At 37.1% G+C, this 72089-nt stretch overlaps 2 protein-coding genes across 4 annotated transcripts in view; both read left to right on the top strand.

The window, feature by feature from the left end:
• The window catches only part of dyrk3 (dual specificity tyrosine phosphorylation regulated kinase 3), a 7347-nt gene extending 5349 nt beyond the window's left edge, over window positions 1-1998 (top strand). The window contains exons 3-4 of one of the 2 annotated variants that reach the window (XR_013819676.1): window positions 1-454; window positions 567-1998. The exon at window positions 1-454 is cut by the window's left edge and continues 1436 nt beyond it. Coding sequence is in view for 1 of the 2 variants with exons in the window: in XM_079857418.1 (XP_079713544.1) it covers window positions 1-154 (154 nt within the window). In the remaining variant the exon portion in view is untranslated. The other variant, XM_079857418.1, reaches the window with a different exon arrangement.
• A 22472-nt stretch (window positions 1999-24470) lies between these two features.
• Window positions 24471-68161, top strand: mapkapk2a (MAPK activated protein kinase 2a). Of its 2 annotated transcripts, XR_013819675.1 has the most exons (11): window positions 24471-25161; window positions 58896-59035; window positions 64959-65023; window positions 65138-65217; window positions 65312-65438; window positions 65535-65610; window positions 65746-65870; window positions 66004-66089; window positions 66202-66282; window positions 66409-67602; window positions 67722-68161. XR_013819675.1 is itself a non-coding variant. In XM_079857417.1 (10 exons), the coding sequence occupies exons 1-10, from the start codon at window positions 24943-24945 to the stop codon at window positions 66556-66558; spliced, it is 1149 nt and encodes a 382-aa protein (XP_079713543.1). In that variant the 5' UTR covers window positions 24471-24942; the 3' UTR covers window positions 66559-68161. The 2 variants fall into 2 exon arrangements, 1 of the variants encoding a protein (XP_079713543.1); XM_079857417.1 differs by having other exon boundaries at window positions 66409-68161.
• Window positions 68162-72089: the final 3928 nt, after the last annotated feature.

Genomic DNA, 72089 nt, shown 5'->3' with positions numbered 1-72089 from the left:
ACGGATCACAGAGCACAGCACCACTTTCCCTACTATCATCTCCAAGGTACCCCCAGTCATGGGCTCAACTAACAACAAACTGCGGACCACCATGATGGGTGACTCCACCGGAAGTATACCCTTTCGCACAGTGCTGCCGAAGCTTGTTTCATAGAGATTCCTTAGCTTTTCAGGGATAAAGACATATTTGTAGCCGTTTTAGAAGTGGATTTTTTTTCTCCCGTTTCTTTTCTAAATGAGTGTCAAAGCTCACTGTTTCAATTTTTAATGAAGTGTAGCAAGCAAAAACTTTTATACAACTATACTGTGTTTTTTTCAAATGGCCTTCAGAGTGTGAAATTCAAAGTTGACATCAGGGCTGTTTTTTACACTTTGGTCTTGAATCCAGTGCTGTTGATTGAGGTGGGTGAAATTTTGATTGCTGTTGCTCGCTCCTTATCCTGTCTTTTCTGAAGTTTACACTACTTCTGCTCAGACAAATGTACAACTTTTGCATCTCTAAGTGCTGTTTTGCGTGTATGTGTGAATCTTAGTATACTTTTTAAGGGCTTAGAGTGAATTTGCAGTTTTAGGTCAAGCATCTGGCTCTAATCTTCAGATAAAACATCTTTTAAATGTCTATTTGGTGTTCTAAAGCCCATGTTATCTTATCTTGGTCTAATTTAGATCAGCACATTTTCAAATTTGATTCTATTTTAACAGTATCTTCCCCAGTCACTTGCATCCCAGTGAGAGGTCAAACTCTCAGCCATTTCTTTCCACAACTGTTTATTTTTTGAGAAGCTGTTGCTTTGAATATGTTACCATAGAACAAGATATAAGAAAGTTTGTACTTGTTGGTAAGTGGTGGAGTAATTCTGGTCACAATGCTGCCTGATGGCCATGCCCATTCCTGGAAGGTATTGGGAAAGACTTTTTCACAGGTGTTGTAGGAGCGTGTTTTTTATCAGTGCTATTTTGAAAGATATTGGTCAGGTTTCAATCGAAGGCAACAGGCAGTATCACGTGTTTGCCTGTAAACAGCAGTATGTATTTCCCTGCAGCTGATTATGGGGGAAGGGAATTGCACGTTGGCAGTATTTTCAATAGCTGTGTGCTGTTTGCACTCATCGATGATAGATACCAAACTGCCAGTGTGAAGACTTCATAAACATGTTCAAATTACGAGATGATAAAAGGTGGATGACATGCATCCTTCAGCATTCTGTTTTTTTCCTATAACCTCACTCTTGTCCAGCATTTTATATAATGTTTAGTTTTTGTTTTGTTTGCAATTATTCTTATGCATATGCGTGAGAAGATAAGGGGAAAAAAACATGACTAAAGAGATAGTGCAGGGTAGTTCCCATCCCCCAAAGCTCACCATCAGGACACAGTGTGGTAAATTTCCAGTGACTCTGGTTGATGGTGTAGTCTGGAATCTCTCTTTATAGTGACCTATTTTGTTCCCTTTTCACTCTTAGGTTTACAAGAGAATTTTGTTCTTTATACAGTAGAGCACGCAGCACATTCACCCGCCCACAATGGCACTGCTCAATGTCTGAACTTTGAGTATTTGTCCACGTGAAACCACTGTAAGGACAAACAATGTATGCATTTGGTTGTTCGGAAGGTTGTTGAATGATCTAATGTAAGCATGTTTATTGACACTGCCTCACTCTTTTTAGCTGTGAATTAAACACTGAATGCTTAGAAGCTAATTGTTTCGATGTAAAACACTAATCTGCTGAAGGACTGTGAAAATGAATGGTGCTTAACCCATTGGCCCTTTAAGTTTGTAAAGCATCAGTTTGCTACCTGGACCAAGGTAAGAATGAGGAATTCATGCAAGTAGTTGCGAAAGTCCTCTTAATTGGAAAAACAACATGTCTCTTCACACCTCTTTCTCAGGTTGTAACCCTTTTGGGGCTTAATGGACATTTATATATGATTCCACACATTTAGTGGGTGTAAAGATGATTTGACATTTAATAAAGCTAGGTTTCAGAAAAAAAAAAACAGTATAGCTTTAGAGATGTTGGTGCTCAAATTAAAACTATAAACCCCAGGCCTCTATAGTGTCTGTCCAATCATAATAATTTTTGGGTTCATATGTGGTCTCCCGCACATTTTCAGTTGTTCTGTTTCTTTTTGGAATACATCAGGGGAAAGTAACCTTGTGAAAATGGTTTAGTGTTTTTCTACCTTTCTTGTGAAATCCATCTTTTATGCTCAAAAGAGATCTCTACCACAGCAATAACAGCATCACGCTCCACATCTTTCTACTTCGCTTTGGCTTTCCTGTCTGTTTATCATGAATTTTTCACCAAAGCACCCGTTCACATGGCTGTCTCTTTTTGTTTCGTCTCAGTGCGTGAACCCCTTGGTTCGGGGGACTCTAGTCTTGTGCCTTTAACTGAACACACTTGACTAAATAATGAAGGCTCAGCACGGGATGACTAATGTTTCTCTTCCAGCTTTACTGGTCAGGTTTTTGTATTGCTTTTTATTTCACCCTTTTATAGAGTTTTTACTTGTGTTTTAAAGAGAAGTGAAAGGTAATGATGTAATTTTCCTTTAATAACCTTTGTCTGTTGACTGTTGGCCATGTGGTTCAAAGCATGATAGTCACAGAGCGCATGAAAATAAGTGATAAAGTGAAATAGGAGTAAATGAAAAGTTTTAAATAATGACAAAGTGTGTAAGTAACCAAATGAGCTTGTATTAGTTTCTTTTTCTAAAAAAGAGAAATAAAAAAATCAATATTACCATTGTTTTGTTTGAGAATTGTCATTTATCGACCCTTTTTTCATAAATGTTCTATCCCCTGGAAGTTGGCATGAAAAGAAAATTCATTGTATCTACTTTGTAAATCCATGTTATAGATCTTCTTGTAGTATACGATATATTTTTTTAAACCCTACTTTTTCTTTTTTACTTTTACAGTAATCTGTTACTCTCAGATGCATGTCATAATATGGGAAAATTATATGCTGTTACTTGTGTTTCGGCATGCCTTTAAGCACTTTTATCTTGTCCAATTTTAAATGACTGAAGAAAGCATGCTTCCATAGTGCAGTACACAGTTGTAGGGAGTTCTGAACAATAATGTTTGAGTGTTATTCCATGGCAAACTTTACTCAACAAACAGGCCCTTGAACACACCTATGAAATCTAATATGTTTTATGCAGGAATGTGCATTAAATATTACTGGAATTTGTATGCACATTATTTGCATGCTTAAGTTATTATTCATCCCACAAGTGGACCCAACTTCTAGAAATCATAATTGTTCTGACTTCAAGTCAGACTCAAGCCTGGTCCCAGTTCAATTACTGATGTTCATAAACAACAGATCACCTTATAAACTGGGTAAACAGATGAGTGCGTCATGTAGATTTTTGACTGCATGTCTGAACAGTATGTAACAGACTAATGTTTTGACATGTCCTCTCATTCACTTTTCCAATCTTATAGATCTACGGCTATAGATCCAAATGGCAATATTGGCTTGGTTGAATGTTCTCACTAGAATATCCCAGACTCTAAAGTAGCAAAGTGATGTGGAGAAACAACAGGATACTTGAAAACAGTCACAGGAGGTCTGGAGATATTCAAAATTGGACACTGTTTCTCTATGAGGAGAAATATGAAAGTATCTTTGTTAGACTATGATCTCCAGCCTTACTGATGTTTGTCTGAAAGCAGCAGCAAAGAGGGCAAACCGGTCGGTTAGTGTATTTGCATATGATGAGGTCATAAACTTGCCGCAATATTTACATGTTTGAAGTGGATGTGTCCTGTGTAGAAACAAAATGAAAGCTTAGTTAATCCTTTTTTTATGTACCAACATCCCAATAAGTCATGTTATAAATTGTGAAGTTGGTGATTCTGATGATCTTGGTATATTTGGCAAAAACATCCAAATCAATTCAATCATTCTTCTGTCGCAGCTAATGTAGGTGTCAAGACTCAAGACCAAAAATATGCAACATATTTCTCAAAACACTTAAAGCTGCAGTCGGCAAGTCTGGCAGATTGAGTGGACTTAGCCAAAATTTTGAATGTTTACAACTCTCATGCCCCTCCCCCACTACCAACGAGCACCCGCCCATCGTCAGTGCGTGTGTACCTGATTTTCTGTGAACGCGTCCGTCTCTTCAGCATCGATCAATGGACTCGGAGGTAGGCTGCCCTGGCTATCTATCCATAGATAGCAATAACCGAGGAATTGGAAGCTTGTTAGTAGATTTTCTCTCCGCCATCACGCTTCGTACAATCTTCAGGCGAACTTCAGGCATGTCGTGTGCATGTGATATTGTAATGTGCGCGCCTGCGCGAGGGAGGGGGGGATCTGTGGCGTGTGCACGAACTGTGATTGACAGTCAGATCGCACACCCCCCTGCGCTGATTGGACCCGATGAGACGGGAGCGGTGGATTTTTGCAAAACAAATAACACGCTCCAGGTGGAGTTAGAAGCTCGGGTTTTTTTCTAAAACCACCTTATTTATGTTGTTCTGTCGGATTATAGTGTCAATTTCACTGAATTTGATCAAAAAAATGTTGCCGACGGCAGCTTTAATATTAGGAATTTAAGATGACAAAGGCATAACTACTTGAATGTACCTTTCTCCTTTATCTTTCACTCAATTCAGATTTTCCTGAACGAGTTTTAAAACGTGTTGTTTGCTTAAGCGCCAAAAGCAAAAATGTCTTTTGTTGTTTATCTTTTGAAATGAAACCAGAGAACTTTTTATTTCAGCTTATGCTCAGTTTAGCGGGTTAAGCTAGCCTGCATTCACAGTGAAATTTGTTCTAATATCGCTTGGTTTATTTTTCTTTAGGTTACCAATGCAAATGTTCATCAAACAGTTTTCAGGGTAGGCATAGTGTACAGATATGTCCCATTTTACATCTGCCATTTTGTAGGAAAATGAGTGAGAAATGTGTTCGCACTGATAAATTCATCAGAATTTATAGTTAGTTTTCCCTACCCTAAGCTAAAGTGCTAAAGCTAACAACAACAACACATGATGTGTATAATTTATCTGTTGGAAAACTGTGAATGCTTAAATGTACATATAAAACTTTTTGTGTTATATTTGAGATGATACTACCCTTGTGGTAGTGATGATACTATCCAAGTATATAGTTTTTACGACATCAATGAATTGAGACACGCAACATGCATATGGGATTAATCAGAGCAGGTGTGTGACTGTCTGGGACAAGTCGCATGACCATCTCTTCACCAGTCTTCAACATGTCCAAACAGGCTCAGAACAACAGTGCTTCAAGGTAACCACTCGTGTCTCATCAATCTCATTGAGATTTTGGAATGACATGGTTGATTTAACCTCACAAACCTGTCCTGCTAGAGGAGAGCAGATTAAGTCAATCTCATTAAGGATCCAACACACTGAACATATGACCCATATGGACTCCTCGGTGGTCAGGCACAGTGCGAATGGTCCAAGTAGTCGCATCCTCCCTCCCTTCTGCCTTTGTGTCAGGAACAGCCTTCCAGACTAAGGGTTTTATGAAGACTTAGTGCTTCGGCCATATGGAGCCTTCACAGGAGATTGTAGGCCAGCCACAGTGACGAGTGTATGAGCTTTCATTAATGTTACAAAGGCGTATGATGAGGAAGTACATTTAAACTTTCAAAAGACACTGAACCTGACCTGTGCTTTTTGTGAGAGAAATAAGTGTATAATTTTTCAAGTTGTAACCGTTCATAGGGAGCAATGCTGTGCATCATACAAGTAGCATATTGATTTTGATATTGAATCTTCACTAGATTTTGAGCAAGCAAAATTTCTTTGGACACAAAAATGGTTGTGATATGATGTCATGCCTCTTTTTTAAAAACATATATTCAACTTTCATTAAATAATAATAAATATAAAATGTAAAAATACAATCTATTCCACTTTCCTGCAATGCTGCAAACCTTAAGCTTTAAAGTTTAAGTTCTTTTAATTCATCTAAGAGGTCATACCGTGATGTATCATCCTTCTATTGGTCACACGTCTTCATGTAATATGAATTTACATAAACTTTGGAACACAGTGTGCTTGCGATTTGTCTTCCGTATTCATGAATGAAAACCCACCATCCCATGATCAGTATACATGTGTAGCACATTTAAATTTTGAGTCAAATTTTTAGTCTGTTATCTTTTTAAACTGTATAGCCATTATTGTCAGTATTGAAATAATTCTAAGTGTATTTATAATTAAAATTTCTTCACCATTTTGTTTTTGTTTTTTTCTGCCGAGTTCATTGAATTGCCTTCAGCTTTCTCCAGAAAGCTAAGTGTCCACACTGTAAAAAGTGATCAGTTGACTTAACTTTAAAAAAGCGAGGAAACCCATTGTCTTAAAATTAAGTAAATAAACTTCATGTGTATTTGAAAAAAATGTAAGTTACATGGAATTGTCAAGTTCACATAACTTCATTTTTTCAATTATGCATGCAGTTTATTTACTTAATAATTTTAAAACAACAGGTTTCCTCACTTTTTTTAAGCCAATTGATCACTTTTTACAGTATACCTTCTGGAATAGCCTATATGATTCCTTCAAATTCTGCCTGTGTGGCAAGCTCTAGGATGTGGAAAAGTGGTTATTTTGCATGTATTCCAGAATATCTCTGATTCATGGAAACACACTTATATGTAATTTGCATTCTCACGCAGATACATTTGTGTGGCTTTTCTCAGGAAAAGAAGTAGCACACTCCAGAGGTGTTATTCAGAGTTTTAAAGACATTATTTCATGAAACCAAAGAATCAAAACAGCACAGCTGTTATGATGCTGCTACTTAAGGGCAGTTCAACAAACGAAGACCTCAAGAAAAACGTCCTTTTTGTTTATTCATATTGTAGTCACGCGCTTCATGCTTTTCCGTGCCTCTTTAGTTTTAAGTGAATGCACCATTTTTAGAGAATGTTATTGGCTTTGGTGTGTTTCAATATCACGTGCTTGGTCTAGAAGCACTAGAATGCACCCGTTTACTTCATTTTATTCTTATAAAGGCATTTAAAGAGGATTTTTTTCCCCCTCAAATTTTATCTAGCTTATGCTTGCTAGATTTATCATTTTGAAGCCCCCCCCCCCCCCCCCCCAATCACTACAGTTAGTTCAGAGGATTTATATGCTTGTTAGCTTGAGGTGATCTAATGAAAGGGGCTGAAATGGAACGATTAAACAGATCTTACTGTATGCCCACCTGGATCTGAGTGGCAGTCATATTGACGTCTTTCAACTTAGTTGAATGAAATGCGTCAATGCGAATTGAGTCACTGATGCATCATAATATTTTCACACGCTGTTGTTGCAGACTACTTTCTCATAAAAAAGCTCCTATAAAACATGGCCCTGTCATTATTGTGACGGTTGTTGTGAGAGTCGACCACACAGATCTACTTTAGCTGGTAAAACTGTGGCCTTTATGGAGGAAGGTTGTTTCTCTAGAATTAAGGCTGCACAACAGGCTTGGGAAGTTCTGGCTTACAGCAACTCTTCAGTCAATGGACTGACAAGCTCGCTAAACATGAATCATTCATCTGCGGTATGTGCTACCTAACAAAAAAAATAAATAAATTGTGCATCTGCATATTGCATGTCTTTGTTTCCATTCTTATAATGCTTCGAGTTTCGCTATTGGGTTGTGGTGATACTTTATTAAAGCTCTGAAATCTTGCAGAAATCCCCCTCACAAAAGCACTCGTGCAATTCCAGTCCAACACATGTCCACACAAGCCGCACACAGGTCCCCACAACTGCGGTGGCAAACAGTTTGAAAGGTGGGGCTGCATTTTAGGAACATTTGTCCCACAACCCGAACATTCCACATTCCAGCGCAGCAGCCAGAGCCTCAGTAACAGCAGCACTGCTCTTGGTTCAGGACGGGCCAATGACTGACACACAGACGTGGAAGAGCTAGCTATGATAAGTGTGGCCTACTTATATTACCCCAGCAACAAGTCAAATGATTCACCCAAACAATCACAAGAAAGAAATTAGAAATATATTATTATTATTTTAATAATTATTTAAATACAAAAGGAAGTACATTTTTAACATCACCTAATTTGTAAAACTTTTGACTGAAATTGAAACAATACTGTTAATCACAAACAAAATGCACTGAGCAAAACTGTATAATAACTGAATTACAATTATATCAACACTCAACTCTTGACTTGTCAGTTTCTGTACAAAAAAAATCGTAATGTCCTGAAAAAAAGTGTCATTTTGACCAGAAGAGTTGCTGTAGGCCAGAACTTCCCAGGCCTGTTGTGCAGCCTTAATTCTAGATAAACCGACTTCCATGTTGTCATTTTAATTGGTTTTAATACTTTTATTAACATTTCTATTTAGCTTAATTTTTTTAGCTTTGGTTTAGTTAGTTATTTCATTTTTTCTTTTCTTTTTATATTTTGTTTTATTTTATTTCAGCTTTATTTCAATTAACGGAAACAATTTTTAATAGTTTTAGTTAACAGTAACAACTCTGTTGTGCACAGGCTTTTGTACAGGCGTTCTTTAATCTTATCAATTGTTTTATGTTTGTTTTTTTTCAGGATGAACTTCCTCATTCATCTGCCTTACCTTTGTTTGTCTTGTCTTTTATAACTCTTATGCTCTGTCTCAGTCTGTCTGTCATATGTTTTTTGCTGATTTGTTAATGGCTGAACTCAGCAGGCCTCAGACAGCACTGAAATAGCGCATGACCCCACAGTCTGCCCGAAGAGCTGGAAAATGAGAGCATGTTCCTCTTTGGGAGCGTCCGTCTGAGGAGCATCTGCCTTTCATGCCCCATTTTAACAGCTTATTTCTGAGAGAAGAAAAATATATTTTTTTCTTAGCTGACAAATGTAGCAATGTTGGTCACCAGCATAAGGTCTGTTTTGCATACTTGGTACCAGCATTGGTTGCTGGTTCCTGGTTTGCTGGTCACCAGCCTTGAGAACAGCACCAGCACTAACCAGCCTGGACTAATCTGGAATTCATGCTGGATTTTTCAGCAGGCTATGGAGACCCTCATAAAAAAACTCACAGCATCTGCTCTTACTTTTCTCTCTTCCTGGCTCCCAGAAGTAATTTCCTCCCTCCTTTTCTGTTCTTTTTTGTTCTCTGATGGTGTTGCCTGGCACAATCCTTAAAGAGGTCACGAAACCAACATCACTGATGCAACTCTCTCTTTATCCAGCCATCATAATGTTGATCTTTAAATAGCCAGACAAGACACATCAACACCGACTGACTCCATACTCACAGGGCAAGGTATCTTTGTCATCATGGCAACAGTCTGACCCCAGATATTCATATGTGAAGTGTTTTTAATAATGTTATCATTATTAAATTGTGTCTATGTTATATAGGGCAACAGCAAACCAAATAAGAAGATGGTGATGGACACCAGACCTACAGTATATGGAAAAGGGAGTATTGACACCAGCACTGGGAACGAGTTAAGTCTGACTTTTTAATGCACTTAGTGACTGCGATATACTGCTGTTTACAAAAGAGAAGGAGCTTTTGGATTACAGCCCCTGTTTTCCCAGGAAAGGTTTTGTTCTAAAGCAATTGCTGTGAGCATCACGTGAGTGGCCTACTTTCCCCCTGGGCTCTTCAGAGTGTGCTCTATAAAGTTGTAATTGGGGTACGAGTCTTGTGCGATTTATGCTGGGCCTTCACGCAAACATGATTCAATAAAACTCTCCTTTTGTTGCAAAGTACATTTAATGGAGTGCACAATGTTGGATATTGTCAATGATATTCATGAGTCTAAAGTTGTCTGTTTGCTTGCAGATTTTGTGATGGTGTTTTCTTGAAAACAAACTAAATGACCTTTAGTGAGTCTAAATGAGTCTATGTAGGTTTAGGATTCAACTGTGCCAAACAGACCTCAACACACAAAACACGGTAACTTTTTTTTCTTTTAACCATGTCCTTGTTTCATGATATGTTACAAGCAGTTACTATAAATTATGCATAATTACATGCAACTAACCCTAAACCAAAACCTGATCCTAACCCTATACATTTAATTAAAGATGCAGTTTGTAACTTTTGGCGCTCTAGCAGGTAATAAACAGAACTGCATGTGTCTTGCGGAAGAACATTGTAGCCGGAGCTACTTCTCTCAGTTTATGTCTATGACGAGTCACGCAGGTACTGGGATACTTCGCAGTGGTATGACCTGAACCAGTCTAAAATAGTCTGAATATAAACACTTATTATAGGTGTTTTATCATGGATTAAATATTATAGCTATTATATTTTATATAATATTATAGTATTATAGCTTTTATCATGAATGGTTGCACTTTGATGGGCTTAAAAAACCAGTTCACTCCCATTATAAAGCTTGGAAGAGCCAGGACATTTTTAATATAACTCCGATTGTATTTGTCTGAAAGAAGAATGTCATATACACCTATGCCTTCAGGGTGAGTAAATCATGGGCTAATTTTCATTTTTGGGTGAACTATCCCTTTAAATGTACCTATTACACAACAAAGATGCCTTAAAATAAAGTGTAACCCAAATCACAATAAGGGCAATAATCAACATCTGAATTTGAGCACTTGGTTTTAAGTAGAAAATGAATTCCAGATGTCACAAAACAAATAAATGTGGTAAAATGTCAACATTTAAAACTTTGTAGTTTTAAATAAAACAAAGATGAATGCAGTATGTTTTACTTACTTTCAGTCTTTCTACTTAAAAATGTTGCTTAATTCAATGTTACTTGCAGTTTTTTTGTGTGTAATTATTCATGAAAGTGAATTTCTGAGTTAAAATTGTTTTTAAAGTCTACTTTTTTTTCTTCTGTTGAGTCATGCCCAAGTTTTATAGACTTATTAACCGTAGATAGATTATTACTGTAGAATAATTGTTAAATCATGCTGTATTTTACCACAACATATTTAGTGCAGGGATTTGACTGCAACAATTTATGTAAGGCAACTTTTATCCATTTTATTTTTTATTCTATTCTATTTTATTATTATTTTTTAGATTAGTATTGCGCATCTTTAAATTGATTTTATGTGCAGTACGGATCAAACTGACCCTAGAGCAGGACATATTGTGCATGGACATTGTCTCATTTCGCAGGAAGCTTGTTGCTTAGCATCACTGTTGCTAGGTAAACAAGTTATTTGTAGCCAGTGTCAGGTTTCAGTTGGGAGGCTGCAATGCATAAAAACCATCCTGGACAAGATTACAGGTGACTTTCAGTCTTGTCATTCCCTTCAGGGAAGAGTTATCCTCCATATGGTTCACAAATACTATGGTTCACTGAATAATAATAATACAGATCTTAGCTACTTTACCATTGTCTGTACAGGGATCAGCAGGTTTGAACTTTTAAAAAGATGCTTGGTATCACTTTATTTTTACAATCCTGTTCCCCATGTACATACTGTTTACTTATTATAGTAATCACAATAAGTGGGTAATAACTACTAACCCTGAACCTATCCTTAACCCATTTAGTTATCTATTTCCCAGTAATTTCTTAGGTAGTATACTGGAAGTACACGTACTGTAAAATAAAGTGCAACCGGATGCTTTTAAAGGAGGTCAGGGCTGTTGATAGCTGAGGACAAAAACAGAAATGTTGGTCTGGGGCCTGTGATAATGGGGCTCCTTAAAAAAGTATCAACAACAGATAATTGTTAATATATATTAAAGATTATTTGTAGGTCTTTGCAATGCTCAGCGGCTTCACCTTTAATCAGATTTAGTATCGGGTCAGGTGTGCTATCAAAAGGGATCTTCAGCCCTCCATAACATGACCTTTGTGGTTATAAAAAGCATTTTATGACTCAAGTCATTAACTCCGCACCTATTTATAGTCTTGTTTATAAACTACAGTTCAAAAGTTGGCGATGGTAAGAATTTTGTATGTTTTTGAATAAAAAAAATATTTTATGCTCACCAAGGCTGCATTTATGTGAACAGTAATATTGTGAAATATTATTACAATTTAAAATAACTATTTTTAATACATTTTTAAATGTAATTCCTGTGAAGGCAAAGCAACCATTACTCCAGTCTTCTGTGTCACATGATCCCTCAGAAATCATTCTAAGAAAATGATTTGATGCTCAAGAAACATTTCTTATTATCAATTTTGAAAACAATTGGGCTGCTTATTATTTTTGTGTAAACCATGACTTTTTTCAGGATTCTTTGATGAATCGAAAGTTCAAACACTCCCATGTGTATCTGTGTAAGCATTCGGTGAAGAGCGTCAAAGATGTCTATTTACAACATGTTTTTGAATCGTTGATCATTGTAGCCAATCACAGACATATATGTTGAGTGCGTGAACACAATAGCCAAGAGGTGTTTAAGAATCCATTCAACAGCGCTCAAAATGCTAGGGAAAAGCTGGTATCGTCACATTTTTAAATTTCAGTTTCTTTTGACAACACTACACCGCAATAACGAGTGTACAACCGATGTACGCTCAATGGCTAGAGAATACCCATAATGCACAGTGAGAGTCACGTGCTGAATGAATTCCCGCTGAATTCATCCATCCATTTTCGCTGGTTCAATAAAGCTACAGCGTAATATAGGCTAATGCAGGAATACATTCCTTTTTAATTGTTTATTAAATTGTTTAATTAAGATTAATACATGCTAATTTCCATGATAGAGTTCAAAATAAATCTTTTCATATAGGCCTACTACTGGAGCTGCCAGTTCACTAAGTTAAAATGATTGTTAAACAGCAAGCACAAACTGCAGTAAGCGGCAGCCCTATAGTGCTCTCAGGGTCAGAATTCTCTCACTAGTTTTCATTCACTCTTTCAAGTGGACTATATTAGTGGAGTAATGTAGGGAATAGTGATTGAGGGTATAGTTGGCGATTTCGAACACAGCCCTAGTTTCCTAGTGTGTTCCAGTTTGTTCCCTTGGTTACCGATTACGTTCACCTGTTGTTTATTTAGTTTTCTTTTTAGCTCTCCTTGTGTATTTAAGCCTTTAGTTCTCCTCAGTGTTTTGTCTTGTGTTAATGTGGTATGTTTGGTTAGTGTTTCTCTTTCCTGTTCCTGTATTCTCCTGAGTGTCAGTTTATGACTATTGTATTCTCCATCGTCGTGTTTACTGACCAGCAAATTGTGACAATTTGACTCCAAAGAATGAATCATTTACAAATGCATGACTTCATCCCTCATTAATGTCATGAATGTGTCAAGGATATGTCGGATGTCAAGAGTTTCTTTCATTACATATATTAGCTATTCCTTTAAAAATCATTAGAAACACTTGTCAGGTTGGAAAAATGTAGGGCCAAGTATATGTGTATTTGTCTGAGGGAGAAATTGTCTGTGTGTGTTCAGATGTCTGTGTTTGTTTTCTTTGTTTGTTGCATGTGAGCAAGTGGTGAAAAAAAACCCATGCTGTCTACGGCCAGGCCTCCTGCCGAGCAGCTGTTGGCATGCTGAAGGAGCAGCTCAGCTTTGTTCTCCTTCCACACTGACCGCTGAGAGCTTTCCCATGTCAGCAGGACTGGGCTCAAAGCAAGGCCTTGAAGGACCCTATATCCATCTGCTCATGACAGGATGCTGTTCGCAAGTCTCCTTTTCCACTGGTCCAAGGTCAGTTTTGCGGCATATATTAGACTGATAATGATAATTAATTGGGTCAGCACAGCTGGTCATGGATCAGTTTAAAAGGAAACAAGGCAGTTGGCAGATCACGGTAAGTGAGGGAGTCCGGCTCATCCGCTCTGTTAGAGTCACAGCAATTACAGACACTTGATCAGGGATTAAACACCCGTCACAAGCAGATTGAAGGCCAAATTTACACCAAACTTCCATAGTATACTCTGTGACGTGTGATTTAAGATCAAATAAAAAATTTAACAAAAGGTTTTCGGGTAATCATTTTTGTTTTTTGGTGAGACAAAGTATTTAAACTCATCTTTTGCTAAGTTACAATAAACACCAAATGTGACCCTGGAGCACAAAACCAGTCTTATGGGAATTTTTTTTAAAATTGAGATTTATATATAATCTGAAAGCTGAATAAAGCGAGATCAAGCGGCAACCTCCCTGTCTCTCTCTTCAAACCAACACGGAAGTGAATTCAACGGCAATTCATCGACTGGCCGCTTGAGGCTGGGTGCAGAAGTGAGTCAAATCTGTATCTCCCCCATGTTAAAATACCCAACTTTACAGCAGAAAAAAACACGTTTACAGCCTGGTGCAAAAAGTGGCTTTGATCTATACAGGTAAATTTTCCCTTCATGACAACTGAGGGGGGTGGGTTTTTTTAATAACTCATCCGTTTACATTATATTAAGCCTTAAAGTTCTGCATAATTAAGGGTGTCCACTTTTGAGTGACAGGTGGATTCCCGTTGCTGTGGTCATTAGTCATAATTAGCCGTTTGTCTGCTGTTTGTTAGCCGTCACGTTACCTCAGCTAATTGTCTGACTGTAAAAATAAATAAATTCGGGAGTGATGCGCTACCAAGATGGCGACGGTCGGCCACGCCCACTTTAGGAATCTGAGGATGCAAAAAAAATTAAATATTGAGAAAATCTCCTTTAAAGTTGTCATATCTGTTGCCGATTTTGCTGCATCCACTCACAAAAAATATATTTTTTATATATTTAAGGTAGAAAATGTACAAAATATCTTCATGGATCATGATCTTTGCTTAATATCCTAATGGTTTTTGGCATAGAAGAAAAATCGATCATTTTGACCCATACAATGGGTATGCCTCAAATATACCCGTGCGACTTATGACTGGTTTTGTGGTCCAGGGTCACAAATTATGTGTGAGTTGAGAATACCGTAGATGTAATCCAGTTTAGACCAACCCTAAAAGCCTAGAATGTCCGTTATGTTATATTAGTTACATTTCTCCTACATACAAGTCATGACAAAAACACTGCTACAAAATAAACAACAACAAAAATTGTAGTAGCATATAACCACAACTAAAATTAAATGTAATATTACTCATAATATTTATTCATAATATGTATGTAAAAATGATGAATTCTGTGTATGAGCAGAGAAATGAGAAAAGCCTGGAAATGTCAGAGACATTTAAATCTGTGACTTCCAAGTCTGGAAAATTCACAGTCCTGGAAATAAAATGAATTACTCTTATTACTCTTACTCTGCTCATAAACATCTAAGTAGTCTGCATTATTTTGTGCTGCATTAAAATGTTATCCAACATGAAGACACTGAGAGTGAAATCACATTTAATACTTGGTTCCACAATTCGTCTTCTGCAATAAAACAAACAATACTAAAAACAACTGTGCAAGCCTCTGTAAAAGAGATTAGAGTAAAACACCACTGAGCCATCATATGAGATATCTCTAAATAATTCAGCTCTTTAGTTAACTCAAGTAAATGCCATTCGGTTTTGCTATTAAGCATGCAGAGACTATAATAGTTTTATGTAAGAGCTAATAACATTGTAGAACAAATCTGGTAAGTGCTTTTAGCCATCTTGTGAATAATGCAGCTTGCACTTACAGCACATCTCTATCTTTGCCATCCTGATACACTGAATTATAAGTTATCCTTGATAAAGAGTTCAGAACATTTCAAATGTATGTATCTAGTCAAGCTACATTATTGTCATGTAATTCAAATGAAGCCATTCAACTGGTCTAAAGCAAAGGGTTGTGTTTATTCTCATGTGAGATTGAGGAAGTTAATTTGCGGCTTTCCCTTGTGACTTCTACTGAAACAGGCTACAGTATTGCTCAGTCTGCATTAGCATTTTGCATTGTTGACCACAAAAAACAAGGTGTAAATATTTGAATTGAGGTGTAATCCAGTGCATTTCTATAGTTCAAGGTTAGACTGCATTGCATTTTGTGTAGTTTCCAGTCTGCCGTGGAAAACTCTGCACAGGAGACATCTGTTTGAGTTGAAGTCTAATTGGCCAAGAGACCTTGCAAGCGGTAATTCATTTAATCCTATTAGCCAGTGAAATCTACACTGAAACGTGAGGCTTGTATTTGCAGCAATATTAGAATGTGATACGCATGCAGATGTCTGAGGCATGGCAGTTTATATATAACTATCTCCTCTGCACGACATGGAGAGGGATTAGTTTAGAGAGAGGTTACCATTCATGCAAGAATGATAAGGAAACACCTCAGATGGCCTTTGGCAAATACCCCAAGATGGTCATATTGTGTATGCATGAGCGGAGTCTCTGGGATCGCCCATTCCAGGTCTGCACAGTATGTCTGATGGGCCAAAACCATGCCAGATAGGAGGAATAAATGTAGCCCAGGTGGTCAGCATTCAAAATGCATGCACTGAAAAATAATAAATCTATTTTAAATCCATTTGAATGATTTAACAGTAAATTTGCAGTTTCACCTTCAGTTATCATTTCAAGAGTTAATTTAATTTAATTAATTATTTAAATTATTATTTGATTTACTATAATGTTTAATTTTAGTTTTTACTATACTGTTCTTTTTAAGTTCTTATTTTTGTTTATTTATTTATTTTTAATATGACTCCAGAGTTGATTATATGGAAAAAGCCGCCTTATATTTTATCTAGGGCAGTAGGCTGTGGTTTTGCAGGCCGGAGTGTCAAATGTTGAAACGTGACTCAGGACAGGTCAAGAATTAGTGAGCTACTGCACTGACGTTGTCCCAGTCAATGTAAAGAAATACGGACATAAATAAGTGCTTAGACTTTGAGGCCTCTACTGGAGAAGAATGGGCAATAGGAAAAGTTAAATTTGGATGTGGGACAGTTAAAGGCTCTGGGTTTCAAAATCTGTGAACTACCTTAAAATACTTGCCTGAAGTTAGATAGATTATCCACAAACATTGTAGCATATAGGGGTGGCTTAGTTTCAGGATAATCTTGCTCACAAGTGACTCTTGTAATCTAAATGCAGGATCAGAAGGATTTGGCGTCTGTGCCCAGAAACACAGGGACCTAATGCATGAACCGATAGATCTGTAAGATGAAGCAAGTGACTCACATTTCCTCATTGCTTCAGACCAGAACTGATTAGAGATCAGCTGGGTATGGAAAGAGAGAGTCGACAGCAGGTGTGTGGATCTGTTGTACGTCAGCGTTCGCTCCTCATTGATTGGATAGACAATCTATGCTGATAGGCTGGAAAGCCTAAACGTATAAGCTACTCAAACACTGCAGCAAAAATAGTGGTATGACAGATGATACTGTAATAAGATAATATGTTTTCTAATTTGACAAAGACAATGATATATGAAGCTATTATTTTTATAAATGTATTTTATTTTAATAATAGGTTTTATATTAATAATATATGTAGTTATGTCTGTTTTGCTCTGCCAAAAGAAAATAGTTCCAAACAAAACCACAGCAGACCCCTCTTAAAGTCCCCATGAAATCAAAATTGACCCTATTTACTTTGTTAGCGCATATTACTAGTCTTGTGGTGAACAATTAATCCGTGCAAGAAAATATTTAAAAAAAAATTTTTTTACCATGGTAATCTTTAATCAAAATCTGAAAATGCCCCTCCCCTCTGCATTGGAGGACCTTCTCTGATGACGTAGGTTTGAGGAATTGGTTTGGGCAACGCTTAACCACTCCCCTCAAACCGTTAGTCTGCTATGAGCAGAGATGGAGAGGAGGAGCGCTAGAGTAAAACCCTGCCCTCTGTTCAATATTCCTTTTCACTGGGAAATACGTCATAACACTGGAGAAAAGTCGTTTGCAACTTCCGGTTCACGGGGACTTTAACAGCGATCAACAGCTGTTTTGTTTCTGCATGATATGCATTAACAAATCGAGTAAATGATTCAATGACTCCTGCCAGTCACAAAAAAAAAACAAAAAAAAAAACTTTTTGAATGAATCGGTTGAGTGAATGATTCAAATGATTCACTCTTGAAGACAGTCACTTGTCGCCACCTACTGGTGTAACCATTTGTACCATTATGGGCCAGATTTACTAAACAGGGCAAATTAGCATGAGAGCGCTCCAAAAAAGCTGGGAGTGGAAAGTTCCAGTGATCTACTGATGACGTACAAATTAAAGAATACAGAAGCAGCCAGATTATTTCCATAATGACCAACGCAATCTAAGAGCAGTGCAAATTAGCGTGTGGCTTAAGACATTTTTGTGGCGGTAAACAATGGCGCAAACACCAGTACATTGACGAGCGTAAACCAAGCGTGATTCATTGAAATACTCTCCTTCCATATATTTTGTGTCTGAAAGGGAAACTCCTCAAATCTAATGCATATGCAATAAGGTCAGCAGCAAAAATAACCCTGTCCACGCCTTTTCAGCACTGATTTTTCCACTGCATCTCTTCAGTAAATCCTGACAGTATATTTTTTTAACGCCAAAAGAGGGTTTGCGCTGGTACAAGCTGTTAGTAATTATTAATAAATAATAATAATACTGTTACACGTTAAAATAAATAATAATATTTTCATATCTCATAATATATATTATTAAATATTTGACATCTTAAAGTTTATTTTGCAATAACATTGCATCCAACATTTTTTACTGTTACATTTGGATTTCTGATGGGGGATTTCTGCAACGTTTGGAAACAATATTTATTGTGAACAGCACTATAGAAATAAATTTGAGGAAAATGTTGGATGATTAAATAGGTTGTTAATTGTCACTGAAGAGATGACAAGTTTAAATCTGTTTGCTATTTTGTAGCCCATGCCAACCTGGGTTACTGGGTCTTGAGCTACAAAGATGTAGACTTGCTTGAAAGTTTATCTGAGGCCCTTTCGGAAAAACAATCCCAAATCAGTTGTACATGACAACTGGAGCATTTTAGCCATGTCATCAGTTTGCTCCTGTGACTGAGAAGTGAAGTGTAAAGTGGGGCAGTTTTTCTAGCTGAGTGAGATACAAGGAAACCTGGCACCCAGAAGTAGGCTAACAAATTTCCACCATCAGGCCCTTTGTTGTTTATGGAAATGACACAAGGGGGAGACGACAGGCATTTTCATGTGACTCAAACGTGCAAGCGCTGCAGCCATCCACAAAGACCCTGTGGTGCCCTACTAACCTGCCCTTCATTGCATTTTGTAAGCACCCTTAATTGTGCACCAATAAAATCATTGTGGGACTGTTTCAAACACTCAAACACAAAGGATCTGATTGTTTAGCATTCAGTTTAGTCTTCAGATAGGAATAGCTTTCAATGAACAACCTGTGTCCACAACCCACAGAGGATAAGCAGTTTTTAAGAATGGATGGATGGATGGACAATTTACGAGATCAATAAACTCTCTTTACTGGTTGTCTGTGTGAAAAACTATGGAAGTCTCTTTCTGAGTAAAATTTTATTTTATTTTCATTTTTATAGACTTTATATCTCTCATATCCCACAAATGCAACTCATTTCACGATGCAACTTTTAATATTTGCATAATATTTGCACAATTGCAACTGTATATTTCACAGTATCTCATAATGTGATATTACTTATTTTAAACGTTATATTGGAATGATTTTTTTTTTTTTAGGTGGAAATGCTTCCAGAAGTGACCGTTTTAGGACATGAAGTACAATTAAATTTGTTCTGTAACTGGAATCAATTCAAATGCAAACTGTGTGCATCTCAAAAAGAGATATTTTTAAACACTTTCGGTATGAATTGCTTTGTTGAAATAGCAAAAAATTTGAAACTTTTCTTAACAAAAGTAGAACATATGTATCTTTAGACCTTTTCTTTGTAAAAATGTCTATTAGTAGACTTTAGGCCACAATAATGCAATTTGCTTTTATTTAATCTGAAAACTGGTTGATATCTAAATTAAATAAAGGATGATATAATTGTATCTAAAATTATTTCGAAGGATTATCAGAATGCATTGACATGGAAAAAAAACAACAACTGCTGTTCAGACACATTTGCACAATGACTGAGCTCATTTGTTATTGTATTTTTATATTATATATTGATTCCTCTGACCCTTGTTCCTTATATCTTTTTTATCAATAATCTCTTGCTCTGGCCTGAGGCCATGACGAAATGACTGTGCAAAGCGCTTCCCTTCTCAACAATGATTTTATTCTATGTTCCTTAAGAGTATGTGGCTTTCTGAGGGGAAATTCCACAGAATCATGTGACCTACCAGATACACAGCAATTTTATGGGCAGGAAACTCTGTAGAAGTTCCTTATTAGTGTGTTTACTCTTATACATGTTGTATTTTTTCAGATATTGATGCTTTTATGATTTTCACCTCACTTACTGTATATTAAATGCAGCATAATAAAAGCTTTTAATGGCGTACTTTGTCACATAATAAATAAATATTCACTATGGTTCTGGACTATAAACATGAAATACTCATGAAAAATGCATGAATAAAATAAATAAAATATGATAGAAAACTCCCCTTTTGTACTTTCCGTGAGATGGTGCATCACCATATAACATTCCACTTTAGCAATGACACTGTCACATGCAGACTGGAAAGTGACCATTTCTAACATTCATATGAGTCTGTCTACTTAATATGTTTGGCCTTAATTAATATAGCACCGTCTCTTAAGCTACAGCGCCTAAATTACACAGTGTCTGGATAAATTGGAACATGTCGAGCTGACTTCTGGGTTGGCGAGAAGGGGAAGACATGCTAACTACCTGGGATCTGATTGGTGTAAGCAAAAGACACTTTCAATACACAGGCATTTTCTTGTTTCAGAACAAATCTAAAATGTCTGGGGTGAAAAACACAGTAACATGGCAGCTTTATCTGTCTGTCATATTGTGCCTGCCTTTAGCAGGAGGTGGATGACATATGGTAAACACTGTTGAATTGGTTGGGTGCAGAGGGTTCACACACACACATCTGTCCACACAAACAAGCCAAGTTCGTTTTCAACAGACTATGTGTGAAATCAAATCCTTCTCTCAATATAAAGTTCTCCACTGGGCTCGGTTGTTTTTAGCTTTTGGGAAGCAAGCGCGACTGGAAGCAGGTTGCCGTAAATAGACTCTGTAAATGTGCCTTGGCTCGTATGTGCTCTGGACTGCAAACTTCCCTGCACATGTGAGAGGACCAGACATGAGAGTACAAATCTGATTTTATTTCTTTCCTTTGTAAGTCGGTTTGGATAAAAGCATTTGCTAAATCATTAAATGCAATATACACTCACCTAAAGGATTATTAGGAACACCTGTTCAATTTCTCATTAATGCAATTATCTAATCAACCAATCACATTGCTTCAATGCATTTAGGGGTGTGGTCCTGGTCAAGACAATCTCCTGAACTCCAAACTGAATGTCAGAATGGGAAAGAAAGGTGATTTAAGCAATTTTGAGCGTGGCATGGTTGTTGGTGCCAGACGGGCCGGTCTGAGTATTTCACAATCTGCTCAGTTACTGGGATTTTCACGCACAACCATTTCTAGGGTTTACAAAGAATGGTGTGAAAAGGGAAAAACATCCAGTATGCGGCAGTCCTGTGGGCGAAAATGCCTTGTTGATGCTAGAGGTCAGAGGAGAATGGGCCGACTGATTCAAGCTGATAGAAGAGCAACTTTGACTGAAATAACCACTCGTTACAACCGAGGTATGCAGCAAAGCATTTGTGAAGCCACAACACGCACAACCTTGAGGCGGATGGGCTACAACAGCAGAAGACCCCACCGGGTACCACTCATCTCCACTACAAATAGGAAAAAGAGGCTACAATTTGCACGAGCTCACCAAAATTGGACAGTTGAAGACTGGAAAAATGTTGCCTGGTCTGATGAGTCTCGATTTCTGTTGAGACATTCAGATGGTAGAGTCAGAATTTGGCGTAAACAGAATGAGAACATGGATCCATCATGCCTTGTTACCACTGTGCAGGCTGGTGGTGGTGGTGTAATGGTGTGGGGGATGTTTTCTTTGCACACTTTAGGCCCCTTAGTGCCAATTGGGCATCGTTTAAATGCCACGGCCTACCTGAGCATTGTTTCTGACCATGTCCATCCCTTTATGACCACCATGTACCCATCCTCTGATGGCTACTTCCAGCAGGATTTGGCACCATGTCACAAAGCTCGAATCATTTCAAATTGGTTTCTTGAACATGACAATGAGTTCACTGTACTAAAATGGCCCCCACAGTAACCAGATCTCAACCCAATAGAGCATCTTTGGGATGTGGTGGAACGGGAGCTTCGTGCCCTGGATGTGCACCCACAAATCTCCATCAACTGCAAGATGCTATCCTATCAATATGGGCCAACATTTCTAAAGAATGCTTTCAGCACCTTGTTGAATCAATGCCACGTAGAATTAAGGCAGTTCTGAAGGCGAAAGGGGGTCAAACACAGTATTAGTATGGTGTTCCTAATAATCCTTTAAGTGAGTGTAGATTGTAGGGAATCCTCTGTAGAATTAAGAAAGCTGTGAAATGGGAGTAATAGGCTAGACTGCAAGGAGAAATAAAAGGGCCTTTGATGGATTTAGTTATGGACACCAGCAATAAATAAATAAATAAATAAATAAATAAATAAATAAATAAATAAATAAATAAATAAATAAATAAATAATAGTTCCTCAACATTTATAATTTTCACAACCGACTATACAAAAAAAAAAAAAAGAGTCTCCAATCATATTAAACCCCCCCAAAAAACTGAATAATTGTTTGACCAGAGGGATTTCTGTCTCTTTTCATTTTTTGAAAAATTCTAGTTATATGCTTGGTACCAACCTCTATCAGAAAAAGGACTGCAAGTGTGAAATATTGCTGACTGACACACCGATAAGAGCCACAGGGCCCCTTAAAAGTGTTAAGGCGTGAGTATGTGAAAAGGAGTATGCTCAATGAACCATGTGAAGTTTGATTAAATATTTGCCAAAATAACACCCATCTCGACCTGAACACAAAAAGTGTGTTTTACAACATGTCTACTTGCTAACGAAGGTCGCTTATGTGGATCATTTGTGTGCATATTTTAATAATCTCTTTATTGCAGTTTGACTTTTGATCGTACTCAAGTGAAACAATTGTTTATTCACGTCAACAACAGACACGTGATTAAAAAAAACATGTCCCAAAAGCAATCACATGAAAACAGAATGTTCTTATTTTGTTTTTTACAATTTACATGTATGAGTTGTTTTGTTTGCTAAAAGAGCACATGCATAGCCAGAAATGAAATAAGGAGGATTCATTCATTTCTCAATAATACCAGCTGATTATTAAAGCTATTTGTTAATGATTCAGATCCTTTTGCAAAATACAATTTATAAATCTGTTCTGTGCCTATTTCATAATACAAAAACAAGAGTGTTGAAATAATTTCAAATCTGCTGTGGTCAAAGGGTGAATTAATCTAAAGCGCCCTCTTGCGTCTTTTCTGATTATCTGGTTTACATTTAGTGCTAATCTTTCTTGGAAAGTAATGGAAAGATTATTACTATTATTAGATTTGTGTTATAAGATTTTATTTTATTTTAAATTAATTATGTTAATTTAATTAACTTTTAAATAACAGGCGTAGCTATCTTTGAAACGCTTGCAGACTCCGCCCTCTTGCGGCTATACCTATTCACGTCACCCTTTCCTTTAATTTTACCCAACAGCGACACCTATTGATATTTGGCGAAATTAAAAATAATAACCAACTCCACAAATGTAAAGAGATAATGAGATCAAGTGGAAAATAAAATAAATATATACAAATATTAAATAAAAATAAGATATCAGTAATCAGTGAATGGGAAGAGACTTTTTCCTTTTTCTTTTTGTAGCTTACATATTATTTTAACATAGCGATTAGGCCTAACAGGATAATAACAAATTATGCGACCTTCATTCGAATGCTGCCTACCTATAGGCTACATTTGTAAATGAAAACAGGCGCTCATTTATCGTCACATATGCCTATTGTTGTATCCTATAACCCACAGAAATACAGTCTAAAAGTCAAAACTTTATTGGCATTTACAAAACATATAGGCTAAGTAAAATAATATACAGAACGTTAACTAGGTAAAGAGACAGCTACACGGAATGAAGGCTGGGAACATAAAGCAATTACATAACTATGGTATAATCAATAATACTAATAGACCTTCTAATAATAATATACAAATATAAAATTTAAAAAAACGAAGAAGAAGAAGAAAAAAAAAAACGACCAGTTAATGTATTTAAAGGCGTTGGGATGCGATAGACTGGGCTTCTTGTAGGGCTATATTATTTTATGTCTTTACATAATCTTTTAACATTTATTCATAAGAACTTAATTGCTGTCAACAAAGGCATAGCCTACTAGCAACATCGCGCGCAATTGTTTTGCATCAGTACAGGATAGAGCATATATTTATAGTCGATAGTTTAATATTTAATATTCACAATTTCACATATATTAATAATTTCATATTTAAAAATGTATTTCAATTGCGATTGCACTTTCAGTGCACCGGCATTTTCAGACGGTGGCGGCTCCTTTAAGAAATCAGGCATTCCGAACTCCGCCATGACGTCAGAGCAGTAAGACGCTGGCTGGCCGAAAGTCGCGAAAGGCCAGTGCGCTTCTCGCAGAAGACAAGTGTTAGAGCGCACGTTATTAGCGACTTTTTAACTCTACATTTGTGTTTTTAATTCGTTCGGCGGCTCTTTCAAATAGCCGGTGACATTTCGAAGTCTTTTAACCTTGAAGTGAGTTTATGTAAGTCGCCTTTTAACTATCTGAGCCCTGAATTGGTGGGTTGACCAACGACATGGATATTAGCTAGCTTAGCTAACGTTAGTCACCAAGAAACCGAAATAACGGCGCGTCAGAGGGTTTGTGTCAGTTTTATTGCTTTTAAACATAGTTTATGTTCCTGGAGTCGAGCTCTCTGAGGCAAATCTTCGCCTTGGGTGTTGCCAAAGAAGGACTGAAGTTCGGGAGAAGTAGCTAACGTTAGTTGTTTAAGTAAAGGAAGAAAAGAGGTGGGAAATGTTGACTAACGCCAACAGTCCGCCGAAGTTTCCAAACCAGCAACAGCAGCAACAACAGAATCCAGCCCAATTCATGTTGGGTAAAGCCTCACTTCAGATCAAGAAAAATGCCATAATCGACGACTACAAGGTCACAAGTCAGGTCCTGGGACTGGGCATCAATGGCAGGGTTCTGGAGATCTTTCACAAGAGGAGTGGGGACAAGTATGCTTTAAAGGTAAGATTGAGCCATTTATAAATCTGCTGTTTAAACATATGAACGTGTTTAGGGGTTTATAGTTGCATTTTAATAAGTAAAACACACGTCAGAATTATTCTTTAGCTGTTTAAAAGACCATCTGTCCACACTCTCATATTCATAAAACCTAAAACCAGTGTTTTATTCTTCATTTGGAGTGTTTGTCTTTGTGTGTTATGTTTAAGGGATTTAAAAGTAATCAGGTAAGCTTTCTACAGGTGTTCTTCCAGGGTACACAGTGATTTGGGATTGAGTTAATCATTCATTTTAAGAGCACAATGGAAATTAGAAAGCCATCTGTTTTATTAAGAACCAGGTGGCAGGTTCCTGTTCCAGCTGGCCTTTGTTATTAACGACTGTATTGGGCAGAATGGCTTGGAGGAGAGGGCAGAGAATGACATAAGACGTTCCACCTCCATCAGGAGTATTCATTTCATTTAGATTGACGCAAATCCACTCCTAGTTACGCAAAAACAGGAAGGTGGATCTGGTTTTGGTCTGTTGATTGTGGGTGTGTCAGTTCACTCAGTAGTATGTTGATGAAGTTGGCAGGTGACATTTTTTTTGTTTATTTTTTTGGTTGTTTGTAGTGGTGGCCTGTGTTTGGTTGAATTAGATTGAGTTATTTAGTCCCACATGTTCTCCTAGTAGTAACGTTAACCTAGCTGATTGCATACTAAAACTTGTCAGGTATCATTTAGGGTACATGTGTTTGGGCATGTGGTTAAATTTGTCAGGTTGGAGCCATAGCCTTGTGGTCAGTGCTCTGAAATATGGTCCTGTAACGCTTTGGGCAACCCGAGAGGTCCTATCCACTTTTTCATCCCATTGCCGCTTCCTCCCATTTTCCTCTTTACAGTCTGATAAAATGTAGGCAAAATCACACACACACACACACACACACACACACACACACACACACGTGTATATATATATTTACATGCATATCAAAATGAAAAATTATTTATCAGACATTTTTTATTTATTTATTAAGGGTCAATATTTCCCACCTTGGAATAGATTTTCAGGGATAGCCTATATTTTACCTTTTTGTGTGCATTTTTTTGTAATAATTCAAAAACACAGCGTGTTATCTCAATGTCATTTAAATTCAGTTAATTCATTAACATAAATTATGTTTTTGAACAGTTATGGCTGTTAATTATAAAATCAACATCAAATTCAAAAGTACAATGCACAGTAGCCTAGGCCTATATCATTACACAAAAAGTATTTTGCTTTAATACATGGCCCATCTCTAATTGTAGCTATAGCTCTGTATTGTTGTTGCCTTACCCTTGATTTCTGCTCACCACAGCCTCACATCATGATAAAATATACTTCCATATTTCCATTATATTAGTCTTACGTGAAGTCTTATCAGTAGAACTGTGATGACTGCTGCTTCTTTCAAAGTGATTGTATTTTGAATTTTATTTGTACTTAGACCTAGGGCTGCTCGATTATTGCAAAAGTCATAATCATGATTATTTTTTGGTCTATATTGAAATCATAATTATTTAACATGATTATTGGTGGGTGATAAGTCTTATTTCACAAAATTAGTCATTTTAAATATCAGTGAAATTTCACAATAATCAATATTTTAGCAAAAACTAATAGGATAGGCCTAACTGATATAAGAAAAAGGCCCTTAAAATAATTACAAAAGACAAGTAAACAACAGTCATTAATACAATAAGAACAAAGAAACTAATTATAAACAAAATGGACAAATAAATATAACAGAACAAAAATACAAATTAAATAAAGTAGGAAGGAAGATGTAGGCTACTAATAGTGGCATAATATATTGAAGATCAAAATTAAAAAATCAATCAAAATTCATAATCAAATATAAAATAACACTACATTCTTACTGTACACTTTAAATACAGGCCTAGATTAATCCTTATTAAAGCTACTCAAGTTATTCAGTCATGATCAGTGAGTGATTTTGTCATTTGTTGTTTATCATTAATGACAGACTGCAGCAGGTTTATTAGGCATCTGTCACTTTAAGAGCAAGGCTAATGCACAGATCCAATATACTGGTACATGTGTTTACTGTGTATGATAACTTAAGACATAGGCTAGGACCCACTGTGTTTACATGAATACGCTCCAAAAAGGTATTTTGACATTTTGTGTGTGTACTGGTTTAGGTGTGTAGCCTATACAAAGCCCATTTGCTTATCCACGTTTGGCTCTGGGCACAGAAAGAAGGGTGAACAGTCTCTTTTGCGGCTTAATGCGCTAATAACAGTGCTTAATATCAAACACGTCCCGCAGTTTAGCAACAGTAGGCGTTTTACAACACTCGCTAATTTGGCTGATTTGGATGTTAAGTTTGGGCTTTTAGGGAGGAATGAAAGCACGTCGCTGTGAATAAAAGGAAGGTACGCTAGACGGAATGTGGCAGTGGCACAATAATCGTTTTACCTCGATTATCTTGTTTTCAAATCGAAAATTAATTACGATTAATCACAACAGCCCTACTTAGACCCATCAGTTTTTGAATGAAAAGGCACGCAGTCAACAAGACTTTGGGCAAAGATGTATGTCTCAAAGGTTAAAACAATCCACTTCTGTGGTTGGCCTCGTCCCACTCACTGTCTGTGCTGCTATAGCAGCAGAGTAGAAATGTGGAGGTGTTCATTCACCCCTTTATAACATTTATTTGGCTTGGGTCTTTTCTTTTTTTTTATGCCTCCCCAAAATGTTGCTGTGATCATAATCACAAAGATAGATGAAGGGCACTACTGTAAGATCCAGCATTTGCTTTTTGCTTCAGCTTGGTGGGATAGGGTGATTATATGTTGAAGGAAAGCCCTGTTGATCTTCCAGGGCCACTGATGATGTCAGCACCCTGACTGGCTTTCTGTCATCGTGCTGAATGATCTCTGCGCTCTCCGGTGACAGATCTGGCTCAGCCCCACATTCATCACCACACACGGCCTGGCTATTTGTAGCTGCAAAGGACCATTGCATACTTGTGGGAGGCAGGAAAAGAGTGGGGGACTGTGAAGCATGAGATTGCTGCTGATGGCAGTTTGGAGCGTGGAGTTTGGAGCTTATGATCTGAGTAATGGACACAGATATTCACTCTTCGTTGTGAATTTAGTGTTTGTGTGTCAGGTTGCTTTTGATCTGAATGTTGGCGGAAAATTGAGTCATAGCTGACTTGCCGATTAGTAAAATAAGTTTGACCCGAGGAGCTGTCCAGTCCACTACTGAGCACAATTTTGTTAACAGTGCATTTCCTTGTGTTTGAGAAATTGGCTTGTTTTTTTGTTTTTTTCTGCACTCGTGCTTGTGACCCAGTTTACCTGGAAATGAAAGCAATTCCTGATTTCAAATACCTAAATGTTCAGCTTGATCCACAAGTATCATCATTTTGTGTAATTTGATACATGAGGAAGAAAAGAACGGTCTTGTTTTCAAGCCAAGGAATAATTCGCTTTGAGGACTCACTGTGATGTTTAATTCATGAATGTGCAGGTTTAAACTTGTGAAGTATCTATAAAGTCTGCGTTCAAAGCAGTTTTGAGAAACAGTTGCACTTCTGTTCTAAAGGCAAAAATCTTTCGATGTTCTGTCGGGAGACATGTTTGCAACAAAAGCCTTTAAACATGCTGCTTTTTTATGCTAAACCCATTCTATGTGTTTATTAGCATGTTGTGTGCAAATACCAACACATGATCTTAAGTAAACTGACTGACATGGAGTTTTTCAGAGATAAACAGAACAAATCACTTCTGATGTTTTTCTTCAACAAATTTTATTCTTTTTAAAATTATATTTTATTTTGATCCCTGCATCAGACATACAAGCCTAGGGTGCAACCTCTGATATATTTTGCTGATTAAGTTGAGGATTAAATGCCACATGGTGCCTGTTCTCAGGTGCTTTATTTTTCCTGTCCGTGGGGTCAGTAACAGTCTGAGGTTCATTTGAGGATCTCCTATCTAACTGTCTCTCTTAATCAGATTGATATAATATCACTGCCGAATATTGATAGCTCAGATTCAGAAAGTAACTTTCATTGTGTTATGCTGCCTGTTTCAGTATAATAAAATTATTATGATTTGCAGTTTGTTTGTGGTTTTGATGAGATATAAATTATTTCAGGGATAGTATGCATGCTGTTTAAACACAATTGTTAGTAATATCAAAGCAGCCTTTGGTTTAAGTGAGCGGTATTTGTGAAGAACACCCAAACACTAAAGATAACAGGTGCAGTGTGCCCTGAGATCCTACCAGATTTGTTTTATTATTAGTGTAAAAAAAAAAGTCAAACATTTATATGAGTTAACCCAAAGTCCATCCTGTGTCTGATTTGGGATGTGTGCCTGATTTTGAAGGAAATTCTGCATGGATGTTAGACCTAGTCTGTAGAATAGATTACAGCTGGCTTAGACAAAATTTGTTTTCTGCATTTAACCCATCCAAGTTAGTACACACACATTAGGAGCGGTGAGTAGACTGCAAACCGTGCAACCTTTGGGGTACAAGTCTGACTCTAACCATTAGGCCACAAATTGTTAATCTCAAGTAAAAAATATAAAGCATTTCATTATGGCTGCCCCCTAATAGTTGACTAAACAACTGAATCCAAAATGTGGGAACATTTCTAGAGATTAAAGTACTGTGAAACGGTGACGTGCAACCTCAAACTTGACTTATCATGCCTAACGTTACCCACTTTATATGGCCACTAGGGGTGGAACGGTACATGTATTCGTATTGAACCGAAACGGTATGGGCGTCATGGTTCGGTGCTTAAATTTACACAGAGAATACACGGTATAAAAATGAATAAAACTCGCGTGCAAATTAATTAATGTAATGCGGAACTACTGTTAGATACGTGGGTTCTTTAGGGACACCTAATCTGTAGCCCCGCCTTAGCTCTGAAGCAGGCTGCGATGTAAAGATTGCAATGCTGGAATATGTTGTGTGTGTTGTGTGAGAGAGGGAGAGAGAGAGGCACTGGCGCGATCGAAAAGTCGCAAAGGTGTTTATTTATATTTGCGTGTGTGTGTGAGGCGCGGGCGCGATCGAACAGTAGACACATAAAAACATACTCCGTCATTTTGTTTATACAGGACATCATTCAAACTCCAAAGTGTTTAAGTTACTGTTAATTAAAATTTTAAGGAAAACAAATATATTAATCTGAAACGTAGCAAATTAATTTTCAATCCATTCAGGTACAATTACCAAACATATCTCAAGGTCTGTTTGTCTTTTGATTAATTTAACTAATAAACAAATTATATAAAACTATTGTCAGTGCACTTCAAATAAACTGGTTCTATGCCTTTGCTTTAATAATAAAGCTTATTTAAAAAATACAAGGCTTAAGTAATGTATTTTCCTTTGGTGGTACAGTCTGAGACATGCACAAGCCTTCTGCATTTTTGTTTTGCTTTTCCCTCCATTGTACCGAACTCGTACCGAACCGAGATGTCTGAACCGAGGTATGAACCGAACCGTGACTTCTGTGTACCATTCCACCCCTAATGGCCACTCTCTTTAACATTAACATTAACCTAAATGTGTGCTAAAAGAAGGCACATATCCAAGTGTTTGTGCGTAGTGTGGAAGCTGAATTAGTACCGTGCTTACTGCACAACATGTTTAACTTAATTTCCATGTCCATGCCATCTCAAAGGCCAGCTTCAAAAGCAAGACACTGAGCTCACTTCTTCCTGACAATGTGGACAAACTCATATTCCTTTCTCATTACATGAGAAAGCTGAGATCAGAGGAAAAAAAAATAGTGCCAGTGAGCCAGGTAAAGCCTAATTTTAGGGGTGTAACGGATCATAGTTTATCTGTGATCCATAAAGATCAGGCCTGCCGGTCAGAGTCCTGCACGGGTCCGATTTTGTAAATCCGCACCCGCCCGTACTTGCAGTGCTTAAAACCGCATCCGACCCGTTTTCCGACAGCAGCACTAATTAAAATCCGTACCCGAACCGACACCCGACCCGCACCTGAAATAAAATCAGTTTAGCCAATCACATTAGACACACTTACAAAAATGTTTGTCGCCAGGTCATACAGAAGTTATTACACGACAATTAACACAAGGACAGCTTCAGTCGAAGCTGTAAAAAGGCCTGTAGGCTACATGAAGAACATGGCTAACTTAACCACAAAACTGAGTAGCCTTATAACATTTTACCAATTGAACAGACGCGGCTACAACACTATATGCCACGCAATTTCGTCTAGCCTACATCAGACAATTTTGGGTTCAAACACGCCCTGCACACCACACATACTTAACAGTGTTAAATCTGAAAAATACTGTTCGATAGAACTGCTTTGTCACAGTTATCTGCGTGCTTCCTCGGCGATGAAGTTCCACATTTGCGGCTATCCAACACGAAAATGCAGCAAAGCCTTTCACAATATTTTCTTCAGATAACTCCAAATTTCTCCCACACACTGGACTTGATTTTTGATGACGTACTGTCGACAACTTTACAATCACCACTAGCTATTCTTTTCTTCAACTCCTCAGCATCCATCTCGACGACTGCAAGCAGATCGCGAGCGCGTGGTTATGATGAATTTTTAAAACTGAAAGTAGCCTAGGTAACGTTATAGATCCTGGGAGAGCGTGGGCACAAATAAACTGATGTGGATTTTAAATTATTTTATCAACTTGAAATACAGGCATATTTTTGTAGATGTGTTCCTAAAAATATGCATATATTTTTACGTTTGCATGTGATTGTTTTAAACCCGTGTTTAGACCCGTGTTTCCCCCGTATCCGATCCGACCCGCACCCGTATCCGACACGGTTGGATATTTTTCACCCGCTTGAGCAAAATTTGCGGGTCACCCGTCGGGTACCCGCACCCGTGCAGGACTCTACTGCCGGTTATGCACACATGTGATTCGCTGATTGCAAAGTTTAACCATCATACGTGAACGTTCATCATTTGCACGCGAGTAAGTGGAATTTGCACGTTTGTCTTGCCAATTTACACATTCAAGCGATTTTAAACAATTCCAGCTCGATAAGAGGTGAAAGAGAACTCAATTCGGTACTCCATTCTGTTATGTGTGTGCACAGCCGCACACACAGAGAGATGTGTTTTAGACTGCACTCGAACACAGAATTGATTTCTCTTTTCTGTCGTCTTTCGCATGAATGGACACGTACACACAAAATTGTCAAAATACCCATCTCTGCAAGTATTCTCGTAAGCAGTCGATTATGTCTTAATCGTAAGACATTATGTAAGATCTTGTGGATTTATGAATGAACCGCTCGTTCATTCATCTTTTTTGATTTGTTGAACTGCTCGTTTAAAAATTTTCCCAGTCTAAAATTTTATGACATCTGCTTCAAACATTACAATGCTCATGATAACTTTCGTTAACTCTACAATAAGTAAATCCACTTCACCAGCTAATTACTCTTCGACAGCGATGCCATAGAAATTACAGTGCTACCGCAAGATCAAACACAAAATTCTAAAGATGGCTAGATGCTTGTTTCTCTGCCGCAAAAGATTTATAGAGTTTTTTTTATCCAAGACTTACTGTAGCTTACTGTATTTATAAGGTATAGTTCACGCTAAAATTAAAAATGTCATGTACTCACCCTCACGTTGCTTTAAACCTATAAGGTTTTCGTTCCTCTTCTAAACACAAATTAATGTTTTTTGTGAAACCTGAGAGATTTCTGGATTTGTGTCCCTCTATTTAAAGTCTCTTCCCCCAAAACTTAAAAGATCCAGAAAAAAGTTCATAAAGGCACCATAAAAATAATAAATCAAGCAGTTAATCCAAGTCTTCTGAAGAGACATGAGCTCTTTATATGATGAACATATTTGCAACGCTCCTAGTAAACACGGACGTTCATATGTATGTGTGTGATGCACAAGAACAACATGAGAGTGAGTAAATGAAAACCAAATAAAAATTTTGGGATTTGCGAAACCTTTAAAGTGTTGGAATAGTCATTTTGACACGCAAACACGCTGGAGCGGCACTCCTCGAAGTGAAAAAACAAACAACATTTAAATCACTTTTTTAGTTTTAGCACTATAATGATTCAAAGCATTTTAGATGGTTTATTCTTATCATGTAAGTGCATTAATAGAGGCAGAGACAGGACATGGAGTCGGGAGAGCGCGAGTGTACTGTATGTGTGAAAAGAAAAAGAAATGTTAGAATTTCAGTGACATTACACAGCCTAACTACTCTAATGTTGAATATTATTTATAATAATGCAGTGGGGAAAATTTGCGGGTCCTGATAATGCCAAATGTCTGATTTTACCAGTAAAAAAGGGCCTACATTATTTTAAATATGTAGTCAGTGACAGAGCACGCAAGCATGTGTCTAACATTATTCTGGACAGCTTCAGAATCATGAATATTTCTATTCTGATGTCACCTTTGCCCTGTGCATTGTAGTGTAAACCCATTTCTCAGATCGGGATGTTTTATTTAGTAGTATTGTAGGTCTGTTAACCGTTAGGCACTTTATTTAAAAATTTTTTTTTAATTGTCTACTGCCGCAGCCTGCTGTACTTTCTGCTTGTCTTGATTGACAGATTTTTCCTTAATCAGTGGTAAGTATTTAATTCTTAAAATATACCTACCTTTTCCGTTTTGTCTGAGTTGCGATTTTGTTTTCGGAATTTTCGTTGTGTTTTCTGAGTTTTTTTTTTTTTTTTAGCCATTGTGTTTATAATCCGTTGTTTTGTTTTTGGATTTGTTCATTTGTTTTCATATTTGTTATTTGTTTTGCACTTCTTGGCCGCTGTACTTTATCCTAGCTGGGTTCTGTCTTTTGTCTAGGCCATGCCCTCTGAGCAATAGGACAAAAGTCTTCTCTGTTGCATCAACATGCCCTGAATCATATTTCTAAAATTGAACAAGAAAGATCAGTTTATGGTTCAAAAAGAAATGTTAGTGACCTTAAAGTTATCATATCTTGCAATTATGTAACACTATTAAAGTGTTGAAAATTCAGTGCTTTCTAATTTATTCCATCTAGCTTCTCACTTGCTTTATTGTATTAGACCTATAAACACAATCAGGTCAATAAAGTCTGCTTCAGCTTGCTCTTCAACAATATGTCACCAAAGGGAGGGTATGTACATACCTATTAGGGTATGTACATGTCAAGAGACATGTTAGCTTGTTTGGAACAAGCACTTTGGAATGATCAGAAAACACAATCTGTCAGAAAGGCTGAAGGCAATGACATTTTTCTGCAAAACGAAGCTTGTGATGCATTGCTTAGTGTCCTTTACAACCTCTTAAACAAGGAAGTCATGTGATTCACTTTCATTGAATCTGTGATTCACTCTCACTCTCATCAAACAAAAAACGACTGTCCATTATAGTTTATTATAATTGAGTCCTTTGACTGCTGAGCAGCTATTAGTAAAAGATCAATCTTTTTTTCAGTAAAAGATCAATCTTTTTTTCAGATCTTCTGTTAACTCCTGTGTGTGCCATTAAAGAGCTTTCTGCTCATTCATGATTTGTGGTTATAAACAGGCAGACTTTTTTGCATGTTGGCAGGAAGAGGAAAGATGCATGATTGTGTTACTTATAAAGAAATGTTTGGCCAGGATTTGTAAATCACTGAAATAGACTTAGAAGTTGTGATTTTTAACAGCTGTTAATCACAAATATTTGTATCGCAATTAATCGTCAACCAAAATTTCATAATCATGAGAGGCATTTTAATCATTCCTCAGCTGTTCTGGACATGTTAAAAAAAGGCTTGTTGCATCAGCCCACCTAGGCAGAGTGTTCACACATCCGTATTGTGGCTTTGGTGAGGGTTGCTATGACATTCTGTAGCTTAAAGTAGGTTGTGGAAGAGACACCTGGTATTTTTTGCGTTTGGTCTTCATGTATGAAAGTGGCTGTGGCTGACATGGTTACAAATGGCTGAAATGGTTTTTTTTTATTTATTTTTTTTCAGTAGTAAACCAACGCTTGAACCTCACCTGTGGGTAAACTGGCAAATACATAGCTTAAATTTGAAATGTAGTGACTTTTTTTTTTTTTTTGGTATTGTGCTTGCTGCTGACAGACTTGTAAAATTCTACGATTGTTATAAATTTTAGGTTGGAACATGACATGAATTAGAAACTGTTGTGGTATAACCAAATGTCATGGCCGTGGTCATTTTTTTAACATTTTGACCTTGTTTTGTGGTAAAGGAAACCGTTACTCACGCTCTGTGTATGCTACTTCTTTTCCTTCCATATTATACTAGTCACTGATTAAAGCGACAGTTTGTGTTTTGTAGGCTTTCTATTTAGATCAGAAAGATCTCACCTCTCCACCCACAAGATCTCACATGTCCCACAGACACCAGACCAGCTTGACTACACAAAAGCGTTCTCTTTATTTTAGTAAAGATGGAAGGTTTTTACTCTGGAAACCCAGCTTAAAGAATATGAAATCAGCTTATTAGACTTTGACAGGAGCAATCCCATGTGTGGATCTCCCTTCATTTTCACTGAAGTTAATTGACCACATCCACTAAGGAGTTTCCCATTTCTCAACCAGTGAGACAGGTGGAAAACCCCTAAGGGAAAACAATGACTTAGCCAACCAAACTGAGAGTCATGACTGCTGATAGGATCATAATCATTAGCTCAGTGAAGGTGATTTACACTGAAATGTCATCTGATAACACAGGGAAATTACATCAGTGGAGTGTCAGATTTGGTTTTCAGATCACATTTATGAGAAGTGGGATTTCAGATGGGTCAGTGTAGCGAGCTATAATGTCTCAACGCATAACTGCGCTGTCAACTGGAGGAAGTGGGGGAAGGATGTTTGGCGGACTTGAAGAAGTGAAACTTCTAAACGTTGAATGCATTCTTTTACGTGTATGGACACCTGGTGGAGAAGTTTTGTAGTGTGAAGACAATGGCACTTCAAAGTGATATTTGTCTTTCTTTTTGTGCAAATTATGGCATTTCATTAAAGCTTGACTGTAAACTACAGGTCTCTGAGTTTCTGAAATTGCTCCCTGTTCCCTTCCTAGCTCATGATTTAGGATATGAGCAATTTCATGCTGTAAAACCTGGTTAAAGTCGGCATGAAATGAAAAATAATATTTTTTTCTAAATGCAACATGCATTGATCTTATTGTAATTTTTTAATTCAGTCGAAAGGTCACTGCGATGCTTGAATTCTCCATTGGTCAAACTTTTAAGGTCAGAGTTCACTAAACTTAAATACACAGCGGAAGACAAAACTTCCTCTCATGTGCTTTTGTTTCCGGTCTCCAGTGTTTTGTATGTTTGTAAATGGAAGTCAGTGGAGAGCTCTTTAACTTTGTGTTAATGTTCAACTTTTAGATGACATTACAGAGTGGTGTTGTTGGTGCATCCCAGTGTTGTCTGATTTTAATATTCCCTAAAAAAAATATTTTTTATTTTTTTATGTAATGTAAAGGCCTAGGCTACTTGATAAGTAGAAAAGTTTGAATTTAAACCACTGTTTGTTATTTATCCACATTATTAATGCAAACAACAAATTACATTAGTTTTAGCAGTCTAGGCACAATGTTTCTCCTGGTTTCCACGTCAGCGCTGCTTGATCCGTTAATAATGGATACATTTGAATGTTTCTCACTAGATCTCACAGCAATGGTATTACTTCTGTGGCGAATTCAAATGCTTTCTTTACTGGATCTTAGCGCTGTGTAACAGTGTCGCTTGATCAAGGTCGGCTCGCGCTGCACTGACATTGGTCCAAACTAAGCATGAAGCACAAAATAACGAGTAGCGCAGTTTTCGTTCTGCTTTCATTACATTTGCCATTTGATGTTGGGCAAAGTTGTGCTGGTCGCGCCATCTTCAACTTTGCAGTCCACTTACGAATCATGTTCAGATGGAACGCACCTTCAGTCAACATGATGTGGAGTGCGCAGTTCATGGTTGCATAGCAACGACAGACACCATGGGAGCTTTGGAAAGGAGACAGCGGCACAGCAGCACTTTCCACGTGTTTTTAGACACGACATGTGAATGGCCCCTTAGATTTACAGGCGATGTACGCATTTTAATGAAAACAGAGCGCTATATCGAACATTTTTATATCGTTACCGACAATGGTGTACTGTCAATAAATACCGATACCGTTTTATCGTCCAGCCCTATTTTAGGGTTCATGTAAAAAAATTAAATAAAAAAAAAAAGTCTGAAATTAGTTTGATCCAATTAATGAATGTTAAAGTACTGAATTTAATGTTTCCTTTTATTTTACCCCAGTTTTGTATATTATGGCTGTATAAAGATTCTGGACTTAACAGGCACCAGGGGGCGCATTACAGAAAGATCCTAACTTTAGAATTCTATCTAAAGTGCATAATCTTATCTTAACTACAGATAGGAAAATGGTATTACAGAAGCATCTTAAAGGGATACTTCACCGTTTTTCATATTAAACTATGTTATTCCCTTAACTAAGACGAGTTGATACATACCTCTCTCGTCTCAGTGCGTGCACTCAATCGCTCTGACGCGCGGCGTCACTTTGATAGCACTTAGCTTAGCCCAGTTCATTCATTAGGGACCAAACAGAGATGAAGCTAGAAGCGACCAAACACCTCACTAAAAAGTCACGTTTGTTCTAATGACAGAAAGTGAGAGGGAGAGAGGATTTTTCAAGCATGACTTTTTACTACGCCGCGTCGAAGTGCTTCCAACTTCAAGTGCTATTCCGCTATACGTTATAGTTATCCTTTTTACCTGCTTAGAAAAGCGGCACGTTTTATTTTGTGTCACCATACTTGGTCGTGTAACTACTCGTGTAACTGTATTTAAATGGGGAAAACGTGGAGGTGTTTGGTCGCTTCCTACTTCAGCTATGTTTGGTACCTAATGAATGAATGAACTGAGCTAAGTGCTATCAAAGTGACGCCGCGTGCATGCACTCAGACGAGAGAGGTATGCATCAACTCGTCTTAGTTAAGGGAATAACATAGTTTTAGGGCTGTAACGATTCCTCGATTAAAGTCGAGTACTCGATTTTTTTTTTAAATCCTCGATTGCAATTTACCCGTGTCGAGTAACTGGCAAAATACCGGAAGTGGCGCATATACAGACGTGAATCCATGAACTGCGCGCATTATTACACCGTCTTCTAAGGCTACCATAGCCTTATATATCGATTCGTGTATATATCTATGTAAGTTACGCGATCTATTTAAAACAATTTACAATCATAAAATAGCAGCGTGCTGTCATGAAATCGCAAAGGCTGTGATATGCACAAAAAATATCACAAAAGTATGCGCTGTTTTGTTTTTTACAGAGAAGCACGACGCTTTAATTATTTATATGCGTGCAGATTGTTAAAAGTAACTCAGCTCCAATCATATTAAACGCTGCTCCACACATACTCAGTCTCCTCATGTGCTGTTTGTTTAGGTTTCCGATAATGTACGTTTGGGAACGTAAAACCTCGGACGCGTGTTTCAGATCACTGTCATCATTTATATGCGTGTCAATGTCAGCGTCTCGGGTTACTCCATCAATGCGTGCTGAGAGTTTTTGTGGCTTATAACGTTCATCTGCATATGCAGTTTGCGCCATTTCACAAGATTCGTAATGCAACTCATTTGTAAAACGCCAACACAGGAAAATAATACTTAAACATCTCTCTGAAATGCGAATTGTTGTTCATCGCGATTTAAAAATAAAAGTTTAACCCTTTTGTTAACCCTTGAGTTTGTATGTTTTGACGTGCACAAGCTATTGTTAAAAAAATAATAATTACAGCAGCTGTTGCATTTCTACCGTACAGAAGAGACCAAATATTAAAGATTAAGTTGACATTTGAATTCAATTTTGTTTGGCCAATATTAAACAAGGATTTGATCATGCCTTAGTCTAACCAAGCCATTGGCGCTCTCTGCAGGCTTTTGTTTTTTCCGTAATGTACATAGCCTAAGTTATGTTTATATTAGTTTATATCATTTATTTTACATGGTGTACTTTAACAGCGTTGTTCAATAAAACCCATATGATTACTTTGATACTTTATTTGAACAAATAATTATTGCTTGTTATTATGTATTTAGGTAACACTTTACAACAAGATTCATTAGCATTAATGTATTAACCAACATGAACTAACAATGAACAATACATTTGTAACTGTATAATCTTTGTTAATGTTAGTTTCATTGTTTGTTCATGTTAGTTCACAGTAATGTTAACAGATATAACATTTGATTTTAATAATGTATTAGTAAATGTTGAAATTAATATTAACTAAGATTAATAAATGCTGTAGAAGTATTGTTCATTCTTAGTATGTTAACTAAGGTAGTTAACTAATGTTAACTAATGAACCATATTGTAAAGTGTTACCTATCTGTACTTTAAGTAATTTAAAAGGCTGTTGTTCACTTTTTATTTTTATTTTTTACCCGATTACTCGATTAATCGACGGAATAATCAGTAGAATACTCGATTACTAAAATAATCGATAGCTGCAGCCCTACAAAGTTTAATATGAAAAAACGGTGAAGTATCCCTTTAACTCCACAAAAAAATCCTAAAAACGGTCTTAACTTTAGGACAACCCCACTGGTGTCCTAACTTCAAAAGTATTTGAAAGCCAACTATAAAAATCACATAATAGCCTTTTCTGAGAATGACGTCACATTTTTTAATGATAGAAGATGAAGAACAATGACGTTTGATGGTGGAAAGACCCAAATGATGTGCTGCACTTTGACAACAAAACTCTGACAAATAATTACAGACTCCAATGAAAAAAGAATTAGGCTTTACCTTTTCTACCAAGCTTATCAAAACTTTAGGCTACTTAATGAATAGCACCGCTTATTTTGTTTCTCCATTTTAATCTGTTATTTCTGTTATCTGAGTCTTTCCGTTTTACTTCACAGCAGCTGTTTGTGCATAGTTGGTTGCTTGGTAACAGACCTGAGAGTTGATTACCAAACTCAATGGAGGGGTTTACAATTTCCTAACTACAGATAAGATGAGATTTTGTAAGGTAGGATAAGAATCCTAAATCAACATAAGATTTGCTTCTTTAATACAAATTTGTAAAAAATCCTTAATTAACTTGTCAGATCTTAACTTAAGACAGAAAGTTTCTGTAATACGCCCCCAGAAGAGAATGTTTTGTGTATGCATAAAGTTATTGGCCCTCGTATAATGACATTTAGTTCAATCTGGGCCTTGACCTACAGTGGTCAATTAAAAAAAAGTTTGGCTCACCATATTTTAGCGGATTAGTGCAATTAGATAAAGATGCCACTCTCAAAACATTGTGACAATCTTGTGAATAAGTAATTTCAGATACAGTTCTTTTCTAGCAAGTTCATTTGTTATCCATTTCCTGTGGTGACTAAGTGCTGTTGTGGGTTGCCAGATGACATGTTGTTTTGGCAGCAAGGGAGTGAACTCCAGACAAATTCACTTTCCACAGCTCTTCATGTGAGCTCAAGCCCGGGTGTCTGGCCCTAACCTCCTAAACTGTGTCACACAGGAAGACTAGGAAGGAGTAACACATATTAGAGCTGCAGTGACAGTAGGTATTACAAGCTGGTGGACGTGTTCTGGAATGGGATGAGACTTCATTTATGATAACAGGGAATCAGTTCTGAAAAATATGAGGATGTAATTTGTGATGTCTTTGTTATTATATGTCATAGACAAAGCTCCTTTTGAGCTAAGTCAGAGGGGTCGCTGGCAGATGTCTTTAATCAGATCAAGATACTTTGACACAAACATGTTTACTCTGACACGTGGCTGGCCAGTCATCACAATGAGCAATAGTCTGTCAGCACACACACACACACACACACACACACACACACACACACACACACACACACACACACACACACACACACACACACACACACACACACACACACACATTCTCCAAACACATCCTCAGGGACAAAGAGCATTTAATGCTAAAGTAGCTTACAGGCTGTTGTCTCCTCAGTTCCTAAACAGAAGCAGGTGGAAGATGCTGGCCCTCCATCTCCAGCCCTCCCTTCCCATCCTCTAGAAACCCCTCACCCCACTCTTTTGTGTGCTTGCAGTGGGGATCTTTTGTACTGGGCCTCGGGAAGGTGAATGGGCCACATCTGCTATGCTCACACTGAGCGGATGAAGGGAAAACACTGATAACAGATGGACATGATTTTCCTGCATATGTACTGGTATTAAAGATAGCGGGACTTTGATGGTGGCATAGTTGTTTGATAGTGTAATTAGAGTAGTACAAACACTATTTTGATTAACTTTTATAGGCCAACTCCATTAAATTAACTTGTTTCTTTATAGTGTATATAGTGTATATGTATACATACTTAACAGCACACAGATGTGAATGCTTGACCAGTGTATTGAAACAGAAGTTTGCTACTTTTTGATGTGCTTAACGGCGGCACAATAGCATTGCCTTACTGTAATGTTATGTTACTGCGCAGATAACAAACCTTGTTACTCATAGGGTTGGGTATCGTTTGAATTTGAACGATTCCGATTCCTTGTTTCGATTCCGGTTCCTAACGATTCTCGATTCCGATTCTTTTAAAGGAGAAGTTCACTTTTAAAATGAAAATTCTGTCATCATATACTCACCCTCATGTTGTTTCAAACCTGTATGAATTTCTTTCTTCTGCTGAACAGAAAAGAAGATATTTAGAAGATTATCAATAACCAGAGAGTTTTTGGGTCCCATTGACTTCCATAGTAGGAAAAAAATATGCTATGGAAGTCAATGGGACCCAAAAACTGTCTGGTTACTGATAATCTTCTAAATATCTTCCTTTGTGTTCAGCAGAAGAAAGAAATTCATACAGGTTTGAAACAACATGAGGGTGAGTATATGATGACAGAATTTTCATTTTAAAAGTGAACTTCTCCTTTAAGAGGCAGGGTCAAAAAAGTTTAGGATATTTTAAATGAGCTAGCTAACCAACGGTCTTTCTGAAGGAAATAGTCTGACCTTCTCCATCAATTTTAATTCTATGAACTTTTTACTTTTTATGAACTTTACTATGAATTTCTCACAGGGCTGTTTTCAACTACAATATAAATATCAAATCTATGAACTTGAATATAAATATTATAAATTATGAATATATTTTCACAGGGGTACACTTTCCTCAAGAGAGCTTTATTTTTGAAAACCTCATGAAAACACATTTACACATGAGTGTATGATGCTGCACGTACTTCATGTTACTGTGCTCCCACTGATGGGCTAACCTGGTGCAGAATAGCAAATAAACAATAAGAAACAACTTGTAAAACCCAGTCCAGATTAGCAGCATATAAAATCAGAAACAGTTCTTGTTTAGGAAAATGATTATATCTGCCTTCTCAGGCAGGATGCATGAGCGTTCTGGACAGATAGTATCTCCTGTGGAGAAAACACGTTCGCTGGGTGTACGTTAAAAGAAGGAGGACGGTCGGCGCATCGCGTCAAAGACGGGGCACACATTTTTTTCTACTCCATGAACTCGGAGGTGCTTTATCATGTTCGACGTGCACCCTCCTATGCACGAAACAATCTTGTCGCAAATGTTGCATTTTGCAGAGATTTCGTTCTGTTTAGAAAAGTGAAGCTATACTTTGGACCGCCGAATCACGCTATTCATGTTCGACTCGCTCGGTTATGCCAACACTTCCAGTGGACGCTTCTTCGTGAGGCACACTAGCGCACACACGCAAGGTCTCTTGCTCCCTCTCTCTACACGTTCTTCCCCCAGTAGACGTAGAATCCACAGCTAGATCAATGAGAAGCCCTATTACAACGACCATCATTTGAAGTGTCACACAGTTCTGAAATTATCGTACATTATATGATTTTTTCCATTATTGATCGTACATCGTACAGAGGTCAAAATTATCGTACAAATACGATAATTATCGTACATCTGGCAACACTGGTTGGTGTTCAGCGGTTTCTTCTTCCGGTCGGCGGACTGTGAATCGAAACTAGGAATCGAAATTTAAACTTTTGAACGATTCCGGGAAAATCGCAAAGCTAGTCCCGGTTCCAATCAATACTTGATACTCGATACCCAAGCCTAGTTACTCAAGGGGCCAATATCACTGGTCTACGATGTTTTTTTTTTTTTTTTTAAAGAAGTCCTGTGCTTCAGAGATAAAATGTGTTTTTACATTTTGTGTCAGTGTATATTGTGTAAATGGTACCGTTCACCTAAATATTAGTTTTTTTTAGCAAGATCTCCATATCTCTGGGATTGTACCATATAGGGCCCTCAAAATTAAGATATCCAAATAAATGTTTGTTAAAAAACAAAATCTAAAGAATATTAGGATATCTTAATTCTTGAGTTACAGGCATGCAAACTTGGGGCAGAAAACACAAGTGCTTTTTCCCATTTTTGAACTGTCACCGTTGGCATATAATGCAACAAAGATTGCTAAAGTAAACAAATGTAACTAATAAACCTACCAGTCTCTGTGTAAAAATAAAATAATCATGCTGCCATCTTTCTAAAGTATTTATTACCCCCCTATAATTGTACACACACACACACACACACACACACACACACACACACACACACACACACACACACACACACACACACACACACACACACACACACACACAAACACAAACTTAGTGGATTACTAAGAAAATACATAGCCATTACATTTAATGTTTTGGCTTTAATTCACTATTTATGTTTGTCTTTTTTCAGAAAAAATATTAACAAAATAAAAAATTTGAGCTGGGGAAGTTTTGATTTGACATGGAATGACCCTACTGTTAAATAGATGTAATGTAGGCCTACCTAAAAAAACTTAAAGCACTGTTTATTTCATTGTATCTTTTATTGTATTTGTCCTGTTGGTTGCAATTTGCCTAAAACACTGCTGTTCACTTTAAGAAGCTGTAGTGATGCTTTCTTTTCCCAGAAAGAATATGTATATATTGGTTATATAATTTTTAGTATTTAAATATAATTAAAATTTGATTTTACACACTAAATGTGATATTTGTTATGCAATACGCTTATGCTTTATTTAACAAGTTATTAGGGCTGGGTACCGAGTTCGATACTTTTTAGGTACCGACCGAATTGCCTCGGTAGTATCGAGTATCGAAAAATGACTTGTTTTTCGGTACCAGATTTCGATACCCTAAGGGGTTAACTCGTCAACGTCAGTGCTCAAACAAATACATATGAAATGCACAACGACACGCCTAAAGTCGCTCACGCACATACACGCAAACTCTACACACACGAGACGCGCGGAACTGTCCGCGCACATACTCATATGAGACGCGCGCGCCCACACAAACTGTCCACGCACATTCTCATATGAGACGCGAGCACACACACACAAACTCGCGCACATTCTCAATGAGACGCGAGCACACACACTCACAATACTCTAAAGATGTGGAAAAGTCGATCAAAAGTGTGGCTGCATTTCTCCAGGCTCGATGCCAACACCGCGCGATGCCGTATTTGCGGTAAAATAATTGCTGCAAAGACCGGTACCTCGACAGATATGATGAAGCACTTGACAGTGCACGGAGTAAACATAAGAGCAGAAAGTGGCTCCGTCTTTGACTGGTAAATGAAGAGATACCTTGTTGATCACTCTGACCGTGTTTATATTGCAATAATGACCTACTGCCGTTCAAAAATGTGTTGGTTGGTCTGAATTCTTTTTTCAGTAAGCATTAAAGTGATCAAAAATGACCTTAAAACGTGTAATGTTACAAAAGATTTCTGTTTCAAATAAATGCTGTTCTTTTGAAATTTTTTTTCTTCAAAGAATCATGAAAAAATGTATCATAGTTTCCAAAAACTGTTTTCATATATCTGAAGGATCCTGTGACACTGAAGTAATGATTTTGAAAATTCAGCTTTGACATCACAGGAGTAAATTACATTTTGAAATATATTCAAATAAGATTTTAAATTGTAATACTATTCCACAATATTACAAGTTTTGCTGTATTTTTGATCAAACAAATTCAGCTTTGGTGAGCATGAGCTCTTTATAAAAAAATATGTTGTTCCTTATGTATATGTATAAGGAATATTTTGTTCCTTTGTGCTTTTTTTGTTCCTTTGTGCACTGGCTAAGGAGCATGAGTCAAACTGAAAAAATAAAACCAAAGTTTTTCTGAGGTAATGTGTTATGTAATCTTGTTAAAATGGATTTCATAAAATTGATATCGAAAAAAGTATCGTTCAGGAACCGGTATCGAAATCAAGGTATCGGTATTGGTATCGAAATTTTTTGAACGATACCCAGCCCTACAAGTTATCGCATATCACGTTTTTCTTCAATATCGTGCAGCCCTAGATGAGAATAAATAGAGTGGGACATGCTTTGTAAAAAAATTATAATCGCAATTTATCCAGAACAGGAACTCTGTGCTGTGTTTGTGCTGACTTCAGTGTTGCCAAATTGGGTGGTTTTGAATTTCATTGTGCGGGTACAAAATTTGTTTGGGCGGGTAGACAAAATTTGGGCTGGTTTGGGGTCAGTTCAGCAGTTTTCAAACTTCTACATTTTATAGGCTATTTGGTTAATAAACAAAAACTAAGTGTGCATGTACCCCAAGTGTGCCGCACAAGTCCAGTGAAGCCAAAACATTTTGATCGCCCCCAGGTGGCTGGATGCAGTATAGGTCATAAACCCCACCCTCACCATGTAATCTAATGGGACGTGAGACAAACTAAATCAAATTACACTTCAAATATTTTTTTTTCCAAAGATGGTTTCTAAAGAGGATGGTTCCCGAAAGATGGTTTCAGGGGGAGATTGGATTTTTGGAGTTTTTTTCTATTTGCCTTTTACTGTTTTCACTATGTTTTGATCCGTTTTCCTGTTTGTTCTCCTGGCAGGAGAATTGATTCATTTTCATAATTTTATTTTGTCATTATTATTATTTAGTTTTTTAGGAGGTACTTGTACACTTTGGTTGTCATGACATTAGAATTCTATCACATTCTTCTGGCAGTGAATGCTTTTGGGTGGGTTTTTTAGAGCTTTAGGGCTGGAAATTGTCGACCTGATATGGCAACACTGGCTTGGCTGGCACACTGCCAAAGTGCGCGCACAGAAAGCTGCCATTCTCAAAAGGCGATTTGTGAATTTGGGACATGTTTGATGTTAAAAAGTGTTAAGCACAAAAAAAAAGAACTGACTGACTGACACGCAGCATAAGCATGTGCACAGAAAGCTGCGTCTCTCACCGTGCGATTGCAAATTCAATTCTCTATCACGTCTTATTGTGCTTGAATGGTTGAATATACGCAATTGTCAAAATGCCCATTGTGTGCCAAATTTCGGTACTTGAGAACGTATCTGGGCGCAAGAGTGAGACCATTTTTAAATACGAATCCTGCATGTTCTGCGTGTCTCTGTGTGAATGAGTGGCGCACACACACACACACACACACACACACACACACACACACACACACACACACACACACACACACACACACACACACACACACACACACACACACACACACACACACACGTACGTACATCTTTCTTTATGAGGGCATTCATTGACTCAATGCAGTCTCTAGCCGCTTACCCTAACCTAACCCAACACAAATAAGTGCCTTACCCGAACCCTAAACTATACCCTTAACCTAATTATAACCTTATCCCTAAAACCAAGTCTTGACCCTCAAACAGGCCTTTAAAGGGGTCTCAGAAAGTGAGGAACGGCCAAAATGTCCTCACTTTACTCTGTCCTCACTCCAATTGTCTGGTCCTCACAAAGATACACACACACACACACACAAAGCACGTGTGACGCTCGCTGTGTTTTTCAGCCTCTGCAGTCTAACTATATGAGAACATGAAGGCATTTCCAGAGCCGCTCTGAGAGTCGCTGAAGTTCATCAGCATTTTACAGTTTTGTTTAAGAAAACTATCGTTATATCATTAACACGGAAACTCAAAGGTCTTCACCACAACCCGTCAAAATAAAAGTTCAGTTTAAATTGATATATTACCGAACTATAATTAATTATTAACTAATAATAATGAACTAAATTCTTATCTATATTAAAATATAGATATCTCAATTTAATAATAATACTTACTAACACTAATAATAATAAATGATCAAAAATTAATTTAAGGAATAATCACACTTTTTCTTTTATGTTGTCATTTTAACAGTATAAAGCTCAGTTGTGCCGCAAGTTTAATTTCATATAAAAGATCAATTAAATTAATGTTTTATGTCTTCATTTCACTACTAGAAAATTCACAACACAGAATGTGTGGAAAACTGAACATTTCATCACTTGCCTGATGCTTATGCTACCGCTAACCCGGACGTCGAGGTCACTTCCGTGATTTGGGAAAAGCCCGTAAAAGTCCTGGCAGAAAGTGATGCATAAGGAAGTTTGGCCCGAGGTCATGGTGCAAAGGACCCTAGGTTGATTTTACTCTGAACCATCCCTTTAACAGAAATGTGTCCCTTTGCAAAATCAAACACTGACAAGTGACAACTAAAAGAGCACAACACTGTATAATAGGGGTGAAAAACTCAGTTCCTGGAGGGCCACTGCCCTGCAGAGTTTAGCTTCAACCCTTATTAAACACGCCTGATTCTGCTCAAGTCCTTCAGCCTTATTTGAAAACTACAGGTATGTGTTGGAGGGTTGGAACTAATGCAACACTTGTGCCATGTTATATCAATGTTTTGTCATTTGGTCGCCCTAATGTTCCTTTAAACTAGGGGTGTAACGATACATCGATATGGATCGATGCATCGATATAATGTCTAACGATACGATGCATCGATTCCACACTTAAAATATCGATATACACCTTTATTTTGACACTCACATTCTCACGTAACATCCTTACGCAAAAGCACACATTTTCGTTTACTCACCAACCGCCTGCCGGTGTGTAACGTTAATCTCCTCATCTGAAAAAGACGCCTGACAAGACTGACTAAACCCTAAACAAGTTTTTTTTTTCACAAAAGTCGGTATTGTCCGCTGTCAAGGCATCGCGAGTTCATGTTTTACAGCAGAAACAGACAAGCACTCGCACCAGGGACGGACTGACAATCTGTGCGTTCTGGAAAAGTCCAGAACGGCCGTCCAACCGAGGGCCGTCGGCACTTAAAAAAAAAAAAAGTCTAATAAAGCAATATGAACAGCCAACAGCAGGGGCACTAATATGATCAATTATATGCTACGTGTAAAAAACAACAACTGAGGAAGAAGAGTCAGCCTATAGCCACTGACAGAAAGTTAGTTTTATAAGGCTGCACTTTTAAATTTGCTTACATTATATTTGAATAGCAGTGGTCTCCGACGTGGTGCCTGTGAGTTGCCCGCTAAACACATTCTATAAATAGCTGTCATTTGCGTTGCGTATGAGAAACATCAAATGGCAAACGCTCAAAAAGCGGAACAAAACTTGTTTGATCTGAGCAGCGCATTATTAGCTCGGCCCAAAAAACAGCGATCGTGGACAAAGCAGCTGTGCGGGCTGATCTCGATCACGCGAACATTATTACACAGAGCTGCGCGATCCACTGAGAAGCCTTTAAATTCAGCGCAGAATTCTCTATCTCTATTATAAACCCACAAATGACTATGTGATTTAAGCTTGCAAAAAGCCAGATGAAACAGCGCTGATATTCTCAACATATTGACGCAAAAAAAAAAAAAAAAAAAAAACGGCGAAACATTGTTCTGAGAACAAACCAGCTAGAAGACATTTCACACCAAAACTTATGAATTAACTTTAGTAAAACAAACTTTTTTTGGCAGAAATGTGCCTGTATTCATATTTAAAATGCTGTTATATTAATATAGTCATGTATAAATGTATTAGGCTAAATGTAGGCCTAATGCAGTAATGTTTTGTTTAGAAGTTATGGCAGTTTATTTTTTTCATTCATATTTATAGCCTACTAAATGTTCGGCAACTGTTTTTGATAACACATACAATAGGTTTATAGAAAATCAACTAAAAAATCAATAAATATGTTCATAATTTTTCAGGAATTTTTTTTTTTTTTTTTTAACACTTGTAAGTCTGAACCAGAATATCAAGATATTTTATTATTTCCCATATGATGGTCAAAAGTAAAAAAGCTTCACCATGTTATGTATAATAAATATTGGAGTATAACAAATTAAAATTCCTTCTAGATTATTTCATCCCTTGAGGTAGCCCTCGCACACAAAAAGGTTGGAGACCCCTGGTATAGTAACTATATGTTTTATAATTACAAGTTTGTGTAATTTGGGGTTTCTGTAGCCAGTGACATTTCATTATTTGTATTTTATGGCATTGTACATTTTTTTTTTTTATTTGAAGGCTGAGGCTTCATTAATAAACACAACCCCAATAATCATCATTGGTTTTGAGATGTTACTTGCTGTGAATACCTTGTCTGATAGGCTACAGTATTGTGGCATATAGTATCAGGACTATCCTGGCTAGTGTCTGTCGCGCACGTCTAGAGGCGAATGGCCGGATGATGGGCCTATTTGGGAGAAAGTCCAGGGCTGTTTTTTAGCCCCAGTCCGTCCCTGACTCGCACCCTTGTTGGGTGACAACACGATAAGTCCATTTTAGCAACTCAGCGCGCAGTATTCAGGTCAGATGTTACTTTGAAAAGACGCGCTGGCTAAGAGGAGTTTCGTCAAAGCTGACTAAAAGTGATCGAGGATGGATAATTTCAATGAACTCGTGATATCTTGTTGAAGGCGTAAAAGGAAAATAAAACCTGAAACATTTTCACGGAACCTTACTAAAGCAGCTCGTTTAGTGGTGAGGGAAAAGCTCTCTGTACTGCGTGTACGTTATCACAACAACAAAGTTTGTTAGGCGTCTATGTCAGATGAGGAGATTAACGTTATGAAGATTAACCGAGTGTTGTATTATTTATCATAGCAATTACTTGGTTTTGTTTGACTTAGAAAGATGAAATGTGAATGTATCTGCTCTGCTAAAAAAATAAAAAAAAACTTTTAACATATTAAAGCATACTTTCAATTAACTTTAATTTTGTAATTTACCTGTATTTTTAAAGTTATTATTATTATTATTATTATTATTAATCAAAACAACCCAGCTGCAGTTTGATTGATATTACTTGGATGCACAATAATAATAAAAAACATGATTTATGAAAATGAACAAGAACGGAGTACTTTCAAATGACCACTTCTGTTATAAATGTCCCAATTGGGAGAGGGTGTGCAATTTTCAAAGAGTTTAATTAAACGTTCATGTTATATATTTTGATTGCATTTGTGAGTTAATAAAAACGTAACTGGTTGTGTGAACATAATATCTAAATATCGATTAATCGATCGATATAGCCCTGAATCGAATCGTATCGTGGAATTTTTTGAAGTATCGGAAAATATCGTATCGCTGGCTGAGAGAATCGATATCGTATCGTATCGTGATGTACTGTCCGATTTACACCCCTACTTTAAACCTGTATGAATTTTTCTTCTACAGAATACAAAATGAGTGACATGAGGGTGAGTAAATAGCCGCTTTCCGACCAAGTAGTTAGGAACTTAGTTATAGGAACTGTCCACTTCTAAACAGTTCTATGAACTACTCTCCCCCAAACTCGGTTTTGCTGTTTGCGTTCGCACTGGCCAAGTGGCCATAGGAACTGGTAGGAGGGGTAAGGGAGTGACGCAAGCACGGTGACTTTTATTTTGACGGAGCGACGGACCTTTATTTTGACGGCGCTGAGAACGCCAGAGCAAACAATGCTCGCATTCTCTGTGTTCATTAGTTAGCGATCTGTCTAACAGTACTGTTTAACATGTTATTAGATAGAATTGTTATAGAAAGTACACAGTATATGAAAAAAAGTTATTAGCCTATGCCGTGTGTGGTTGATGTCCTGTGTTGCTAGCTGAGCAGAAATACATAATCATGTTTGACTTGGTCCCCTCAAAGTTGCGTTGGATTTTCTCTTCAGCATAAAGGTTTAGAGACCCATCTATCACTGTTTTCCATGTTTGTATCTAGTTTTTGGAGTAAATATATAGGCTATAATCTGTGTGTTTACATATAGCTGTTTTAAAAATGGCAGGTGCTGGTGTTTTGCGTGCGTTAGGTCATCAGCGTACACTAACATCACGGGTAGTTCCTATAGTACTGGTTTAGACCCTACTCTGAAGTAGGAGCTAAATTAGTTCCTCAATTAGTTCCTCCAAATGGAGTTCCTGGAACTAAAGTCGTTCCTAGTCAGCGTGTTCGCACCGCAGGAACATACGGGTACTTTAGCCAATAGTTCTAGGAACTGTGAAAAGGTTCCTCCAGTAGGAAAGCGGCTAATGATGACTAAGTTATCATTTTTAAGTGAACTATCAGTCTATATTTACATGCACTTTAAAAGTTTGATTTTAGTTGGTATAAAGCAGTGGTTCTCAGCCAGGTTGCTGGGGCCTCAAATTTCCAAGGGGTCTCAAGATGAAGAAAACAAGCATGAAAATAAGATAACTGAAAATCAAGATATTTTATTGGGTAGAAATTGTGAGTGAGAGGAGGGCCTTTAAATATTTTCATGAACAATGGGGCCTTGAAGTCAAAAAGTTGAGATCCTCTGGTCTAAAGCAAATTTAGTCTCTTTAAGATGCCATGTAAAAATCTTTAATCTGGTTTTAGCATTGTCAGACTAACAGACCTAGATAATGCAGCTTTTATTGCTGTTATTGTAAAAATACTTTGACTTTGCAGGGCTCGAAATTAACTTTTTTACTTGGTAGCACTGGTGCTCCCAACTTCAAAAAGTTAGGAGCACCAGCAAAAATTAAGGAGCACCACAACTACAAATTATATATTAACAGATTTTATTTCATCCTGTGGCCAAGATTTGAAATTTGGTCTTCTGGCTCTATATCATCTCACCCCGATGATATTGGCACATGATTTGTCATTTGACATAAATTTAGTGAAGGCAAGCTCTTCTTTGGTGATGGTGTATGCGGTGTTATATTCATAGACAGTATGGTTATATTTGACGTATCCTGCCGATTAAAAGCCTTAATAATCGAACCTGATGAACCTGATTTGTTTGCCACACACCTGTCCCTGCATTTTTGCTTGGCACTTGGCACTCTATTGCTATTAATATGCTGTATTAATCTTTGTTAATCTTAGTTAATAAAAATACAGCTGTTCATTGTTCATTAATGTTACTTCACAGTGCATTAACTATGTTAACAAATAATAATAAAAAATTCAATAATGTAGGCTATTAGTAGCCCAAATGTTGAAATTAACATTAACAATGGTTAACAAATTAACAAAGTCCAGTTTATTAATAGTACATGTTAACTGTGTTAACTAGAATTTAATAAGTGGAACATTATTGTAAAGTGTTACCGATTTGTTATACACCGATTCAGACGTCTCGTGAGTGTGTTGGACAGATCAGTTGTTTTAACCATTCATTAAAGTGAATCGGTTCAAATGAGTCATTAGTTCGCGAATCGGACGTGTCATTAGTGGACGTGTAGCATACGGCAAGCGTTGTGTGATTATCCCGGTAGTTTATTTTTTAGCACAATTCACACTCCACGGTAATTTAGGAGAAAAAAAAATCTCCGAATGCTCCACGTGAAACTTCAGTCTTCCGCCCTTTTTCTATCGTGTCAAATGATTTTGATTAATATGCGCGAGGGAGAGAGAGCAAGTCGTGAGAGCACGAGAGCACGACAGCGCTCGTGTTGTTTGAAGACGTGAGAGTGCGCGCGCGCGGCCGGGGCTTTCTCTCGTCAAGCGCAGCAGTCACTCACGCACCGATCAAATAAGGCTTTGGCGGCCGCCAAAAAAAATCAATGCAGGAAAAACCCCGGGATTGGTTATATAACGTTGGATAGAATGACGGTCCGGCCATCGCGTATCAGCGGACATAAGGTACACACTGTGAAGTTATTTGCAAACGTTTTTTAGAGAAATGAAAACAGGTCGCACCACAACCATTATTTGCACTCGCACAAATGCTCCCAAATATATTTTTAGGTCGCACAGATTAAATTTCAGGAGCATATGCGACCAAAATGGTCGCAATTTCGAGCCTTGCTTTGTATGTTTATCCTAAACGTTGTACTCGTATGCCACTGTAAGTGTCTCCTTTGTTTGTGTCTGTTGAAGTCGTAGATTGTTGTTGTTGTTGTTGTTGCTGCGTGTTGTCAGGACATTAGCTGGATATCAAGGCTGCTTTGGGGTTTAGCAGTGAAATCGGAGCACACTCAGCCCCACCACATGTTTCATTGGAGAAAACCAACACCTCCCAAACCTCCCAACCCCCCCCCCCCCCACAACACGTGACACCACACCTTCTTTCATATCCCCCTTCACATGCAAAACAAAGCTTGTACCGTCTGCCATATGGTCTTTCTTCCCTGTCACTCACAATGATCCATGGAGATTTGTTAATGACATCTAATATCTTAGTCACTACAGTCTAATATAGATGTTTTAGTTGCATTCAGGTTGGACAGGTGGCTGCCCTTCAAATCTCTGTTCCTGTGACGCAAGCTACTTGCACCCAGTGCACCTTCAGACCCTTTATGACGCAGTTTTCCCTTATTTACACAGTCACAGCATGAATACTCTTTAACCTTACTCAGAATGACAGTGCTATCCAAAGTTATGGTGTAACAAATGATATAGCATTCAGATGACAAATAAAAGTCTTGATTTCACTCACTTTTTTTTGCTAGCAAAGAGGTGCTTTAAAGGGCACCTATTATGCAAAATTCTTTTACATGGTGTTTGAACATATGTGTGTTGGCAGTGTGTGTACACAACCACCCTATAAATGATAGAAATCCACCTAGTGCTTTTTTTTTTTAAATCCCCATTAATCATAAGCAGTGTCTCAGAACAAGCCGTTTTCAGATTCTGGGCAATGTGACATACTTTTGCACAAGCCCCGCCCACGACTGTTGACAGACATTGCCGTATTAGCATAGACCCGCCCTGAGTGAGCTGTACACAGTCCGCCATTGTTTCGACGCCGGAGCAGCTGTAGACAAGAATGTCTTCTAAGCGATTTAGGGGTTTTGTTGTTTGATGTAAGAATGAACATAGCAATCATCATTTACTCCCAACAACCTGAGCTGCTGAAGACGCAGTTGGTCACTTTTGTTTTTGAAGGGAATGCACCCCCCAATCCAACTAAATGCGTTTGTTTGAGCGTCATTAGAATGCCGTTTCATGCGTGAGATACGGACAAGTCCGCCAAGCACAAAAAACCTTTAATGTACAACTACCAATGTTTGAGATGTCATGTTTTCATGAAGGTTGACAGGCTGACAGATGCTGTTATTATCTTTGTTTTTACAAAACATTTACTGCTAATAATATTATTATCCATGTGGAGACATTTACGCCATTGTAGGGAATACCAGCACACACACACACACACACACACACACACACACACACACACACACACACACACACACACACACACACACACACTAACCTGACCACTAAACCTACCCATCACACACAACTTTCTGCATTTTTACATTTTCAAAAAAACTCATTCTGTATAATTTATAAGCTTGTTTCCTCACTTTAGGTCCCCACAGTGACACGAGTCCCCATGAGTCTGTGCATTCAGGTTTAAATCCCCACCAGAATAGAAAAACATGTACACACTGCATAGATACTTCATTATTTAGCCTAATCACACTGGCTTCACAGCAGGTTGTGTTGGCTGTAGTCAGATTAATTGAGGTTTTTTTATTTATTTTTTTAAATGTACCAGTGGTCACTCTGCTACATTTGTAAAGCTGAAAAAAGTAAACTAGGCATGTTTAACAAGATTTCATCTTTAATATTAATTAGTTTGTCTGACTTTTTCATAGTTTTTTCTTGTATACTTTTAAGTTCCATTTATTTGGTGCTTTGTTCAATCTCAAACCATTATTTTATTTTTATTATTAAGATGTCTGCACAAGAGTTAACTGTAATCTGTTCAAACATTAAACTTTGCTGATATTAAACGTCTCGCTTTGGTCTGGAAGTGTTCTGTTTGCTCTGCTAAACTATAATTACTGAAACTAAATAAAATAAAAACTAAATAGAAATGTGTTTGCAAAATAAAAACTAAACTAAAACTAACAAAACCATTAATGAAACCAACTAAAACTAAACTGAAATTTAAAGCAAAATTGAAAATGATATTAAAATAAAAACTAATTTAAAAAAGCAAAACTATAATAACCTTGCTGGGAACATCAGAGACTTATGTTACATCTTGTAAAAAATAGGTGCCCTTTAATTTAAGTATAACGGTTCATATTTCTTTATAAGCCATTTATGTTGTGAACATTATTAGGGCTTGAATTTTGGTGCGGGAGTGTGGGTGTTGCGCATAATTTTATTAATTCCCATAGGTTTCACATTTTATAAGGCTGGAAATTCCCACAAACATTTATATAATTAGCTTCTTGGTTGAATGAGCAGATTAATCCACACAGATTACCAGATCAAATTAGTAATTTGAAAACTTTCTGTGAGACATAATTTTAAGTGAATGTAAACAGTTGAGAAAGAAAACGCATGTGTATCATTATATATGATCCGTGTATTAGCTCTTAAAGTGACAGCAGCCTAATAAACCTGTTGCTGTCTGTCATTAATGTTAATCAAAGAACAAAAGCTAGCGAATTTATACAATTAAATACAATTAAATTTCTGTAGAATTCCTGTACCTGAATTAGACCTACCTGAAAACCTTAAAGCACTCTTTATTTCATTTGTATTTACATTTATTTATTCTGAATTCCCCCCCATTTTCCAAAATGAAATTCAGGCCCTGATTATAAAATTGTAATTTTATGCAAAGTTAGTGCCAAATGAATGAAAACTGTAATGGCACTTGGTTTTGGAGAAGAAATTTCAGTTTGGTACATAATTGTCCAAAAAATACTAATTGTCAGACTGTTTCATTTGACAGATGTGCTTTGTCCGCTTTGCAAATTGCCATTCAGTTGGCATGGCGTTTGAGAGCTCAAACCTTGTTCTTTGTTTCTGTGATGTGTTTCAAGCTTTTCTTCTTGGTCTTCACAACAAAGCAGGAATTAGACCAGTGACGGCAATAATTGGTCTATGTTGGCTTGGCAACACTTTCTGTTCGTCAGCTCAGCATATGATTACATGTCGCTTGAACAATAAGGTGTCTCAACTTACCAGACTGTGCTTTATTTCAGATCTAGATATAATGCCCTGAGTGTTTTCGCAGACCTGACACAGTTCTTGTTCTTCTTGCATTTATGCTAGTATGGATTGTGTATGGCACTCTAAAATGTTAGGTCTGTAGTTACTTAAAAAACAGCCAGTGATTCCAAGAACTGGATCTTAACTGATCTCTGTCAGAGGACTCAGGGTTAGTCTTTTCAGACAATAGATCTGTATAAGTGCGTCTCCCCTGATCACCCCTTCTTTCTTTCAAGTTTTATCAAGTAAAAAAAGTCATTTTTACATCAGTACGTAACATTGCATGAGGAAAAAATATCCAATGTCCATCGCTAATTAGTTGGCTACAGAATGTATTAGATGTATTTACTTTTTTTTTTTTTTTACAGTTTATTAATGTCTTAATGTATGCTACCTGTTTTGCTCACCAAGGTTTTTGCTTTTTTTAATGGTTTCAAATGTATAGTAAGTCGCTCTGCTTCCATTTTCATGTCGTCTACCCTTTTACACATCAGATCAGCTCTACAACAGTGTGGAATTGGACCTTGATATATTTAATATATATAATAAAAATTAGGTTATCTCATCTGTGATTTAAAATGCTATCAAATGTCAAAAACATTTAACAAACCCTATTTAGGTATTTGAAATGATAGTAAGCAAATAGGAGTGGAGTAATTCAGGTCCATCTCGCTCTATAGGCTAATGAATATTCTACCAAGATGAACAAAAAACTTGTGATCTGCTGAGCATTAGTGAAATGCCACCTTGAAATTAAATATTGCAGCTATCTGTCTGTGCTAGAGAAGAGATGGCTTTGGTGAGGGAGAGGCTTTGTGACTGCTGTCATTTGTTGTGCAATGTGTGGGTAACATCAGATGTGTCTGCATGTTACATATCTTTAGCCTAATATTTTTCCATATTCGTTTACGTTTGTGATACCCATCTTCTCTCAGTAGTCAAGTAGGTCTGAATAACTATACTTGGTTGGCATGAAGCAAATGAAAGTTCCTGAGAGCTCTGCCAAATAGGCTGTTTAGCCCCCTGTAGGCTGGTGTGAGAATTAAGCGGTTTGACAGGCGTGATTTGGTGGTGTGCAAAAAGAGGAATCCTGAGATCTCTAAGCCAGCTATCTGGACAAGAAGCCCCGCCCCCCATCCCAGAGGGATTCTTTCCACTGCTTGTCATACATAGCTGGTGTAGTATAGTATCCATGAGTCCTTTTCTTTGTGCTTTCCATTTACACTCAATCAAGTGCTTTAGTGTGAATTAACATGAATATCATTCCAGAGTTTCCTTTATGATAGGAAGCATCCTGTGTTCCTCGTCTCATAGAGGCCTAATATTAATTTGGAATTTAAAACTATCTACCCATCATCCTTTACCCATCATCCTAAAAGCAAAAATCTCAGAAACAAGAGTCTGTAATTCTCTTTTAGTGAGTTAAAAGAGGGCTATTTTTAACCTAGCTTTACGACTGGACCACATTCTGCTGTCAGTGACGTTTCAGTCAGGTCTTGGGATTGAGAGTCTATATTTGACATTTTCAATGATGTCATTGCTTTTAGCATTCATAAAATACTGCTCAATTTTCCAGGGCTCTGAAATGTGAGTTGGGAGTGAAAGTGGCTTTTAACTTTACGCAACCATATAAATGTTCTGTATATTTTAAAAGGTCATCCTTTTAAAACATATGAAGGGCATTTGGGCTAGTTGCCTACAGTAAATTACATGCTTTATTTTTGAAAAAAAGGGATGTGTGAAATTTAAATCGTTACAAATGGATTTATGAGGTCATTCATGAAACTCATTTAAAAGAGTATCACTGCATTATTTTAGTGTGAAAACTGAATAAAGTACTAAGCGATTTAAATCCCATTTCCTTAGAGGATGATCATCTAATGAAATCGGCACAATCTCACACATACATAGTGGACTAGAATCTGATCAGTTTTGTCTGATCATCCAATTCCTTGACTTGCATATTACTTTGTTACCACTAGAGGGAGGCAAAACTTCAGAAATCCTCTCAACGACACGTATTCATATGTGGTTGTTCTGCACTTTTAAACTGTACACTCACTCACTCACTCACACACACACACACACACACACACACACACACACACACACACACACACACACACACACACACACACACACACACACACACACACACACACACACAGATATATATATATATATATATATAGATTAACATTAACAAAAAGCACAGGAATTATATATATATATATATATATATATATATATATATATATATATATATATATATATATATATATATATATATATATATATATATATATATATATAATTCCTGTGCTTTTTTCCCCCCATATGTCATATTATTTTGTGCTTTTATTTTATTATTATTAATATTAATAATATTTTTCACAAACTTTAGTTTTTAATGCTCATTTTCGTTCTCTATTGTAGATGCTTCATGACTGTCCCAAAGCTAGACGAGAGGTGGAGATGCACTGGCGGGCTTCCTCCTGTACCCATATCGTCAGAATTGTTGACGTCTATGAGAATCTCTACCAAAACAGGAAGTGCCTTCTTATTGTAATGGAGTGGTGAGTCATCATCATCTTCTGCTGTCTTCAGTATAGATAACAAAATGCCCTGTTTTTTTTTTTTTTGTGGTCATTTCTACATTTCACTTCCTTTGATCAACTTTCCATTCATAAGCAATTTACAATTCTGTGAATATGAATGTTCCATCTTCTTTATTTAACAGTTTACATAGAGCAACCCTAGATTATGATATTTGCTCCATGGTAAATGCTGATCAGCACTATGATCAGGCACTGTCTTTATATCCTGGATCATCCCTACTTGGTATTAAACCTGCAACCTTTGCTGTTGTGGTCATCCGGCTGTAAAACATGTTAAGAAAATCATCAGGCATTTGTTTCTGCCATAAATACAAGTTAAATGATGTTTGACATTGAGTTTTTATATACCAGTACAGTCAATGGGAACAAAACATCAAGTCAATTTTGCTGTTTTAGGCTAGTCACAGTTTGAGTAAATATTTCATGAGCAATATAATGACTTGACATTTGCAATGCACTGATTATTATGTCTGTATGTCCTGAATTGCATTGTCATGAAAACCTTGATTCATTTAGTTACTTTTTTACGCAGCCCCTTAACTCATTTGTAATGTTTTGTCAAGGTTTCGTTGCCTCATCCGTGTAAAAAGTTTACCAGCAGGTGTTTGGAGGTTACTTACGGTAAACACTCATTCACCTATTTGCCCCATCATGTTTGAGTGAATTGAAAATTCCCTTGTCTGATGACGTACCTCCTTAGTTGGTGACCTCTCCACCATATAGGCTTTAAGTTGCATAACCAGACGCTGTTGTTGTTTCCCACACTTTGCAACATGTATGCTATTGCTAACTGGTACCAACCTTCTCTACCAACCACCATTGTGTGCTCCTGTGCAAGGCAGTTGAACCCAGATTTCTTCATTGGGACGGTCCCTGCTGTAATCAAAATGCAAGTCGCATTGATGCAAGTTTTCATATGACGACACAAAATAATAGTGATTTGGTTAAGTCTGCAATAGATTACTTAAATTGCAAACTACTGATTTGATTATTTAGAGTTTCGGGAGGAAAGAAGGGTGGAGGAAAGAAGTGTTTTAGTTAAAAAAATAAAAAATAAAAAAAATAAAATTGTATACCGACCTGTTTATTTATAGATCTATCATTAAGTCAGAGATTTGAATCAATCAACTGAGCAGTTTTTTCCACAGTATTTTGTGAGTAGAAAATGTACATTTTAAAGCCAAATGCATCAATCTGGTGTGCTTTGACAGTTCAAAATTAAGAGCTCCAAACCATTTTCATTGTCAAAATTGAACAGAATAATTCTGACCAATTAAAAGTCTTTGCATTGACTTGTGCGTGGACTTTAAATAGAACTCAAATTCTTTTTAGTTTTGATAGTGTCTCAGTCTACATTACATTCACACTGGTGTTTTAGGAAGCCAAACAAATACAATACTAATATTAATAATTATTATTATATTATATTATAAGTAGTGGTAGTAGTAATAGTAGTAGTTGTATTCCTAAGACCGTAGTTTAATAAATTTAACTTTAAAGGGTTAGATCACCCAAAAATGAAAATTCTGTCAGTAATTTCTCACCCTCATGTTGTTCCAACCCCGTAAGACTTTCGTTCATCTTCGGAACACAGATTAAGATATTTTTGATGAAATCTGAGAGCTGGCTCACTCCTTCATAGGCTGCAAGATAATTGATACCTGCCAGCCCAGAAAAGTTAGTAAAGACATTGTTAAAATAGTCCAAGTGACTACAGTGGCTCAACCTTAAGTTTATCAAGCGACGAGAATACTTTTTGTGCGCAAAAAACAAACAAAAATAACGACTTTATTCAACTATTAATTTTCTTCTGTGTGGGCCTCTGAGTGAGTTCACGTAGAGTAGCGCAGCGCTTCTGGGTTGTACGTCAGAACGTAGGCTCACTATTGGTCAGCATCACACACATGACCAGCGTCGGCCAATAGTGAGCCTACGTTCTGACGTACAACCCAGAAGCGCTGCACTGTTAAAATAGCTAATAGCATTTAGTTTGTCACAGCTCGGCCAGAGCGGGTGAGCTCGGTAAAGCCGAAGTTTCCTCCTAATCTTTAACCATATCTCCTCCATATCGCTTTAAAATATAGCATTCTGTGCAGAATTCAAATGGGTCTGATATGTTTTGTGGAATGTGCCGACTCACGCACATGATCCGCTCTGTGTTTTCGTGTCTCTGGACCGGAGCAAACTGTGTGTGCTGCAGCAGTTCGTGTGACACTAACGTGAAATCAGACTTCATTCGCCCCAATGGAAAGCATAATTACACTGTCTGAATAGTTCCTGATTCCCTATATAGTGCATTATGTGCCATTTCATCATATTGAAAATAGTAAATGTGTGAAAAAGTGACCGATTTCAGCTTCAACGTCTATTTATAGTGTAGGGGGAGGAATGCTTCAGGTTCTAGAGAGTGCTTGATTGGACAGAAAATCTGATGAGAAGCTGAAGTGCAGAGTGATGTCATTAAAGTCATTGGCAGAAATGAGAGACTAAGTTTTGAATGCTTATGTCTTCTAAATTCAAATTTTGCTAAATTCAAAACACACTGGCTTATAAATAATAGTAAGGCTTACATATTCATACTAAAATTTTATTTCATGGGGACTTTAATTTTATATTGCCTGCTACCTCATTGTGGATATATTGTAAATGGGTGTATACCTGTTTAAATAAATAAAAAAAGGTACAAAAACTTGAAGTTTTTAATATAATGTTTGGACAAAGTTAATGTGATTGCCGTAAATGCAGTCTAACATCAAAACATGCTAATTTTTAGCAAATAAAAAAAATGACCATATCGGCCATAATTGGAATATATACTGTATGTGCCCAAACGTTGCACTGAATGCATAATATTTGCATGGTGGAGATCTTTAGTATTAGATTCTTTATTATTGCTTTTATGCTGATTATTATCTTCTTGTATGTTAATTCATGACACCATTTTGTCTGGTTTCAACATGATTTGGCTAGCAGAACGGCATGCTTTCATTGAAAAGATCAAAGTGATGTGCTTGTGCTCACCTTTATTGTATCAGATATGATGATGTGAGGATCAGAAATCACACCTCCCAGTTTCAATTTATTTGATTTGTGTGCGCTGACTAGGACATTTTCTTTACTGCCTGTCTTGTTGTAGGAAGTCAGAAACTGCACCTGACTGTCACCACTGTTCATCAGCAGATGTTTGTTAATACAATTTTAGGCTTTTTGGGAAAATTATTCATAGAGGTTAGAAATATTTAAGTTTGTTTTATTTTGTTTTAGTCATCAGAGATGATGCAGATAGGGATGGGCCAGGATAATCTTCACTAGACTTTTAATGGGTGGTTGGTGTCTTGTTTTGTGAGTGCAATATTCTTCTAGCAGTCATTTTCTAACAAGAGGCAATGCAACACAACTTCCAGAGGAGTGTTTGTTTTACACTCATAATGCACTTTTGACCCTCTGTCGATCCTATTGACCGTGGCCGGGAATACAAAGCTGTCAAAAGTCTGTCGGATGATGCTTGCATGTAAATTTACTGTTAATTCATAATATCAGAGTTCAAATTGGCTACTGTAAGTAATATTCCTTTTATGATACTAATCTACAGGTTTATTCGTGAGGTCTTTTGGAGAGACAGTGTTTTCTGGAGTCTTTATGATGTGGAGCACTGCATCCTGACAAATGGCTTCTGATGGCCGACAGCTGAAGCATCTCTTGACTAATATTGTGCAATAAAGGTTACAGATATTTAGCGGAGAGTAATTTTAGAGGACCATTTTGTGGAAGGTCGCCTATGTGCGTAGTCTGGAGGTTGGTCACTCCCTTGTGTTCTCCAGAAATGTTGAGTTTATAAAGTTTCTTCATCTAAATGCACTAAGGAACAGAGGAGGCAGTTCTGTTTTTTGTTGACCTCTGCCTGCGGTACATTTCTACACAACAAAATCTTATGTACATGGTTTTTTTTTTTTTTAGATATTCCTTTTTTGACATCGGTTATTGGATAGATTACCCAATTTTTTTTTCTTTTTTAAATGTTCCAAAGTTGTGTGAGTTGGTTTCTTCTGTTGAACTAAAAAAAGAAGATAATTAGAATAATGTTGGTAACCAGATAGACCGGCTATCGTCAGCTGTTTGATTACTGACATTCTTCTAAATATCTTGTGTTTAGCAGAAGAAATAGATTCATACAGGTTTGGAACAACATAAGGGTGTGTAAATGATGACAGGATTTCTATTTTTGGGTGAACTATCCCTTTAAAATTCCACAAATGCTAATTTAATAGGTACCATTTTATTTTTGCCAGTCTTAGAAATAGTATTTTATTAAGAGTAATATCGTTTAATGGATGATGCAAGATTTCATACACCATTTTGATGTAAGAGACTCATAGGGAAGTGTAGTATTTCTTTAGAAACCGTTGAATCTTTCCCTAATTGTATGACAGAAATGAGTGAGTGAGTAGCTTCCTGACATGAGTGATAGTGTGGTATTTGTGGCTCATAGGATATCATCTTATAGAATCATCAATATATCACTGCTGTTAGTCATAGTACGAATATTAAGATAAGCTGGTTGAAGGTAGGCTATATCGTAGACTACAGAAGATCATGAATAGATTACAAGAAATCAGGCTATAGGCATCTCAGCTCGCAGGAAACAGAATCTACAGGTCATCAGAACTGAGTGTGCCGCAAGTGATGGAAATGGAAAATGCCAACACTGTTGTTCAGCTTCAAATATGGCTTTTCTAAGAAAAAATACACAGAAATTATTTTGCAACCCAACCCTATAGTGGGGCTTTAGTGGTTTGTACCATAAATCACATGCCTTTCAATATTCAGCGCTTAACACTCTCTTTTTTTTTTCTTTTTTTTTTTTAATAATACTTTCAACTATAGTGTATATATCGACTGTCTGAGATGCACAACGTCTGGGGATTAGTAAGATTGAAAGTGGTGAAACGTGTTGTGGTTGTTCATTGCCCCTTCTCACAGTGAGCTGTCTCAGTCAAAACTCATAGTGCGTTTTTCTATCTCTGTCAGGCGTTTGATGATTTCACGTGAAACTGACTGCAGTTCTAGGTGAGCTGTAGAAATGAAACTCGTCTTGCACGCCGTGATCCGTAGTGGGGATATGAGAACAGTATGATTCTTCGTATTTGCATAGATGTACACAGTTATCAGCACAGTGTGTACTCCTTTCAATTGTATTATCATGCTTTATTGCAATAATGGATGTGCAAGAACCAATCAAGTAGACTAAATATGAGTTTTTGAGTCATTGTCCCATTAACAAAATCATAATCATGCTTATGATTATGCTGATCCCTCTCCTTTGTATCCCTTTTATCTCTCTTCCCCCATCTTCCTCTCTTTTCTGTTGAGAGAAAGTCTTTCTAAGCCCAGTGACCCAATTTCTCGCAACTGGCAAGTTTTCAAGAAATGGAGCTCACCTGACTTGCGCATCTAGCAGCGGTTTGCATGTAATCGGAAATGATAACCACAATGATTACATGGGGACAAAGGTGAAAAGATCCCCCCTTCATGTGGTTTTATATGTATTTGAACAAAGTAATGTGTATGTGAGTTTCAGAGGTAGGTCAGTACTTATATCTGGCAGTTTAAAATAATAAATTGCTCTTTTGAAGAAACATTGCCCCAGCTACTATTTCTATTTCAAATCCACTTTGGCTGAATTTACTGCTACTTAATTTTCAAATGTTGTTAATAATAGTAATAGTATTATAATAATAATAAAATTTTATTTTGGTCTTTTCACTTAACTATGTTTTAATGTCACATTTTGTATAATCTAACAAAAAATATCTCCACCAATATAAAGTTACTTGTATTTTGTAATATGCCCGCTGATTTTTGCTTTTAATGTGTTTTGAAGCATGGATGGGGGTGAGCTGTTCAGTCGGATTCAGGACAGAGGGGACCAGGCGTTCACTGAGAGAGGTAAGTTGTCTACTCTTACTTTGCAAAGTTTATGCAAACAACTGAAATAGTAATTAGGCCCTTTTTCACAATACTGAATACAATGTCTGATTTCTTATTCTGTTGTCTTTTCAGAGGCTTCTGATATCATGAAGAGTATAGGAGAGGCCATTCAGTATTTACATGCGATAAACATCGCACACCGAGATGTCAAGGTAAGAGTCTTATGATGACCACTATTGAAGTGATGGAAAATTGTTTGACTTCCTAATTTTCTTAACTGAATATGCCTGTGAATCCACTTTGCAGCCAGAGAACCTCTTATATACCTCTAAAAGGCCCAATGCCCTTCTCAAACTGACAGACTTTGGGTTTGCAAAGGAGACGACCACACACAACTCTCTGGCGACCCCTTGCTATACTCCTTATTATGTTGGTAAGAATATCATAATCATCAGTACTTGGATGCTGATAATTAGATATGTTCCCACTCGTGAAACCTTTCCATTTTTTCAAACTTTTCATGTTATAGCCCCAGAGGTTCTTGGTCCAGAAAAGTATGACAAGTCCTGTGACATGTGGTCTTTGGGTGTCATCATGTATATTCTGTAAGTGAATCTGTCTTGTATGTTGTGCATACACCATTTTTCTCTGTTTAGGCCTCTATTTAAATGGGTTTTGTGACTCCTGACCTTTTAAAGTGTGTCTGATATGGTGCAATTCTCACTTTATTCAATCTCCAGGCTCTGTGGTTACCCACCTTTCTATTCCAACCATGGATTGGCTATATCCCCTGGTATGAAGAAACGAATCCGTATGGGACAATATGAGTTTCCAAATCCAGAGTGGTCGGAAGTCTCAGAGGAAGGTATCTGTCAAGTTCCTGTTTTGTGAAAGCGACTTGAGAAACCGTTCCTAGAATACTGTTATCTTCAAGTCATTTGTTTTGCACATTTCTAAGAATGATTATAGATTTGAGTGACTCAGTCTTCCTATTTTAGCTAAACAGCTCATCAGAACATTACTGAAAACCGAGCCAACACAGAGGATGACCATCACCGAGTTCATGAACCACCCCTGGATCAATGTGAGTGAATATTAGCATTATTTTATGGATACTGTGTTGATTCAGACAAATGGATTTCCTTTGTACATTATATTTGGCTTACTATGTTATTTGGTGCTTTGCGTGGCTATAGCAATCAATGGAGGTACCACAGACGCCCCTGCACACCAGCCGTGTTCTGAAAGAAGAGAAAGACACATGGGAGGATGTCAAGGTGAGGCCTCCCTCAACAAAAAAGGCTTTTCAGAACATCTGACCATTTTCAGAACATTTTTGCAATCACTGCACTTCAGATCCATATCTTCATTCTAATTCATGTTAATATGTCTGTATTCCACAGGAGGAAATGACTAGTGCCTTGGCAACAATGAGAGTCGACTATGAGCAAATTAAAATCAAGAGGATTGAAGACTCGTCCAATCCGCTGCTGATGAAGAGGAGAAAGAAAGCTAATAATATGGCTCCTGAAAATGAGACGCCTGCTTGCTAAGGACACGTTCACTCTGTCGCACATGCACACACACATTTTACACTCGTATATTAGTTGAAATGTTTGATTTAAGGAAGCAATAATTGAGTTAAAACAAGTTTTTTTTATATATATATTTCTTTTTAATCACTCAACATTTGTAACTAATACACCACTTTGCTACCAAAAGAGAGGGGCTGTACAATTATGAAACAAGACTATACACATTGGAGTTGTGAAGCAGCCGACATCCACTAATTTGCTCCTTACAGTGTTCACGAGTTCTGTTTTTCACATGGTGTTTAGTGGGGTAATCAGAATGCTAACTTAGTTACCTTTCTTTTGCATTTTATTTTTCCTTTTTCTCTCTTTTTTTTTTTTTTTTAATCAAAAGCCATTGGTACATGAGTTCATGAGTTATACACGCATTTACCACTGTTTATGATGTTCCATTCTGAGTTACGGGACCGCTTGTAAAATAAGTTGCCCCTTAATAGCATGATTATTCAGTTTCCTTTGTACTGTTCATGTTCTGAGGAGCTTATGCATAAGTGCTAGCTTTCCTGTTCGTTCTTCATTACGTTTGTCATTCATGTCTGCACTTGAATGCTCTTTTACAGTAAGACTAGTTCCAAGAGACACTATCAGTGTCCAGATGAAAATGTATTTCTGAAATGACTCTTTGAATGTAAACCCACTCTGTTCTTTACTGTGAAATTGTCTGTCAGTATTGTACAGGGTCCTCTCTAGTAAAATACAAGATCTTTTTTGAGCTTTAGATCCAATTAGCCTTATGTTGGTTATCAGATTGAGAGGAAAAGATCATATTGCTTGCTCCGCTTTCACATTGGTATTTGATCAAGCTTACCATGGAAAGCCAGTCTAGCACATTTTTTCAGCCCTTTGCTTAATTCATGCTCGGAAATACTTTTATTGCACACTGCTTTGATTTGCCTTGAACCAATCCTATGCATTTGTTACCAGCTAGTTTTTCCTCAGCGATTTGTAAAGAATGTTAACCTATACTCTGGCATTTCATTTCACAAATACCTACTGAAATAATCAGTAGACATATATAGTCTACTGGTTTTTCATCCACCACCCTGAACCGCAAAGCCCGTTTGTATTTTTTTAAGTGTATAATGAATGAATTATGAAACGGGATCTTTGTGAGAGTGATCAAGATGGTTGTTCTTTTGGCTGGAGAATGAAAGTGTGATAACTGTCGACTGTACTCTTCGTTATGCCAGTGCATTTTTGTTTGTGTTTTGTGTGCTTTCCATGCCTACCATGCAGTAAGTGTTTGAATGTGAGCAGCTTTTAGGTACCAGATGTTTTATAATGGAACAAAGAAATGCCCTCTATGTTCTGGAAATGTTTAAGGGAATCCTACGCATCCAACGGATTGATTTTAGATGCACTGATTGATGTACTCTGAAAGGTGGTCTTGTTTTATTTTTCCTATATAGTTTTTTTTTTAAAGAAAAAAACAACTGTATACTTCATATTTGTCATGTGATTGATCCTCTTTTTTTTTAAGGACATGATTTACTGCTCACAATGTTGAACATGCAGCGTATACTCTCAAACAGCAGATATCTCTCAAACGATTTCAGTGCCCCTCTTGCAAATAATGCGTCTTTTTAGTCAGTCTGGAAATTTGATGTTTGCAGTTTCTTTTTGATTCCCTCATGCATTAATTTTTCAAAGCAAAGACTACAGTATCAGACAAGTTGGAAAACAGACTAGAATTCCCACAGAACTTTATACTAACAGGGAAACGCAGATATATGTCTTGTTTTTAGTATCTGACTGCTGTACGTATGTCTTGGTCTGCTTCAACTTTGGATTAAAACACCAAAAAAACCCAACTGCCTGTGTCTCATTTAAACATGTAAATTTATGTTATTACCACCAATCCTAGTATGAACAGTTTCTGATCTGTATTTTCACAAGTCTTTTTTTAAATTTATATTCTCATAATAACTTGGTTCTTAAAACCTCTCATTCACTCTATGAAATTGACCATGCAAATCTTGTAATCATTCTCATCTCCCCCAAACCAATGAATAAATTGCTGATATCTTAATTCATAACTGATTTCACATGTTATCATCCTCTGTTAACCTTTCCAGCCTTACTGTGATTTTTAAATGGCCTAAGATGGCCTTTTTTTTCTTCTTTTTTTTTTCTTTTTTATAAATGCAGCATTTTCCTTAAAGGGATAGTTCACCCCAAAATGAAAATTTGTTATCAATTAATCACCCTGAAGTTGTTTCAAACCTATCCTTTTAAGATAAGGGGATTAACATTAAGTTAAGAATAGGCTTGCATTCTTGCTATGCTTCTGAATCCAGGTTGTGAAAGCTAAAGGCCAACATCTTGAGTGTATATTTTCTGAAAACGGGTCTTGCTGTTTAAATTACTAGTCTCGTAATTTAAAAGGATCCATCATAAAAGTGCTCCACACGGCTCTGGGGGGTTAATAAAGGCCTTCTGATATGAAGCGTTGTGTTGGTGTAAGAAAAATATCCATATTTAAAACTTAATCGACTAAAATAACTAGCTTCCGGCAGACGGATACGCAAGTCGACTTACTCTTTTGCCATACATCGATGCGTAAGGCCGTCTGTCGGAAGCTATTTTAGTTGATAAAAGTTTTAAACATGGATATTTTTCTTACACAAACGCATCGCTTTGCTTCAAAAGGCCTTTATTTACCCCCCCGGAGGTGTGGAGCACTTTTATGATGGATAGATTAACTTTTATGGACTTCACTGCCATTATAAAGCTTGAAAGAGCCAGGACATTTTTTAATATGACTCCGATTGTATTCGTCTGAAAGAATAATGTCATATACACCTAGGATGGCTTGAGGGTGAGTAAATTATGGGGTAATTTTCATTTTTGGCTGAACTATCCCTTTAAGTGCACACTTCCACTATCCTTTCTGAGCTATTAATTGTTTCTAGTACTTAATATTCTATTCATATTTAATTGTTATTCTCTCTGTGGCCTCTTCAATTTCACTCAGCTCTTTGAATTTTCGCTGGTTCTCCTTTTTCGCTTTTAAATTGATCCAGTGGCAGAGCTTGTTTGTACAGTTGGGCGGTTCCTTCAAACGGGCAGAGACCTTTTCGCGCACAATTAGCCAGTTGTAAGATACTGTCTAGTACTTCCCGCCTAGTTCATCCTCACGCTTCACCACTCGCTCAGGAGTTGTTTGAGATGAACAGAAATAAGTAAAAGTATTTATATGTTTAGTCTGCAGTCCGAAGATAAAGCCAAATCTAAATCCTTACCACGTCGAAGACTTTCAGGTGAGGTGTCAACGGTTTACTGCTAACTAGCCTAGTAGATAAAGCATTCTATTGAGTTAATATGAATGCGCTGCACCTCAAAAAAATAAATAAAAAATGTGTGTAACGTTAGGCCTACTGTCTGTAGCTTGGAGATGGTAATTGGTCATGAATTCCTGGTAAGTTAGGTGTCTTATAGTCCAGTCATTTTATGAAAAAAGGTTGAACAAATTGCAACAGAAGCAGACGAGTCTGAGATTTTGAAAAAGACCCAAATTCATACGCCTATTCATTCTTTTTCTCACGTGAATAGGGCAAAAAATTTGAACCTTTAGATATCACCATGAAAATTACTGAGTTGATTACTTACATCAAGACAAACAAAAAAATGTATTACAAGTTTTTTGAAATTGTTTGTTAACATGGACAAACGGTGCATAATCTAATAATGTATGTGCTAATTTGCATAAATACCACAACAGATCTAAACATTGGGTATAGCCGGTGAAAATGTATTTTTGAATCTTGTTGACACATAACAGTAAAATACTTGATGTTAAGGTCTGAATGGAACACATTTAGGCTACCCATGAGCATAGAGGCAGGAAGAAGTACTTTAGAAACCAGCCTTTATTAATTTTTAAGAGATGAGGTTTGGGGCTGGGTCCGTGGGACTGTTTCTGGGGGACGAGTCTTAGGGAAGAACAGGAGACAATGGTAATGAGAATGCAGAAGGCAAAAGGTAAGTAAAATAAAAAGTGAATCCCCAGAAACAGTCCCACGGACCCAGCCCCAAACCCCATCTCTGCAATAATAATTAATAAAGGCTGGTTTCTAAAGTACTTCTTCCTGCCTCTATGTAGTAATGCTCATGGGTAGCCTAAATGGGTTCCATTCAGACCTTAACATTAAGTATTTTACTGTTATTTGTCAACAAGATTCAAAAAGACATTTTCACCTGGCTAGACCCAATGTTTAGATCTGTTGTGGTATTTATGCAAATTGGCACATACGTAATTAGATTATGCACCGTTTGTCCATGTTAACAAATAATTTCAAAAAACTTGTAATACATTTTTTGTTTGTCTTGATGTAAGTAATCAACTCAGTAATTTTCATGGTGATATCTAAAGGTTCAAATTTTTTGCCCTATTCACGTGAGAAAAAGAATGAATTGGCGTATGAATAGGCTATTTTTGGGTCTTTTTCTAAACTTTCCCCTAATGGGATTCTTCGGGACTTTTTTTTTCCTTACTCAGGACATATTGAGGATACAAAATCAGTTGAGTTTGCTTCTGTTGCAATTTGTTCAAGGTTGACGCCCATTTTGTCTTAAAATTACTGGACTATTAGTACATGGTGATAATACTACAATATTACTTAATCTCCTCAACAAACACGCATGGCTATATAATGTTTTCTATGTCTTATAAAGATATCTTAACATTTTGAAAAAGTTACAGCTTACTGTTCATGTTACACGTAATATAAATGAAACTAGGCAATTTTTTACTGTGTACTACTAGTTTCTTTAAATGTTAGCTTTTAGCTTATATGGGTCAAATTTAAGTAACTACCGTTAACTAATTTACTTGAAAGGTTTTTGGGCGGGACTTTAAAGTTTAATCTCTCTAAATTTTACAACACCTCCTATGTGAGTTATTGTGAGTATAATTTATTGAATAGTTATGCCATTAATGCTTCCAATTCTGATTCTGATTCTGTGTTAAAACGTGTGTTAAGCCCACTTGTATTCTAGCTATCTGAGACTGAGTCATGCCAATGTATAAGAAATTGTTCATCTTCATGTTCTTAGAATACCACAACTAAAGGGTAATCTCCCTTCCTGAATCACACTCCCACGTCGCTCCCTGTTCACCCCCTAAACAGGAAATTAATGACAGAAAAAAAAAGAAAAAAAAACTTTGTTAAAAGGCATAGTTTACACACAAATGAAACCCTGTCCATCATTTACTCACCCTAATGTCATTACAAACCTATATGATTTACTTTCTTCTGTGGAACACAAAATAAGATATTTTGAAAAACATCTCCCCATGGACATTCATTGTATGAACATAACATTTTTCAATTTTTCAGTTTTTTTTTGTTTGTGTGTGTGTGTGTGTGTTCATCAGAAGAAAGAGAGATTCTGATTTGTAATGACAAGGGTGAGTAAATGATGACAGATAATTGACTGGCTAGCCTACTCTGGTTTCTACCCAAATAGATTGGTTCAGTTTAGAGGTCGAC

Source organism: Squalius cephalus, assembly GCF_949319135.1.
Source record: "Squalius cephalus genome assembly, chromosome: 22".
In the NCBI taxonomy this organism is placed as follows: Eukaryota; Metazoa; Chordata; class Actinopteri; order Cypriniformes; family Leuciscidae; genus Squalius; species Squalius cephalus.
Note: the sequence above shows the minus strand (reverse complement) of the source record. Positions and strands in the feature narration are given on the sequence as shown.

What these genes read in the sequence shown, in the direction of transcription:
- mapkapk2a (XM_079857417.1), top strand. Translation starts at nt 24,943, where the DNA reads ATGTTGACTAACGCCAACAGTCCGCCGAAGTTTCCAAACCAGCAACAG. An exon ending in GGTGTCATCATGTATATTCT is followed by an intron (nt 65,611 to 65,745) that starts GTAAGTGAATCT and finishes TTCAATCTCCAG; the next exon opens with GCTCTGTGGTTACCCACCTT. An exon ending in TGAACCACCCCTGGATCAAT is followed by an intron (nt 66,090 to 66,201) that starts GTGAGTGAATAT and finishes GCGTGGCTATAG; the next exon opens with CAATCAATGGAGGTACCACA.